General features: G+C 41.0%; 1 protein-coding gene across 1 annotated transcript; it reads left to right on the top strand.

Moving 5' to 3' along the window:
- Positions 1-8635: 8635 nt before the first annotated feature.
- On the top strand, positions 8636-39794 carry LOC126298746 (mesencephalic astrocyte-derived neurotrophic factor homolog). Its single transcript, XM_049990190.1, has 4 exons — positions 8636-8854; positions 12228-12352; positions 20147-20288; positions 39088-39794. Exons 1-4 carry the CDS (start codon positions 8761-8763, stop codon positions 39252-39254), a joined length of 528 nt encoding a protein of 175 aa, XP_049846147.1. The 5' UTR covers positions 8636-8760; the 3' UTR covers positions 39255-39794.
- The last annotated feature ends 32295 nt before the right edge of the window (positions 39795-72089 follow it).

Genomic DNA, 72089 nt, shown 5'->3' on the forward strand with positions numbered 1-72089 from the left:
TCCGGACAGCAGGGAATGATGAGCAAGAGAAATCCAACCCCCACAAACTGTTTTTTCTTGTAAATAAACAATTTACCCTTGAATTTCCTGTTATGAGATTCTTCCTCTCCACCAATTTCCATATGTTCCATTCAATGCCTTGAATCCTCTAAATTGTTTAAATAAACAATATTCCATACACTACAATCGAATCCCCCCCCCCCAAATGATCGATCAAAAAGAGAAATCCAAGCCCCAAAAACTGATTTTTTTTAAATAAATAATATATCCTTGAATTTCCTGTTATGAGATTCTTCCTCTCCACCAATTTCCACATATTCCATACAATGCCTTGAATACACTAAATTGTTTAAATAAACAATATTCCACATAATGTCTAAATTGTTTAAGCAATATTCCATACACTAGATACGAATACCCTCCAAATGGTTGCTCATCTGAGTCTTTTTCCCACCAATTCCTAGGAAGAGGTGGCGGTCAGATGACTTAAGTTTGTGGAGGTGCCCTATTTTCCGCCATTTTCTTAGGTTAGTAAAGGTTGCATTGTCCAGATGGAATTTGAACATCCTGCTGGGGGGGGGGGGAGTGGCACTTTCCCACCAGAGAGGTTAATTAATTGATCAATTTAATTAAGTGCTCAATGTGACCTGAATTATCTTCCCACCATTTTTTACGTTAATAGAGGTTGCATTGTCCTGTTGGAATTTGAATTTCCTGCCTGGGGGTGTGGCAGGGCGGTGTGACACTTTTCCACCAGAGAGGTTAACTATTTGATCAATTTAATTAAGTAGTCAATGTGACCTATCTTCTTGCAATTTTCTTAGGTTAGTAGAGGTTGTATTGTCCTCATGGAATTCAAACTGCCCACCAGGAGGGTGTGTCACTTTTCCATCAGAGAGGTTAACTAATTGATCAATTTAATTAAATTGTCAATCTAATTGATAAGAGTGAGAGGGGCATATTCCAATAACTGAGACATGAAAGTGTACCTGTAGCAGCGGGGTAGGAGGGGGTTGGGGGAGGGGGAGAGGGTGGGGGGAACTATACCCTCCATGTCTCCTCAGTCTACACTGGACCAGTATGAGAAGATGTCGTCTCAAGCATGCAGAGCTGTAGAGTCGGAATCTCGTGCTGAAATGTCAATCAGGGCGATGCATTCTGGGACAGAGGAAGGTGGGAAATCGATTAATCAAATTAACCTACAAAATAAACACAAAGGAAGTAGGAAAAGCCGGCAGGTGTGGCCAAGCGGCTCTAGGCGTTTCAGTCTGGAACTGCGCGACCGCTATGGATGCAGGTTCGAATCCTGCCTCGGACATGGATGTGTGTGATGTCCTTAGGTTAGTTAGGTTTAAGTATTTTTAAGTTCTAGGGGACTGATGACCTCAGATGTTAAGTCCCATAGTGCTCAGAGCCAATTGAACCATGTTTGAAGTAGGAAAAACTTGAACAAAACTTTCTATGCAGCAGCATGTAATATTCGAAGCATGAGACTTGAAGAACATCTCGGCTGTATTGAACAGCATAAGATCAAATGGAATATAGTCAGAAGCAGTCAGACGAAGCTCAGAGGTGAAGGGACTACTTCGCTCAAATCTAGGCAGCTCCTATTCAGAGTAACTCAGACGAAAATTCGCGTATTGGTGGTGTAGCGCTGCTAATTCACAGCAGGGGGGAACACCTTATCACCGAGGCCATATCCATTTCAAACACAGTGATTCTTGAACTGAATGTTAAGATCAGACTTCAAATCATTCGTGCCTAAGCACCTGCGTCACCTCGACCAAATAAGAACTATAACACTTCTATGAAGATTTAGTAACAGCAAAAAATTCAGAAACTACTACTTTTCGTCAGTACTTGGAGATTTTAACACCCGGATAGGAGTGACGCACGGAAGACCATCCCTTCATTGGAAATTCTGAACTTTCAGCTCGAAACCAGAGAGGAAAAGTTATGATGAATTTTGTTAACAAAGAACGTTTATAACGCATCAACACATATCGCAAGGGGAGAAAAAGGAAAATGAAGCTGACCTGAAATAGTGGAAATGAAAGATGGCACAGTTGAGAATGAAAAAGATCACATTCTCCCATCGAACAAGCGAATGTGCTCCGATGTGTCAATGTGTCGATCATAAATCGCTTCAACACAGGTAGGGACAGACGGTTAGTTAGAGCCTGGATCTATATTAACACTCAACTCGAAGGAAAATTGCGATGGAAAAGAAGATCCGATCTACAATACATGAGATGAATAAGAAAAGAAGTGAGTTCAGCTGACGCAAAGACAAGAAACTACCAACAGAAAAGTTAAGAGGAATTGAATTCAACGAATTCTTGACAGAAATGACGTCCAGTATTCGAATAGCAGTAAAGAAAGTCACTGCGTACTAAAAACAGAAAGATTCACCCCCGAAACAGAACAACTTAATAGGAAAAATGTGATACACTGTCAGAGACACACCCAAAAACAGGAAGTGTTCATTGCTCAAAAGCATGCTGAAAAATAATAATGGTGCTCACACACCATCATCTCGTAAACATCTGTTTAAGGCATTAGACATTCTGATTGCTGAATGAGATTTTCACTCTGCAGCGGAGTGTGCATACCAGACCGAGACTTGAACTCGGGACCTATGTTCGTAGAGCACTTTCCCGCGAAAGGCAAAGGTCCCAAGTTCGAGTCTCGGTCTGGCACCCAGTTTTAATCTGCCAGGAAGTTTCATATCAGCGGACACTCCGCTGCAGAGTGAAAATCTCATTCTGGAAACATCCCCCAGGCTGTGGCTAAGCCATGTCTCTACAATATCCTTTCTTTCAGGAGTGCTAGTTGTGCAAGGTTCGCAGGACAGCTTCTGTAAAATTTGGAAGATAGGAGACGTGGTACTGGCAGAAGTAAAGCTGTGAGTTTGGGGCGTGAATCATGCTTGGGTAGCTCAGATGGTACAGCACTTGCCCGCGAAAGTGAAAGGTCCCGAGTTCGAGTCTCGGTCCGGTACACAGTTTTAATCAGCCAGGAAGTTTCATTCTGATTGTTATTTTTCAGTGAATTTACTCCCTCATGAAGTTTGTTGTAAGTAATCCACTGTAGTTAAAAAGCAACAATGATATACATAATTAGAGAACCAAAAGCAATAATGACTTTCATTATTCCACAATTAGGCTGTGCTTAGCACAAAAAGGGTTGTACAATGCAGCAACCAAAATTTTTGATCGCTTACCCAATGATATAAAATGTCTGACAGAGAGTAAATTAAAATTGGAAACAAACTGAAGAAGTTTCTCTTTGACAACTACTTCTGTTCTGTATAAGAATTTCTGTTATTGTAATATGTAAAAGGTGGTGGGTTGGAATTACTAACTTAAATCTGCATATTTAATAATAGGAAAAACTTATAAGTTGTCAGCATATATCCATCTTTAAAATTAAATTGTGACGTGAATGTAAAATTACTCATTGCACAGCATTCTCCTTTGTCGTGAAAACGACCAGTGGAACATGAAACTAACTAAGGGGATGTAGACAGTGTGGCATATGGATGTTTAGTGTGTACACAAACAGTCAGAGTGGTTAAGACTATTGCTCACGACAAGTGGGAAATCCTGGTTTGCGTCCCGGCCTGGCACAAATTTTCAATATCATCATTCCAGTCTGCTGTTAGAGGTTGCCTCTATTCGCTACTGTGAATACACTTTCTGTAAATATATGACATTCTCTTTGAGGCAAATAATGAACTTCTGGAGAAGGTAGGAGTCAACAGTGAAAGCTCATATGGCAGGGGGATCTTCAAATGCAGCTTCCTCTGTGACATTTGTTGGAACTGACATTTTAAGGGGAGACGATGAGTTTCTCGAAAATGATGATTTGTATTCTTAATCTGACTATAAATGTTTGGTCAAGAAAACACAGGGTGTTTCCGTAAGCGCATGCAAAAATGTAACAGTTCATAGAGTGCTCCACTGAACAATTTGATGTAGGGAATCTGGGATCAGAGAAGCCAGCTTAAGGATATAGGGAAGTAAACTTGTCTACCACTTTGTCTAGCATATTACTGTTTTCAAGCTTTTATACAACTAACATGCATACAAATTTGCATGTACTGTGGTGTTTATTTACATGTACATTACTTATTTTCTGCAAGGAAACAAGGAGGATGAGCCTGATTACTAGGAAGTCATGATTCAGGCTTTGTTTACTTTAGTTATCCGTAAAGTGATTCAGAATTAGATTCTTTATTGGTCATTCAGCATTATTACATGCAAGAGACTTCGTCAGTTCACTTAATCTATTCATTTTACAAAATAATTTTTTAGATATTTAAGTTGATATTGGGGATTTCTAAAAATTCTTCTAATGAGTAGAATGGATTGGTTAACAAGAAGTTATGTATATTTTCTTTAAATAATTTGTCAGGCTTGATTGACACATTCTTAGACAATTTGTTATATATTTTAATTGCCATATACTTATGACTATTGTTAGTTTTAGCTAATCTATTTTGTGGTCACAGCAGAGAAGTACAGATTCTTTTATAGTAGTCATGCCTTTGATTTGTTACACTTAAATTAGGTAGTTCAGCAAGTATTTAGTTAGTGCTGTCAAGAATATATAAATTAATAACTGTTAAAATTCTATATTTAATGAACAATGGTTTACAATGTGTTCTATTATCTACCTTGGCCATTACTCTGATTGCTTTCTTCTGGATCACCATAATTTCATTTATTTTTCTGGTGTTTCCCCAGAGTATTAACCCATACCTGAAAAAGGCAAAGTACGCTGTCCTTACATACTCAAATATCACACAACACATCAGTCTCTTCAACAAATATATAACCTAACCGCTATATGATCAACATGAGAGTTCCATGTTAGACTGTTGTCAAGAATGATACCCGAAAACTTTGCCTTTTGTTTTTCTATTTTTGTAGTTTTTGATAGACTGAACCACATATTCTGGATCTTTTCCTCATTGAATAGAAGACCATTTGCATTAAACCATGATGTTGCATTTTCTTTTGCCAATTTCATACCACTTACGAGGTTATCAAATACATGGTTTACTGATAGAAAAGTTGTATCATCTGCATACATATACGTCTTTACATCTATATTTCCCGGCAAGTCATTTATGTGTACAAGGGAGAGAAGTGGTCCCACTCCATGTTGAACCTCGAGTGTGTTTGACAGATGACTTCCTGAATTCACCACCTGTTTCCTTTTACTGAGGTATGATTTGATGAGTTTTAAACTTTTATCACATATTGCATAGTACTCAAGTTTAGACAGCAAAAGTGAGTGGTAAACACAGTCAAAGGCTTTGCTCAGATCACGTAAGGTTACCTGTGTGTGGGTCTATTGTAACGTATTTACATTACCCAATGACAGAATGTCATACAAACCAACGACAGACCCATTCATTACTCAGTGCTATTCAGAGATGTACAGTACAATTCGATGAAGCAGTACCGATACAGTTTCGCAGAACTCACTGACATATACCTTGTATATGGGAAAGTATGTTGCAATGCTCTCAGTGCTGAATGGCTGTACAGGGAACGATTCCCTAACAGGCGTCACCCATCACGATGCATGTTTATTTCTCATTGGAAAGAAGAAACGAAGGACCTGGCAACAAGAGGACCACTTGCACACCCCATTTTGAAGAGAAGGTGCTGTAACGTGTTGCAGCGGACCCCATTGCAAGTATCGTCGTATTGCATGTGAAATGGGCATTGCACATACTAGCATGTAGCGAGTACTCCATGAACAACAATTACATCCATATCATCCACAACGAGTCCATACAATGCTTGTGACTGACTTTGCAGCAAGGATCACATTGCGTCAATGATTGCTCCAATAGATCGACCAGATTTCCTCTAATTCGTGCTGTTTACTGACGAGGCCTCATTTGATCGTGATGGTATTTTGAACATCAGGATAGCCATGAGTGTGATGAGAAAAACTCTCACGCTGCAGTAGAGTCACACCATCAAGTACATTTTGTTGTGAAAATCTGGACTGACATTGTAGGCGACAATTTTATTGGGCCATATCTTCTGCTCGTCCGTCTGAATGGCGACCTGTACTTGAGACTTGTGCAAAGAGTTCTACCTGAGTTGTTGGAGAACTTACTCTTGGCTGCTCGTGAGAGGATGTTAATACAACATGAAGGTGCACCGCCTCACGTCAGTGTGAATGTCCACAACCATCTCATTGCTGTATTTCCTGGATTGGAACGGAAGGTTCTATTTCATGGCGTGCGAAGTCACCTGAACTGAATCCCCTTGACTATTTCCTGTGGTATATCTAAAGTCACTTATGTATGAGACCCCAGTGGACCAGGGACATTTGTCAGGGTGCGTCAGAATCTTGTTCATCGATGTCATGCTTGAATTGAGGTTGATGTCCGTCAGTTTCAGCTCATTTTGTAAGATACTAAACAAATGATACGTTCATTGTTTCAGTGACGATATTTGCAGTTAACTGTAACTAACATAAATAAAAAAAGTACACAGTAATGTGATTTTATTCCTAATACCTCCTTAAGCTGGCTTTTCCGACCCCACGTTCCCTACCTAAAATTGTTCTATGGAGCATCCTCTATGTCCTGTTAAATTTTAGCACGCTCTTACAGAAACAAACTACATATGTTTCATAACTGAAATATATTTATATAATATTCCAAACTTTAGCCCAAACACCTCAAACTGTAGGAACAATTTCAGATATGGCTGGCTTTGAGAAGTGGAATAGACGTGGAAATCTTTGATGGAATCACCTTTTACCAAAAACCGAAGAGTAACAGCTAGTCTTTGCTTCACAGGACTTTTTTCTGAATTTGTGCCTTTCTTTTAAACGACTGGCTCTGGCATATTCATTTGAATTTAAAAATCCGACGGCAACAACCTAGTCAAGTTACAAAAACCAGAAAGAACTGTCTTCCAAACTCGTCTCACATAGCACGTAACTACCTCCACTTCTTCTGTAACGTGTTTTCGTCTACCAACAACGACAACTTTTTTCTTTCGTCTGATTATATCGTCGAATATTAGTAGTGCAGTTCCACACATTATTCATTCGCCCTTTTCACTTATCATAGCGTAGCTCTCGATGGAAATAGTGTGAAATGCTTGCCGTCAGTTCAGCATAAAAAACATTGCGAATACATGTCTATAAATGTTTGTCGTCAGTGTACACGGTAATGTGAACAACAAACATGGTTGCAGACTTGGTTTGAAACAATATTTTGAACAGAAACATGTTTTTAATTTTAATATTAATGCGGCGTAAGGTTCGAAGTTCGAGCGCTAGCGCAACACACAGGTTAATTTGCGAAGAAGTTTCATAATAGTGCACTCTTCACTGTTGTTGTTGTTGTCTTCAGTCCTGAGACTGGTTTGATGCAGCTCTCCATGCTACTCTATCCTGTGCAAGCTTCTTGATCTCCCAGTACCTACTGCAACCTACATCCTTCTGAATCTGCTTAGTGTATTCATCTCTTGGTCTCCCTCTACGATTTTTACCCTCCACGCTGCCCTCCAATGCTAAATTTGTGATCCCTTGATGCCTCAAAACATGTCCTACCAACCGATCCCTTCTCCTAGTCAAGTTGTGCCACAAACTTCTCTTCTCCCCAATCCTATTCAATACCTCCTCATTAGTTACGTGATCTATCCACGTTATCTTCAGCATTCTTCTGTAGCATCACATTTCGAAAGCTTCTATTCTCTTCTTGTCCAAACTAGTTATCGTCCATGTTTCACTTCCATACATGGCTACACTCCAAACAAATACTTTCAGAAACGACTTCCTGGCACATAATGTTAACAACTTTCTCTTCTTCAGAAACGCTTTCCTTGCCATTGCCAGTCTACATTTTACATCCTCTCTACTTCGACCATCATCAGTTATTTTACTTTCTAAATAGCAAAACTCCTGTACTACTTTAAGTGTCTCATTTCCTAATCTAATTCCCTCAGCATCACCCGATTTAATTTGACTACATTCCATTATCCTCGTTTTGCTTTTGTTGATGTTCATCTTATATCCTCCTTTCAAGACACTGTCCATTCCGTTCAACTGCTCTTCCAAGTCCTTTGCTTTCTCTGACAGAATTACAATCTCATCGGCGAACCTCAAAGTTTTTACTTCTTCTCCATGAATTTTAATACCAACTCCAAATTTTTCTTTTGTTTCCTTTACTGCTTGCTCAATATACAGATTGAATAACATCGGGGAGAGGCTACAACCCTGTCTCACTCCTTTCCCAACCACTGCTTCCCTTTCATGGCCCTCGAGTCTTATAACTGCCATCTGGTTTCTTTACAAATTGTAAATAGCCTTTCGCCCCCTGTATTTTACCCCCGCCACCTTCAGGATTTGAAAGAGAGTATTCCAATCAACATTGTCAAAAGCTTTCTCTAAGTCTACAAATGCTCTTCACTATAGAGTGAAAAATTCATTCTATATAACTAATTCCTCGTTTATGTTTTGTGTGCTACATCCTGGTCATCTGGGGCGAGATAGAACTATTTCTTTGTTTTATTTATTTCTTTATTTATTTTTAAAGCGCGCAGGAACATCGGATTTGACAAGCTACGTGGAATATTGGCTGCACTGTCAAGAACGTGTACCAATAGCGTTTGAGCACATTTGTATATTCCACGCTGTCTGTGATGAATGGTGTTTGAGTGTATAAGGGTGAGTGTGACGTGAGGTATCCGGTATTTTGCTGCCTGGATTAATACAACAATGGGTGCACAAAGAAATTTGACAATGGTTTTCTATTTATTTCTCCTGGCCCTTCTTGGGTGTGGTTCCTGTCTGAAGAAATCAGATTGCGAAGGTATATTTTTTAAATATCTTTCGTTTTTATGTTTTTGCAAAAAAATACCATTTTATTCACGGGAACTCTTGTATTTGTTACAATTAAATCTAGAAGTAAATTACTGCGAACGTTGCTTTGTTTTATTAGTAACTTCTAGTAAATTAGTAATTTCTAGTAAATATTAAAATACGTATATGATGGGGACGAAGTTTACACTTTGTTTCTATAGATACAATCAAACATTATCGCCGTATTTGATTGATTTAGTGTTTAGAGAGAAGGAAATTATTATATCTTCAGAGGAATTGTAAAACTGCTTGATAGGCCGCCCCGATCATATTTCATAACCACAAATGTGACAGCTAATTCAAGTTACGTGTCCTCCGTATTCATAGTTACATTACTATGTGTTCGTTACGTTTACGGTAATTTGCCCTAATTCTAAGCACAGTTTACAATTCGTCTGTGGAATAACCATGGATATATTTGAGATTATGAATTTTAACTTTTTCTGCCCGGCAAGTAGCATCATTATTGTAATTAGGCCTACTGAATACGTTGGATACTTGATGTTTAGAAGTTTATAATACAGGGCAGAAATCAAAACTAGTCTAACAAAAAGCCAATAAATATGGCAAAATTGGACATGTAGTTAATGTTACACAAAAATTACTACATTACATGTTATATATAGTAGCATGGTCAATTCCTGTTGAATACTCGGTACATACAGTCCATCTTTATGGAGGACAGAAATGTATTTCAAAGAAAGAAATTAGTTAAACTGGTTTTCCAGATGCAGATGTTCGTGTATCTGTAAGAAAGTGTTGTCAATTTTAATAGAAAATATATTTGGCTTTGCTGTTGCTCTTGCACAGTGGCGTTTTCTATTGGAGTCATTTGTATGTGCTAATAGAATAAAAATTTCATAAAGTTAGAAAGAGTGCATGTCTATCTCCATCTTAATGGTTGCATAATTATATTACACTTGTATTTCCAGACTGATATGACAGTCACATTCTTGGGTAACAACATACCATTTTCCATCTAGGCATGCAAACTCATTTATCTTCATTGTTTCTTATAGGGATGTTTAAAATCCCCAGATATCCCATTCTCCACTTTCGTGATTAGTTGACGGCATTGCAGCTGCATGTAGTGAGATTTGAGACTTCAGTGATAGGGTGGGCAGCAGAGTGCGTTAAAGTTATGTTTTGGTGCCTGCTCTCCCAACACGCTCGCGCGCGCACACGCGCACGCACGCCCCCCCCCCCCCCCCCCCCCCACACACACACACCTTGGGTGTGGTAGTAGACTGATCTGTAGTGCAGCCCAAGGTCTGGTTAGGTTAGAAGATAGTAACTTGGTAGTGAGTCGGCGAAGCCAACAAATGTGAGAGTAGAAAATCTGGTAGTGAAGACTAATGTTAATGTTCATGTCTATGTCATATTGAAAAATGCAAGGGAATTCAGTACGTAACTTCTATCCATTTTTTTAATATGGCAAGGACTTAAACATAAGTCTTTGCTACTGGTCGGTTTGTCACCACAACCAGACTTTCTGCTTTCACATTTGTTAGCTTCACCAACTCGCAACAAACTTATCACCTTCCAACCTAACCTAGACCTCGGACTGCACTACAGATAAGTCTGTCACCACACACAATATTTCAGTGGGGGTCTAATCTATAACTTTAACCATATCTGTTATATCACTCCATAACTGCCTGGGTTAGTCAATTTGAAGACTGGAACACGAGGACATCTACTGCCAATAGGACCATACCTAGTAAAGCACTGCAGTGTCCAAAGCAACACTATCTGAGAAAGCGTTGAACCATTATTTGTTTCGTAGGTAAGTAATAAATGTGAACCAGTTGGGGGAAAGATAATATTGGAACATATACTAAGACTCTTATCATTAGCACTATGATATGTTTCTTGAGTAATATCTGCTCTGTGTCCATTGTGAAAAGGGGTGAACGGGACAAATTTTGCACTTTAAACGTAAATATTTTTCAAACCGTTGGTCTTTCTTTCAGACAATAGGTAGTGAGCTATAGTAATAAACTTTTTAGCCTTTATAAAATTTTGCTATGAGTGGAAAATTAAAACATATGTTGTTGTACTTCACTCCATCTGGGAGAGAATTTGATTGATTATCTGCTGTCATAATCGTGGATTGTTTGACTCTAGGATGACTTCAATTGTTCTGAAACTTTATCAATAAGTGAAAGATAAATGTAGCATAACAATTAAAATTTAATTCTAATTTAAGAGCAACATGCAAAGAAAGTTGGAGGACAAAAAGCTGTGATCGCAAATTTGTTTTGTGACGTTATGAAGAAACACACAAACAATTCTGCTAGCTGTACATTGAACTCTGATGTGTCAACTTCGAAAGAAAAATCCCCTCCCTTCCAACTATTAGGTTTAGCAAATTTTTTTTATAGCATTTGAAACCTAGATTCTATCTGTCATCAATTACAGGCTACACAAAAGGACATATTTACGGATGACTGTAATGTCTAGCTGTCCTTGTAATTTCAAAAGAATTTTCACTACATAGTGTTTCACTATTTCCTTGGAGCTGTACTGAAGAGTCGTAACTTCTTCTGTCAAGGAGTACCTTTTCTGTATATCAAAGATCTGTAGCGGTAAGTGGAAATTAATAAGGAAGTCCCATCAGTAGAGCATGTTCTTATGTAGCACTAATCATTGGGTGACTACCTTGTATTTTACCGTGAGTATTGTGAATGCTGTTTATCAGGGTTCCTGTGGGGAATTTGACATACGGCTGGGCTTGTTAATGCTTATTTTTCCATTTCAAATTTCTATTAGAGATCGTTCTAAATCATCCAAGCTGTATTTCTTCAATTCACCTAATTTACATTTGTACACACATGGAAGAAATGCTTGAGAGAAGAGTCAACTTCACCCCGTTTCCAAGAAGAATTTGTAAATTTTTATTTGTGTGTCTGAAAATAGGTGAGTATAATAGATAAACTTTTGCTATTGATCTAGCTGTTGTTGTTCTGTAGGGTCAGTGGACAATATAAATTTCCAGACTCAGAAGTTGGTTTATATCAGTCACATGAATAAAAATTTTTAAACAGAATGCAGACTTTCTGAAAACGATTCATATTCAGATAGAAATTTGCAAAAGTAAATATAACAACCAAAGTAAAATAATTTTTGTCGCCAATATGTAGTTATTTAACATGAAATGTTTTTGAACTTTTTCAGTCAACTTAACCCCGTTGGTCAACTTCAAACCATTTGACGATACCACCACCTCTCCGTCTCCCTGGCTCTGGCCGCCTACCCTCCGACCTTCTCCATGATTTCCTCGCTTCTATGACAACTAGCTAACATGGTACTTTCTTCCACAGTGTGTGTGACAGTAATGGAAAAATTTAGTGGTCAGCTAAGTGATGATGTGAGATCCAAACCGACATTGATTGAAGATGAATTTAGAAAATTCTGCAAAGCTACGAAAGGAAAAGAGAACAGATTTGTAAGTATCTTTACAGCTGTAGTGACCAATCCTTAATAAAGTAGTCCCAGAGTAAAGATGATCTGGACATCCAGAATAATTGTTTATTCCACAGTCAGTCTCAAATGAACATTATAATAGGGAATGTTATATTTATTGTAGTTTTGCCTATGGTATATCTGTAAACTCATGAGTGGCTGTATGTTGTTCATGTGTAAATGTCTGTCTGGGAATTACCAAATTTGTTGAATACATTGATATCCGGTAGCCCTTTGCATAAATAGTTGTAACATTACTTTTATATTCAAATTTCATAATGTGCTGGAAGTTAGAGAGAGAGAGAGCAACAATGTGTGTTCTAAAATAATTTTTCTTCTTCACTTTTTCATAGTGTCCTAAACAGGTTGTCAGTTTAGTAGCTGCATTCTTTACATTCCAAAGACAAACATTCTGTAGTAGCATGTGAATATGGAACTTACTATTGGAGGAAACTGTTGATTAAGTTTATTTTGAATCTTAATTGTTTGGATAGTTCTGGTGTTGTCACAGAATGTTGGGTATTGGTGAATGACTGTACAAAAAGTACATCAGATTGGTTTCTGATATCTCAAAATTAGTAGGACATGTAACTTCTTACATTATTTCCATCCCCAAATTTACCACTAATTCTCTAACAGGGCAATTTTTGTTACAGAACTTATATGTAATCTGTCCTCTAGATTTTAGGGAAAAAATCTTATATTTCCTTAGCAAATTCTTGTGTGGCTATTAAAATGTGTAAGTGGTCCTCTGTGGAACAGCTTGTCTAGTTAGGCCTATGCAAACTGTAGCACTATCTTGCATTTGCACTGAATTATTTTAAGTATGATTTAGAATATGAAGTGGCAAGGCTTTGTGATGTGAAATTTGTGGTCACTCTATCAAGAATCAAACAGTGACACATTCTATTGTTGAATAACTTAAATTGACATTGTGTCTCAGTTGCATACTGTGGTGGGCCACAAAATTGTAATGTTTTCCTGGACAGAAATGGCCATGCTGCAGTAGGATGTGTCAAACAGTGAACCTGTGTCCTAGTTAAAACTGTATTCTGACTTAGGACATGAACTTGAGCTGTGCCTTAACAGATAATGGAGTGGCATTTTATTAGGCACAGAAGAAACTATGGGGTTTTGGAAAGAGGACAGTGTTGTGATGCATTTAAGCTTGTTGTTATGCTTTAATAGTAAGAGGTATAGCACTGACACACTAGTGGATCACACTCATATTGAACCTGTTGGTCAGGGCACTTTGGCTGGCTTATCGTGAGTCAGTACATAATTGGGGTTAATAGTATTTGCACACGTAATGTGAAAGCATTGACAGTATGATGCATTTTCCTTAGTCACCACTGTACTTGTTTACTGAACACCTCACGTGTTTCCAGTAACGGCCAAGTGCAATAGTATCATGCTTAGGAAGTAGGTCTGGTTCATAATTATGATCTGGAACTCTGTTTTGGTCATTTTGGGAGGTTGTAAAATGTTGGAAATGTTTTTTCAATGAGACTTCATAATATAGGCAGTGTAATAAAGCTCACCATCATAAAATCTAAATTTATTACTTACTGAAGTAAGTACTCTTACTGACAGTACTATACAAGGGATATAGTGCAGAAATGGAAATATGTAAAACTGGTAAACATTCTTTTCATATCACTTTAGGTTGTTGTTGTGGTGGTAAACTAGGAAAAAGACCCCCACTTGGTTACCAGGATCACAAATGCGAAAACTGGGATGGTTCCTTAATTGAGGCCACAGTCGGCCACCTTAAAGCATATTATGTATGTTGTGTGTTACATTTTAGCCCATTCATTGGCACTGTATTACCTTGACAAATGGTAGATCATTGTGAGATTTTTCCTTGCATGAATAAATAAATAAACCAAGAAATGACGGAAGACTACATAAGTATAAAAAAGTGTAAATATTGACTACACATCTTTGTCTTAGATAAAGTGAAGCTTTGGCACCAAAGCCATGTGGGTTATTATGTAACTGGAGAATTCCTCCCCCCACTCTGTTACCCACTCCCCTCCACTGAAGAAACAGGAACTTACTTGGTGGTGAATGATATATTAGCACTGTGTACTTTAGTCAGCAAATAACATATTGGTTCCACATGCACAGTAGGATCAGCAGGAAATAGACAATATTTGTCATGGTTCAGTGAAACAAATTTCCTCCAGCATGAGTCATAGGTTATTGCCATTTCAGTACAGTTAGTTTTCCAGTATGTGTTCAATGTATAAAATATTCTTACAGGAATTTATTAAAGGCAGGCCATAAAATTAGTGAAGGTGCAAGTGAGTTCATAATGTCTTTATGCAACAGGTCAGTAACTTGCATCATATTGGTGACTTCTCTTGACATTGTATAATACAAAGTAAAGCTACCTGTAGAGATTCCAAGTTTCTTGTATCCTGATCCCATTCAGCTTTGCTGAAAGTTATAGAGACCTGCTACAAAAAAATTACTCTGTATATTTTTGATATACATATCAGAGAGTATGCAGATAATAATATAATTCATCCACTAGACATCTATAAACCCTATATCACTGTCATTCAGTGGGCTACAGCATTGGTTTGTCCTTATTTGAGTGAGTGGCAGATAGTGGTCTGTGTGCTTATTTCTTGGTGGAATGTGAGTGTGAGAACTGGCCCCATGGCTTTCCCCATGCCTGAGCAACAGGTACGAGGTTGTGCCCAGTGTTGATATCACATCTGAGCCAGCACGGGATACCTTGTCTGTTGGGGCCAGAGGCCATTTTTCCTACCAAGTCCACGCGTGCTTAAAGAGTGTGTATGTTGATCATTGGGAGCTCCATCATCATCCAGATACTGGAACTTCTCTATAAAAGAAAAGGCACGCCGGGATAAAGGGCCAGTGTAAACTTACAATGTTGGCAGTTCTTGTTGGATATGTGAAGGCAGCTCTGCAGGAGCTATTGAACAAAATGAGTGCAACCAATTGCAAATTGTAGTCCATGTCAGCATGGATTATGTTTTTCATCCATGTTCTGAGGAGATACTGGTTCCTTTAGATTGTTGCTGATTTGGTAGAGAGAGCGTGTAGGGTGGAAAGACGTGCCACTATCTGCTACATCACACCCAAAATCATTTAAGGTTGTCTAATTTCAGAGTTGAGCAGAGGGCCTAAACCATATCCTTAAATGATTTAGCAACAATATCAGTTGTGATTCCTTGACTTTCATATAAAGTAAACTAGGTCACAAGATCAAGAATGCACATTCTTAAACAGTATGATCAAATATTCCCCATAGCTTGTCAGTTTCGATGTTCGTATGCAAGACTCGTGCAATTAAAATGTTTCAAACTGATTTAAGATAAACTAAAACAGGAAGGGAAAAGCTGTTTCACATATCTGTGGAAAATATCAGGAGGCATCACATCTATTGCAGCTCACAAATGTGGTAAAACTCCCAATTAAAAGTTCCCTACAATAACTTCAAGAACCTTGGCGAACTGCACATCAAATGATAGTTTGGAGAATTAACATCTCATTACCTATGTAGCAGATTTCTGTTCCCATATGTCAAACAAAAGAAGCAAGGACAACAATTTTTTTAATTTGAAGAGTCTCTTGAGTTCTTGGAAAACTGTTCCCAAGGTGCTAACATCAGAGGTGTTAAAAATCCAAAGTTAGTTTGAATGCAAGTGCATAAACTTAAATGTTAAAAGGGTGCAATCATATTTGACTCTGGAGATGAAGATGTGAAGACGAATTGATAACATTCAGAAGTATTATATAGTACCCCCTTGACCAGTTGTTCCCAGCCTTTGTTACTATTCCCCCTAAGTGAAATTAGACGTTACCTAGTAACCCCCGCCCCCATTTTTTTACACTCCCATCATCATCATTAGTGCCTAACTAAATTTTAGAATGAAGAAGAATTTTATTAGAACAATTTTATTTTTAAATGATAAAAGATAAGTAATATTTAGTTTTTGTAACTGTTTTATCAAACCTCAAACTAATGAATCAAGTAGACAATTGGTACTGCTTATTTCAAACAACAGCTTTTTTTATGGAATCATAAAGCACTTAACAAAGCGTTACGTACAGCTCCTCCACACAAAAGAAAACTATAAACACTGAGGATACAGCCTTGTTACAAAGCATGTCTCCTTTGCACCACTCCTCTCCCTAGCAACACTGGCATCACCCACACCCTGTATCACCATTCAAAATCAACCAAATTAAATTGTGTGCACTATATTTAGGCCTGTTGTTAGTAAATCACTAGATTGCTGAACTCGTTATATCTGAAATAGAAGGAATTGGAAGACTTTTTTTACCACTGCTAATAATAGATGATGATGATGATGATGATGATGATGATGATGATGATGATGATGATGATGATGATGATGATAGGGCCCCACACCATTGTAGTAGCCATTACATGTTTACTTTTGTGCTGTCAATTAGTTCATTTATTGTTGCAAAGTGAATAATGAAGCAATTTATGGTCTATAGTGGAAACTTCTTATGACTCGGAGAAATAATTTTCTTGATACATTTAAGCTTATGTTATTTTTGTCTTGTTTTACTGTCACAGATGGAGGGTGCAAGTTATGTGCGTATTAGGTGGACTACTCAGGCATTAATGCTAGTATGGAAATGAATAACGTAGTTATGTCGATCTTACGAAATAATTATTTTTAATTAATTAATTAATTTATTATTATTGTTATTAATTTAATGGCCAAAACATAATTGAACTGTTTTCTTTTTATCCATCAGAAAATTTCATTTTAACCCTCAGGTGTAATTACTGCCAGGTTGAGAACCACTGCCGTACAAGCTGCAGCCTTTGGGCCGCATGCAGTCTGAATCAAGTGTTTGGCCACCTGTGGTTCTCAGCTGTGTGTTATGAAAACATATGGCTGAGGACCCAAGGTTGCACGAACAAGTGATGCAGGCTACAGTTTGACAACCACTGCCCTAGACCATTAAATACTGAGCAAGGTTTTGATGGGTGGAAAATACCCACTATGGCTTACTAGCTGTGTTAGACATTGCTACAGAAGCAAAGAGCATCTCCTCACAGATTTAAGCAAAGTAAAAGCTTTGAAGCTTTGTTTACAAAAATAAAAAAGCTGAGTGAAGCCTCAAAGTGCTAAAGGAAAGCAACACAAGACATGTTCAATGAATTCAAAAGTAGAATTATGCCAGTCTCTCTCAACCATAATCCTAAGAAGTTTTGGTCTTATGTATACTCAGTCAGCAGATTGAAATCATCTTGTCAGTTGCTCTGTGGCCATATTGGTACCAAAACAGGTTACAGAAAGGACAGGTCATAATAATGAAATTAGACATCTGAAACTCTTTTACTACGCAAACACCAAAATAACATGTATTACGATAAGTGATTGTGGAACAGAAAATCAATTAAAACTGCTCAACATTAGAAAGTCGAATAGACCTAATGAGACTGCCAGAGATTTGAGAGATATTACATGAAAGAAATTGTTCCCATTCCAGCTGTGTGTTCTTGTAAGCCACTGAAGCATAAAGGGTACCAAGCAATTGGAAAATAAAAATACTGATAATGACAAAGGGCTTTAATACATATACTGTAAAGTAGTTATCAAAACAGACATCTTTCAAGAGGTTTGCAGGATGCTCTGAGATTAACACCAGATATAATTTTTATAACACACATCTGTTCTCTGAAAATACTATTCATGTAACTTGAATTTCCTCAGAAAATGATTGTTTAACTCGTTAGTAAATGGGAATATTGAGAATAAACTAGTTTCTTCACTTTTAAATCATCTATAGCAGTAATCATATGTGCTTCAAACATAGCTGAACTGGGGCAGTTCATTAGTTCTGTGCGTTGGATTAACCAGTTGAGGTGCTCGCATCTCGTGGTCGTGTGGTAGCGTTCTCGCTTCCCGCGCCTGGGTTCCCGGGTCCGATTCCCGGTGGGGTCAGGGATTTTCTCTGCCTCGTGATGGCTGGGTGTTGTGTGATGTCCTTAGGTTAGTTAGGTTTAAGCAGTTCTAAGTTCTAGGGGACTGATGACCACAGCCGTTAAGTCCCATAGTGCTCAGAGCCATTTGAACCAGTTGAGGTTGTGATCTATTTATAGTCCCAAAAACTTGGCACTTTATACTTCCTGTATTTCATTGTCTGAAAAACTTTTAGTTATAGCGTGTGGAGTTTTGTGAGAAATACTAAAGTGTATACACTGAGTCGTGGCACAATTGAATGATGAAGTGCATGTGCCAAGTAACAAAAAGAAGCAGCTTTGAACATAATCTTTTTGTTTCAAAGATGTCCTACAGACAGCATATCGTTAGTTTGGCATATTTCTTTCACAGCTGTGATTTCTACGCAATATGTTAGGTAGTTCAAACATTATTTACTATCTGCATTTGTGCAGAATACTTTCGCACAGCAAGTACTGTATTTACTATATACTTTAGGTGAATGTTAAGACTTGAAAATTCTCAAAACAAATATTAATGCTGTCTGTGCAGTGCACATTGACCTCAGAAGAATCAAGATATGATAGAGTGCTGCCTGTATAAACCTGAGCAAAAGGCAAGTCAAAATACAATCTGTTTCGGCTCAGAATACTTTGCTTGCTGCTTCATGCTGACCTAGTGTTCAGAATCATTTCAATGTTTGTAGTTTTACACATACGTGATCTGGTTGTCAGATTGTAACTATTCGCATTTAATATTTTTCGTTAACTTCCTGTCTACATACCTTCCTAACCTGTTTTTAATTGTGCTTTTAACATTACTGTAACTTTCATAGAAAAAACCTCCTTGGTCCAAGGAATTAATTTTTTTAATGTTAGAAATAGTGAATTTCCATTAATATAGGGTTGAGTTTCTTTGTACATTAAAAAGACTAAGTTAACAAATGATTGCTAATTCGGTACATTCAAATTTGTACTTCAGTATTACACAAATAATACCAAACAGTGAAAACTCCAGGTTGTAATATGAACAATATTAGGAAAAGGATAGATTGCTGCCAACTTTAAAGATAGCTCATTGTGTTGCAGACAGGCACAGTGTAAAGACTATTACACGTTATAGCTTTCAGCCAAACACACACACACACACACACACACACACACACACACACACACACACACACACACACACAGATATAGTCACACAAGAAAGCACAACTTGTGCACACATGACCGATAACACCAGCAACTGATATCAATAAGTAGCAATCTGTCCTTTTCCTTATATATATCCAGAATGTGGAAAGAGACTGGAATTTACGCTTATGAATGGCAAACAGGGATCGTAAAGTATTCAAAAAAATGTACAGGAAGAAACATTACAACGTATACAATACTTCAAGCATTGGAAAATTTTGTGCGGAATTGGCTCCTTTATGTACACATCATGATATTGATTTAATTGTGTTTGCTGAATCATGTGACATCCTAAGATATTAATACAGCAGTGTTTACTGTTCTATTTCTGTGTCATCTAATTGATAAATAATTTTCCTTCCCAAGACTTTCCTTAATTTCAGAACAGCAGATTATTGTTTTTCTTTTTTGTGTGTGTATATGTGTGTGTGGGGGGGGGGGGGGGGAGGGGGGGGGGGGTTGCAGAAGTGGCATCTGGGACAAACAGTTATCTAAGAAAAAAATCAATAATTTCACATTTCAGAAACTAACAAATACGCAAATTGCTTGTGTTGAATGGTTGAAATGAACAAAATTTACATTCCACAACAGTTTATAAGTATTTTCTTATATTTTCAGTGTTACTATTTGGGTGGCCTCGAGGAGTCTGCGACAGGAATACTGGGAGAAATGTCCAAGCCAGTGTCGTGGTCAATGCCAGCTGAAAAAGTGTGTGAAAAATTGAAGAAAAAAGATTCACAGATTTGCGATTTACGCTATGGTAGGCAGCTTTTTTACATTTGGCATTAAATAGCATAAGTCTGTAAAATAACCAACCAATGTACCTTTGAAAGAATTCCTAATACTTTCAGGTATTTTCTCCAGTGATTCATGTGTCCATCTGTGATTAATAGACTTAGTCTCTCCTGATAAGTTGTAAGCAATAAGTAATGTTGTATCTGTCATAAAATGTTTATTTTATCAGAACAATATCTGATGCTCTTTTTGTGTTGCTGTACTTGGAAATCATACTAGGGCAAATAACTTAACTTTAGCCTTCTACCTTTACGTTGATGGCCTATACCTACTACTTCTGCAGTGTGCTCTGGATAAGGCCTATAATATCCTGTCAAATGTCTTTTATTTACATTTACATTCATACTCCGCAAACCAGCATATGGTGTGTGGTGGAGGGTACCTTGTATCACTATTAGTCATTTCCTTTCCTGTTCCACTCACAAATTGAACAAGGAAAAAACGACTGTTTATATACCTTCCTACAGGCCATAATTTCTTTTATCTTCATGGTTCTTATGCAAAAAGCACATTGGTGGTTGTAGAATCATTCTGCATCAGCTTCAAATGCCAGTTCTCTAAATTTTCTCAATTCTTTTCCTCAAAAAGCATATCACTTTCCCTCCAGGGATTCCCGTTTTAGTTATCAAAGTATGTCTAATATTTATGTGTATATCGAACCTACAGATAACTAATCTAGCAACTCGCCTCTGAATTGCATTGCTGTATTCCTTTAATCCAACCTTTTGGGGATCCCAAACACTTGAACAGTACTCAGAGCGGATTGCACTAGTGTTCTATATGTGGTCTCCTTTACAGATGAACCACATTTTCCTAAAATTCTCCCAACTAACTGAAGTCAGCCATTCGCCTTCTCTTTGACAGAACTTTTATAATTGCCAGGTCTACACTCTAAATCAGTGCATCAGCTTACAAAGCCTTTGGTGTCTTTTATGAACATTTTTGACAGAATCGTTCCACAGACCCTGACCAAACTGCAGTCACAAACGTGACAGCTCTTTGCATGCCCATGGCCACTCATTGGGATTTCAAAAAAATCTATAGCATCATTAATTATTTTAAAGTTAGTGTGCCAGTCAAGCTTAATAGCTCAGTTCAGACAAGAAAATGAATTTAAAATCAACATAAATTGGTCTTACTAACAGCCCAGATGACTCAATTTAGAGCTACACAAAATGAGGAAAGGTATATTTGAATTACACAGTCACTCAAAATAAACAGTAAAAATCACTATAGAGCTAATGTTGGTAACTTCTGGGTCATTTTCTATGTTCAATGGCACATCACCAAATGTCTATTCCACCATAGTTTGAGGACAACCCTTAGAAAACTCACTTCAGCATAAACTTTAACTGTTGACACACTTTAATGTCGATCAGTTGTAGAATTTTGGAACACGTATTATGTTCGAGTATAATGTCTTTTCTGGAGACTAGAAATCTACTCTGTAGGAATCAGCATGGGTTTCGAAAAAGACGATCGTGTGAAACCCAGCTCGCGCTATTCGTCCACGAGACTCAGAGGGCCTTAGACACGGGTTCACAGGTAGATGCCGTGTTTCTTGACTTCCGCAAGGCGTTTGACACAGTTCCCCATAGTCGTTTAATGAACAAAGTAAGAGCATACGGACTATCAGATCAATTGTGTGATTGGATTGAGGAGTTCCTAGATAACAGAACGCAGCACGTCATTCTCAATGGAGAGAAGTCTTCCGAAGTAAGAGTGATTTCAGGTGTGCCGCAGGGGAGTGTCATAGGACCGTTGCTATTCACAATATACATAAATGACCTGGTGGATGACATCGGAAGTTCACTGAGGATTTTTGCAGATGATGCTGTGGTGTATCGAGAGGTTGCAACAATGGAAAATTGTACTGAAATGCAGGAGGATCTGCAGCGAATTGACGCATGGTGCACGGAATGGCAATTGAATCTCAATGTAGACAAGTGTAATGTGATGCGAATACATAGAAAGATAGGTCCCTTATCATTTAGCTACAAAATAGCAGGTCAGCAACTGGAAGCAGTTAATTCCATAAATTATCTGGGAGTACGCATTAGGAGTGATTTAAAATGGAATGATCATATAAAGTTGATCGTCGGTAAAGCAGATGCCAGACTGAGATTCATTGGAAGAATCCTAAGGAAATGCAATCCGACAACAAAGGAAGTAGGTTACAGTACGCTTGTTCGCCCAATGCTTGAATACTGCTCAGCAGTGTGGGATCCGCACCAGGTAGGGTTGATAGAAGAGATAGAGAAGATCCAACGGAGAGCAGCGCGCTTCGTTACAGGATCATTTAGTAATTGCGAAAGCGTTACGGAGATGATAGATAAACTCCAGTGGAAGACTCTGCAGGAGAGACGCTCAGTAGCTCGGTACGGGCTTTTGTTGAAGTTTCGAGAACATACCTTCACCGAAGAGTCAAGCAGTATATTGCTCCCTCCTACGTATATCTCGCGAAGAGACCATGAGGATAAAATCAGAGAGATTAGAGCCCACACAGAAGCATACCGACAATCCTTCTTTCCACGTGCAATACGAGACTGGAATAGAAGGGAGAACCGATAGAGGTACTCAGGGTACCCTCCGCCACACACCGTCAGGTGGCTTGCGGAGTACGGATGTAGATGTAGATGTAGAACAGCCCAATATTACAAGCACTTTTACCCCCATAATAATAACCCAGTGTCATAATACAAACTTACTCCCAGTTCTTCCTCCTGCATGAGGTAGCCACACACTCTTTCTGTTCTGTACTACTGATACAACCAGTATCCTATCACCTTCGCGTACTGTGTCAGAATCACTAAAAATACTCTATTTTGACCTACCTTCCCATCTTGTCAGTCAGTGGGAATCATCCCACTATCTGCTTCAATAGCACCCCGACAAACTGGTAGACAATTGGCAGATCATCTGCAATGCTGAAAGGATAGATGGTTTTTCCACCAGGTGAAGTGAAAGCTTGTAGAACCTCATCTGCAATTGTTCAGATCAACTTCGCTTGGCTGCTAGTGCAGGTGGTGGCTCTCTGAAATTGGGCATTTTTACCGTGCTAATCCCCATTGCCACAAGGACATACTTCTTATTGATACTATAACTGTCTTGGAGCCATTACTTTAATTTTTCTCCTAAATGCTTGTGTTTCGAGCATTCAGTGTGAAATATTGCTATGCAACCCTAATGAGATATTCCACATTCTTTAACCCTTTGACAGTTGCTGATCAGAATGATGTTAAATTTAAATGGAATATTGTCAAAGAAGGGGAAACATCGTGGGGGAGGGGGGGGGGGGTGGAAAATTTTGCCACTAGTTGGCATTGTAAGTGTCATAATGTAAATGAGTTCAGCTACAAATGACACATGAATTGCAGTATGATAACCGTGGTGTGAGTTGCACATTAAACCAACTGTACTGTGTAATGTGAAAGACTGCACAATTCTGGCATTCAACAATTGAAGACTTGAAATAAAAAAAGGCTGTAAGTGCCGAAATAAGATATTTTGAAGTTTTGTGTGAAATGGAATCTCTATGCCAAACCCAATAATGTATAAAAGGCTACAACTGCCATGAATGAAAATGCAGTACCGAATGCAATCAAGATATGGCACGTAGTTTAACAGTCACTGCTGTTAACATATGAAAAGCTCTATGTTCAATGCACTTACTCCTCAGTGCTAGATAAAATGGTGAAGACAGCAGATACTTGTAACAGTTTGAGTGGAAAGAAATAATGAATAAAAATAAAAAAGGTTGTGTGGGAGCAATGAGGAAAAAGCTGAAAAGTGGAAGGATTGAATACATAAGTTGAAGTAATAAGCATAATCCAGCAAAAGCTTGTCCATCACGGGAGGCAAGTCTCATTACTGATCACTGACCTACACCATAACTGGACCTTATGTTTATTGTGGTGACCAACGGCATTGTTCCATGACAAATAAAGCCATTTATTGTCAATAATGTGAATGCATCTGACGTCTTTGATTTCAAGAAAGCAGCAAATTATAATAATTAGGAGGGTATCTCTATTTTGGGAATAGGTACAGAGTACAGGACAGGACAGCATGAAAATGTAACAACCTACTGTGGTTGTTTCAATCCACATCTGTGAATGAAAGATGACAGACTTGATTGAAATGATGCAGTAACAGAGAAATAATGACCACATACAGCTCTACAAAAGCAGAATGAATTTTTAATATCTTTTTGCTGAGTATTGAACTGTGGCACATGCATCCTTTCATTGCATTTCCACTTTCAGTAAGTCTTTCATACTATTAAAATACAATATTTGTAATTTCCTATGGAAACTATATACATGTTATGCTTAAATGTCAAATAAAATGCATTAACAGTGCAATTATGAGCATTAATTACCTGGTAACTTGAAACTCATTTTCCCAAATGTAAGATTGTGTTGCTTAGAGCCTTTTTATTTTAAGTTATCAACTGTGGCACTGTTAGTAAAAGTCATATCACATTGAATGGGAGAAATCATTTTTTAATTGTCCTACAGTAAGTCTAGAACTGAATAAAAATCAACAATGAAAGCAGTTTTTGTTGTGAGCCTGGTGCAACACATGTTCAGTATACCGTCAGCTGTTTTCTGCCACAAGTTGAACTTGAGAAATGTGATGTTCCACAACCGATCTGAGTGTCTCAGGGGTCTTGTTCATAATGTACTGCACAATGCACACCATCAGTTCAGCTGCATTTGTAATTGGAGCACTGAATACAGCATTTTCAGATAACCCCATTGCCAGAAGTCACACAAATTAAGATCAGGTGATCTGGACAGCCAGGCTGTAGGGAAATTATGTCTCACAATTCTGGCATTTCCAAAATGCCTTAGCAGCAACTGTTTTGCTGGCTGTGCAATGTGCGGAGGAGCACCATCTTGCATAAAAAGATCCAATCCACACATATATCATGTGGAAATGTTGGAAAGTACGTTGGTACCCAGAAGACTGTCATAGAATTTACCAGTGACTGTACAGGTAACAGGATCTCCACATGACGCAGTTTCCTTCACAGAAAGAAGCAGTACCAATCTATGTGCATGCAAGTTTTCCATTGCCTTATTCTTCAATTCTTTGTATTGGCATGTCTTTGGAGCTGGAAATGGGCTTCGTCTGTCCACAGAATGTTCCATGGCTGTTCATTGTCCACTTTCCTGAGAGCAAGACATTGTAGAGTCTTTCTGGCAGGTAAGCATGAAGCAGCTTCTGAACATGAGTAATTCTGTATGGATAGCAATGCAGGACATTTCGTAGAATTTTATGCACTGTGCATAACCAAAGTTTGAGAAGTTCTCCATGCACTGCATGTTTGCACACCACCACTCAACGCCCCCTGCATTGCTGTGGTCACATCTTCTACTAATAACGGATGGCTTGTTTTCCTCCCTCTACCACACTGCACTTCAAAAGAACCTTTCTATTTGAATTAAGTAATCATTTTCTCCAGACCCTGTGCAAACATTTGACCAACACCTTTTTTTTTATGCCCTTGAGTGTACGGAAGTTCTGTAGAGCTACTGGCACAAAGTCTCAATTCTTGTAAAAGAGGTTTAACAGCAATGGATGTTTGTGCATTGAGATAGTCATGCTGAACATGTCAGGAGAGAAACTGGAGAAACAGCCATGTATCCCACGTCTTTTATTTCTCATATTCTGTCGTCTGCAGTGCCACCTAGTAGTAAAATTTTGGTTACATTTTATTTATATATTTGCCAATAATATTTTCCCTTCTTTAATAAAAATCCATTCAAATCTGGCATCATTCTGAACAGTAGTTTTTTTTTTAACATTGCTTTAAAACTATCACTTTAATTATCAGTTTGCATATCGTGTTTAGGGTGACAGGGTGGAGGAGAATGAATAAATTGCATATGAAAATAATCTAATGTAGAAAACAAAGTAAAAAGAGAAGGCAACTTGACCAAATAAAGCAAGGTGTCATTAGAGACATCTTCAAGTACCAAACTGACTTCATCTGCAGAGAAGTACTAAGTGTGTTACTGTTGAAATGTTGTACACTGAAGAACCAAAGAAACTGGTATAGGCATGCATATTCAAATACAGAGAGATGTAAACAGGCAGAACACAGCACCGCGGCCGGCAGTGCCTATATAAAGCAACAACTGTCTGGTGCAGTTGTTAGATCAGTTATTGCTGCTACAATGGTAAGTTACCAAGATTTAAGTAAGTTTGAATGTGGTGTTATAGTCGGCGCATGAGCAATGGGACACAACATCTCCAAGGTAGCAATGAAGTTGAGATTTTCCTGTACGACCATTTCGTGAGTGTACTGTGAATGTCAGGAATCCAGTAAGACCTGTAATCTCCGACATTGCTGCGGCCAGAAAAGATCCTGCAAGAACAGGACCGATGATGACTGAAGAGAATCATTTAACGTGACAGAAGTGCAACCCTTCTGCAAATTTCTGCAGATTTCAGTGCTGAACCACCCAAAAATCATCAATACGGGCTTTTGGAGCCTAAGGCTTACTCGGGTACCCTTGATGGTTGCACGACATACAGGCAATTCCAGCAGCACAATGCAACACCCCACATGTCCAAAATCACTATTAAATGGCTGCAGGAACACTTCTGAGTTTAAACACTTCTGCCAGCCACCAAACCTCTGAGACAGGAACATTACTGTATCTGGGATGTCTTGCAACATGCTGTTCAGAAGGGATCTCCACCTCCTTGTACTCATATGTAGTTATGGCCAGTCCTGTAGGACTCATGGTGTCAGTTCCCTCCAGTAGTACGTCAGACATTAGTAGAGTCCATGCCAAGTGGTGTTGAGGCACTTGGACATGCTCGCGGGGCCCTACACTATATTAGGCAGGTGTACCAGTTTCTTTGGCTCTTCAGTGTACGAGAGAGAAATTGAGATAATAAAAATTACAAAAAGTTTTACTTTTTCCAAAACATTAGACAAATTTGTCTGCACTTAAGAATGGTTGAGCATTTCTGGGGGTATGGGGAAAGGGGGCAGGGGATTAGGAGAAAGAAGTAACTAAAAATTTAGATTTCACTTGCCTAGATAAGTGGGAAGGTATGTTCATAGATTAAGCAATAATAATTTTCGGCACTTGTTTAACAGTGATATTGGCTATGTACCACAATCCAGTCTCCATGCCTCATCATCTATTCAAGTATTTCCTAATACTAAAGTGTAGACTTTCACAGCTGGAAGTGTCATGTCCATTATGATTATACGAGCATGTTATGCCATGGTCGGTTGATGAATTTTGTCTAAATTCCCAACGTTTCGTCTCCGTCTGTGGTAGACTTCTTCAAGGGGATCTGTAGCTCGATGGAAGGTCCAACACAACCGCTGGCTCGCTACTGACTGCCGCTAAATTCCGTGTCTGTTTCAAAACGTTTGGAAGAGCACAAGGGCAATTGTAGAAGAGCAGAAACGGAACGATTAACTGTTGCGGCACATGCTTTGCAGCCAGGGAACCACCATATTCATTTCGAGAAGACGCAACTACTAGCCAGCACAAGCGGACATTACGAAAGGCTCTACAGTGAGGCAATCGAAATCGCTTAACACCCTAATAATTTCAATCGAAAGGAGGAGGGCGTGAAATTAAACGGTATATGGATGCCGGTGTTAAAGATGATGTGTACCACCCATCCACCACTGGGTGATGGCAACGGCTATCGACGGCAGCAGACAGCGGCCAATTGCATTGACGTTTTAGAAACACATGACGTTACGCCGCGGTGTGGGAGCACGCAGACACTGAATTTAGAGGCAGTTAGTAGCGAGCCAGTGGGTGTGTTGGACCTTCCATTGAGCTACAGACCCCTTTGAAAATGTCTCTCGCAGACAGGGACGAAACGTTGGGAATTGAGACAAAATTCATCAACCAACAATGACATAACAGCCTGGATAGTCATAATGGACAAGTATTTCCTGTTAGCTCTCTTCTGCATTCTTTCCAGTCCTTAGGTCTACATCACTTCTTTCTTCGTGGAGGTTTCTGGGCCCACACTCAAAGACATTCTGTTAACATCACATTTTCATCTTTTCTTCTTACCCAGTGTGCTAGTCCCTACAGGGATGTCCACGGCTCTTTTGTGGGGTACATGTGTGGAAGCCACGTGGCCCTAAGCTGTTGCAGCTTTTCATCTCTCTTGGGCTGTATTTCCTTCCCTATATCCACTCCCTATCATAGCTCCTCCCCTTCCTGCCCCCGTCTTTCTCCCCTAGTGTGTCCCTTGACAACCATGTAGCTATTCCCTCAGTTCTGCTAATCATTTACGGTCTTTTCTCACATTTCCACTTTCCCTCTTTTTCACCTTCTTCTGGTCCTCATTTGGCTTTGACCCCCTCTTTCAAAATTGTTTTCGTAGTGTGAACTACCGTCACACCCCACACTAGGTCAGTAGCATTTAGCCAATTCGTGTGGTGGGGCTTTCATGTACCCATGTGGCTGAGACCCCTAACACAGGGATCCCACTTCTGAGACTTGAGCTGTCGCTGTCTCGTGTATGCCTGGGAGTGGTTGCTCCTCTTTGTGGGGCACTGAAACTCCCCGCAAAGATCACTGTGCCAAGCGGCCTTTGCTGTGACTGGGTGCCCCCAATGGGGGACCCCTTATTGAGGTGGGTTGTAGCAGGACATATGCTGTGCACATGAAGTGTGCTAAGCTCAACACTTCTGGCTGCTCTTCTGTGGCCGTCTACCAGTAGGAACATTTCTCTCTCTGCTCGTATTTTTGCTTCCTTGGCCTTCGGTCCGCAGCTCGCGGTCGCATTCTCGCTTCCCGAGCACGGGGTCCCAGATTCGATTCCTGGTGGGGTCAGGGATTTTTACCTGCCTCAAGATGACTGAATGTTTGTGTTGTCCTCATCGTTCAAAGTGGCGAGTTTGGAATGAGCAAAGGTTGGGAATTTGTATGGGCGCTGATAACCGCCCAGTTGAGTGCACCGCAAACCAATCGTCATCATCATCATCCTCCTCCTCCTCAGCCTTCCCTTCCCTTCCCCGGCTGGCTGCTCCCTGAGAGGAGAGCCAGGCCTGCCAGCTTGGGGCAAAACCTTTACTCCGTTACTTAGTTTGTGCCAGGACAGGCAGGGAGAGTATCACCATTACCAAACTGCTCTTTTTCTGTAGAACACATTGAAGATAAGTTTGGTGCATCTGGCGAAGATAAGTTTGGTGCATCTGGTGCATCCAGAGAGTGCTGAGGACAATTGTGTTGGTACTGGTGCTTTCATCCTGGTTTTTGAAGAATCACCCCTCCAGAAGAAGCGAAAGTAATGGTTTATCACTGCAAAGTGAATCCCTATATCCCATCTCACATTTGTTGTTGCTGGCACCTCCATTTTGGTCTCACATCTTCACGATGTAAAATTACTCGTATTTGTGGTGACTGGAGCCTCCCTCTCCTTGTGGAGGGTCGTTGCACGCAATCACCCAAGTTTGTGAACTGTTCTGGCCCCCATTCTCCTCACTCGCCAGATTGCCCACTCTATAAAAAGGTAAGGAAGATTCACGAATTCAAAACTCTTGAGTGTCTGGCAGACACAACACACATTAAACCAGCTCTACTTGGTATCTTTAACATCTTCTGTTGATTCTGCAGTATATATTCCTCCTCCTCCTCCTCCTCCTCCTCCTCATCCTCCTCATCCTCCTCCTGCCTTATTACTTCCATCCTGCCCCCTTCAATTTCCTCCTCCCTGACAGTTCACGTTTCCTCCCTTCACAGAACCGCTCCTTCTCTTTGACCATAGAAGAGACCTTCTTCTCTGGCACCCGGTGAGAATGAGGCCGTCTCTAAGAGCCTCCCTCCACAGCGTCTCCAGGATAAGAAAGCTGTATCTTAGTCTGGACCAGCACTCTGTGGGCCTCAAGGCCGCTTGTTTACTTTCATATCCCAATGTTGCTGCAAGTTGCTCTCTTTCTGACCACACCTCCACTCACCCTCCGAAGGAGGAGGAGGAGAAGGAGAAGGAGAAGAAGAAGAAGAAGAAGAAGAAGAAGAAGATCCATGAGTCATGGTGTGAGGCATACCCAACATCCCATGGGGTGTTGTGCCCTCTCTCTCAATCAGGGTCTGATCTTACATTCGTGGACGTCACTCGGTCCTTACCGGTGATGGACACTGACATGGCACAATGATCGATTCTGGCCCATTTGACATTCATCCAGATTCTTGTACTACACTCCTCCAATGTAACTGTAATTGTTACTATTGTCATGTTCCTCAATTGCAGTCCCTACTTCCTGTCTACCCTGTAGCTTGTGTAGTATTGCAGGAATATTGTATTGTGTATACTCATTCACCAGTTCTGTGTGTCTTCCAAGTCTTCTGCCAGGAATGGGTTGGTCCTTTGTGAGCCTTCGGTGGTGTCTGTATGTTGGTCTACACAAATTTTGTGGTTCCAGGGTTTTTCTTCAAACCACAGTGGAAGTGGTGGCCATTTGGTTCCATTTAGACTCTGCAGTAACAATATGCAATCCTTATCTCCCTCCAGACCTGCTTCCTATACTTCCTGCTCTCCTTGCCCTCTTTAGACAGCTCCCTCCCTTGGTGATCCTCAGGGATTTTAATGCCCGTAACCCTCTGTGGGGGTGGTACTGGGACCACTGTCCAGGGCAGGATTGTTGAAGATCTGCTGGGAGGACTTGATCTCTCCCTTCTGAAACTGAAACTCCCCTACACTTTGGGGGGGGGGGGGGGGTCACATAGCACCTTCTCAGCCATTGATCTTTCCATATGTAGCTCTGGCTGCCTCCCATCCTTTCAATTGGGAGTTCATAACAATTTGTGCGACAACAATCATTTTCCATTTTTCTTATCTTTTCTTCAGCATCATCCACCTGGATGCCCTTCCAGGTGGCCATTTACTGATGCAGATTGGGATGACTTTCCCTTGGCTGCCATCCCAACCTCTCCAACCCATGATGACACTGATGTGTCCACACAGAGTTTGATAGAGGACACCCTTTATCAGCTGCTCTAGGAATTCCCTCCTCCTCGGGATCTCCCCTGTGGAAGACTGTCCCTTGGTGGACGTCTTAATTTGCTGTAGCTATTAAAGACACTCCGTCGCTACAAATAGCATCCATATCTTCACCGCCTCATGGCTTTTAAACAGCTTTGTGGTTGGGTCCTTTATCTTATTAAATGCTAGAAACGGATTTATTGGGAACGATATGTCACTGCCATAGGGCCGCATACTCACTCTTCACAGGTATGGGTGAAGATAATGCACATTTTTGGATGCTGTCCTCCTACAGACGTCACAGGAATTTTCTTGAATGGTGTTAACCTCATCAATCCAGACTTATCGCTCAGCATTTCGTTTAGGCCTCAGCCTCAGTCCACTATATGCCCACATTCCGTCTTCTCAAACACCCTCTGGAACGACTCCCCTTATCGTCGTTCTGCATTGCCTGGAGCCTTATAATGCCCCATTTAAGTAGGAATTCACCAGAGCTCTTGCCCCTGACAGGCTCCTCGACCAGACCAGGTGCACAACCAAATGCTTAAACACTTACTGGAAGTCCACAGGAGCCAGGTCTGGACAGTAAGGATGATTTCGATTTTTGTGCAACACTCACACACCAACAGGGATAAATGTGCAGAAGCATTATCGTGATGCAGAATTTCAAGCTGTTTCTCTCTCTCATTTTCTCACAACGCTTCTACAAGTGATTAACAGTTTGCCCCAGTGTGGCACAAATCATGATAAAATAATCCATCAGTCAAAGAAAACTATCAATATGGCTTTGACATTTGACCTGACCTGAGAAGCTTTTTAGGTCTCTGAGAACCTTTCCAAACCCATTGTGAAGACTAAACCTTGGTTTCATAACAATAGAACCATGTCTCACCACCACTTATGACTCTCTTAAGAAACATTTGTGTGATCAAAAAGCTCCTCACAGATTGCGAGGTGAAGGTCTTTCTGGTTGTGGTTCATGAGCTGTGGTATGAACTTGGTAGCAACACAGTGCATTCCAAGCTGCTGTGTCAGAATTTCATGGCATAATCCAACTGAAATGTTACATTATTCTCCAATCTCTAGGGCAGTTAGCCTTCGATTGACAAGCACAATTTTGTTGACATTCTTGACATGAGTGTCGTTGGTAGACGTCCTGAATGAAGGTCATCTTTAGCTTCCATCTGGCCATTTCTAAATTGTGTGATCCATTCATAACACAGAGTATGGCTTAAGCACTTAGCACTGTAGGCTTCCTGCATCATTTGGTGTGTCTCTGTAAAGTTTTTAGATTCACACACAATTTAATGCAGATGCGTTGCTCCTCTAACTCTGCCATTTTGAAATTCACAGACTGTGTAACACAATACAGCATTGAACAATAACTAACAGACATACAACAGTGAAACGTCCAGCAGTTACATAGGCGTGTGCAGGAATACCAACTGTGTTGGCGCAAAATTGCAGGTGTTCCAGATTGATTTTTTTTAACAGGCCTCTTACTTATGCTTTCCATCTGTTTGTGGATAGATAGGGAATTCCCTTCCCTATGGCAAGAAAATGCTGTTATTCCAGTTTGGAAATTGGATAAACTGCCTCTTCAGATGGGCAGCTATCGTCAGATGAGTTTAACCAGTGCCCTCTGCAAGTTACTAGTATGGCAAGTCAAAGGCTGTATTTGATCTTTGAGTCCCAGGACCTTCTGGCTTTGACCCAAGGTGGTTTTCGCTGATACCGTTCTACTGCAGACAATGTGCCAACACCTAGTTACAGTCTTCTTTAATCCGCATAAAGCTTATGATACCACAAGGCTCTATCACATGTATGCCACCTTACATGAGTGGAGCCTCAGTTGCCCCCTCCCAATTGTTATCCAGAACTTTTTTTTCTTGTCACACTTTTATGGTACAGGTTGGCACCTCCCATATTATCTCCCATCTGCAGGAGAATGGGGTTCTGTGGGGATTTGTTTTGAGTGTCCCTCTCTTTTTAGTGGCTATCAATGGTCTGGTGGTGGCTCTGGGGTCTACGCTGTCCCCCTCTGTGTGTGCGCTGATGACTGTTGTTTTTATTTTTGTTTATCTGCGATGGGCGTTGCTGAACGCAGACAGCAGGGAGCCATACACAGAACACAATCTTGGGTTCTTACGCATGGCTTCCAATTTTTGGCTACTAAGACCTGCATTATGCATTTGTGTCACCACCATACAGTGCGCCCCAATCCAAATCTGTACCTTGATGGCCAGCCCCTCAATGTGGTGGACTCTCATCATCGTTTTTTAGGAGTGGCCATTGATGCCCAGTTGATAGGTCTTCCCCATCTTTGTCAACTAAAGCAGACATGTTGGTTGCACCTTAGTGCTTTTAAACACCTCAGCAATACCAACTGGGGCACAGATCGCTCCACTCTGCTACAGCTCTACAAAGCATTGGTCCAGACCCATCTGGATCATAGGAATGTCTCATATGGCTAGGCTTTACCTTTGACGTTACAGATGCTGGACCTGATACACCATTATGGGGTATGACTGACAGCAGGCGCTTTTCAGAGTAGTAACCCCATGATCAGCCTCTGGTGGATGCAGGGGCTCCACTGTTGTGGTTCTGCACCAACAGTGCTTAGGCGTTACGCATTCGCTGCTCCCCGGGCACTCAAAGGCCCATCTCCTCTTTCCAGTGTCTCCTGCAATAGTGGCCCAAGTCTAGTGTTATGATCACCATAAGCATCTGGTCCCTTTTTCAGAATTCGAGCTTTCCCCTCTACAACCTCTTCTCTGGGCCTGCTCACTTAACACCTCTGTGGTGTGCAGCCGTCCACAGCACTGTCTTGACCTATCATAAAGCCCGAAAGACTCAGTACGCCAAGGCCCTCCGCCGCCAATATTTCTCCGGTCTCAGCACATTTCGGGGATCAGAAGTAGATTATACGTATGATACATCAGGTTGCTAAAGAGACAAAATGACATATGGAGAAGTAAATATTACTTTATTTTCACTTATCGACATGACATTAATGCCTTTTCATGCTGTGAAATTCAAAAAATTGTTAAAAATTTTCACAGTTCTAATTCTTGTTGAAATAAGAGCTGTTAACAAACACAAAAAATTAAAAATTGTTACAATTTTTTTAAAAATGTTACAGCATTGTCTTCTGTTATGAAGTATGAACCTTTTCAAAAAGGTTTCTTTCTGAATTAAAGCACAAAACACCTTACATTCAGAACCCCTCACATTTGTTAGCTTTGAACAAACCATTCCTCTGCACTGTCATCTGCGCTTCCTTTCTGTAGACATTTGTCATCTGCAGTGCACATTGAGTCTTTTCCCCAGTGGTGGTATTGACTGAACTGATTTTTCTCTGCCTTCCATTCTTCCGTTCCATTTCTTTAGTGCAGCATTCTTGGAGAGAGAGAGAGAGAGAGAGAGAGAGAGAGAGAGAGAGAGAGAGAGAGAGAGAGGGAGGGGGGGAGAGGGAGAGGGAGAGGGGGGAGGAGGAGGAGGTGTACTACCGTTATTGTCCACTTCTTCGTTCTACCTCTCATCTCTCATTGTCTATTTGCTAATGATCCTGTCCAGAAGATCCACACCTCCCATGTGAGGCTTATACATCTTTGCAGCAAATTGACGAGGAATTTCTATGTGTTTACCTTTCTGCTTGCTCCCCCTTTGACAAGTTTCAGCAGGATCTACTCAACAGTAGATAAAGGCCAAATGAATTACACAGTTATCATGTCATTTTATAGTTGCAGTAGCATCTTCACCTCTCACTACATGGTCAAAACTTCCTCTTCCTTCGTGTTGATGTAGGCCATCCTTTTTCAGGTCAATACTTTGTGGTAACCTTGAAGTTGTCATTGTTTCACACCCTCGTACTGCTCTGTGATTGAGGAGAGAACGTAGAAGAGGCAAAAAGTGTAGTAGCAGTCCATGAAAATTGTTGTTCCTGCTGGCAACATATCAGACAATTTCAGGATGACTTCCCCTCTAATCCAGCCTGGGAAACTGACATACAGCCAGGAGAGTGTTGTACTGACCACATGCCCCTCCATATCTGCATCCAGTGATGCCTGTGGACTGAGGATGACATGTCGGCTGGTTGATACCGTTGGGTTCACCAGGGCCTGTGGACATAGTTTACGTTTTCCTCCAATATCTGATTTTGCAAGCGTAGATGTCGATGTCGTCTCTGAAGTAATTGGTCGCTGTCCACCCTTACACATACAAAAATCTAAAGGCAGTCCACTTGATGCTGCCATAACAAAGTTTTGAATACCAACAGGTTGAGGTTTCCCTCAAACATATTTCTTCATTCAGACTTGCACATGAAATGGCTTTTCTAATAATAGACAACATTGGTCTCACTTTCCAGTATCTGTCATTTGTCTTTTCGTTGTCACTGACAGCCTTGTCATCAACCACCATGGGACACACTCTAAGGCAGTAGAACTGATCTCAGCTAATGTCTATTACCATTGGATATCTTTTACCTTGTTCCCAACACATCCCAAGTGTAGGAAAACCAAAAAGTGATATCAGATTGCTTGCAGCCCAGCACTTCTTAATTTGACCTAGGATGCTGTTCAGAGATTTTCCATCTGGTGAAACATGTTTCACGTTGTGTTTTCAGTCATATCACTAAGAAAAACTCTTCATGTATGTAGTGATTAAAATATTAAAATGGTTTCTTAACTTGTGTATTGATATTCTGCATCAGTGCTTGTTAATGTTGACGTCATGGAAGGCAAAATACAAGGTGAAAATCTAAAATAGAAAGAACAAAATTGTTTAAAATTTATTGTTCTTCAATAATTACCATTCATGGCTCTGGTCTGTGACGCCAGGTTTGTTTTGGATCATTATGAGATGGAGTTTCATGAGCCTGTGTTGGCACTACTGAACTTGCATTGTCTGAGACATCCTCATCTTCTTCTTCAGATGCTGTCAATCGTGATCCCTGAATGTAAGCTCGAGCATCGTCTTCATTAATTTCTATATCAGAACTATTAACATCAAAGACCTCATCCAGAAGCAGAGTGATTAATGAATCAGATAGATCTGTTAATAAAATTTAAATTTTCATTTTTAATTCACATTTCTGATGTTGTATTTGTACTGGAAGCATTAGAAATGTCTGGTGTGTTATTAAAGCTGTGAAATGCATACTAAAAATAATTTTAAAAATGTTGAAACTATGAATCAACAGTGTAAAATGCAGTTGATTGTCATTTGCTGATAGGTGTGTGAAATGTAGTTGGAGACCCAATGTATCATACGTAATACATCTAATGAAATTCCATTTTTTTAAACTAAAATCATCTTTCACGTCACTCTTTGATAGAATTATAGTCTGGGAACTGTTACCAACATTTCAGTACTGCTTTATAAAGAAACAAATGATAAATTAACAATACTAACCTTTCTTTCTTGAAGCCATATTGAACCACTTGAAACACCCTAGTTACTGGTTGCTTCTGATACCTAATGGTCACTCTGAAAACTACAAGTAGGTGATCTGGTCATTCTGCGGAGTTTATCAAATAAGATACAGTCGGCATTGTTACAAAAAACTGCATACAGTGTGAAGGAACCTAATTTTAATGGATGTATATGATGCAAGGGGATTACAAGAGGCTAGGGTCTGGCCTTGTTGGCCCATTTAAGGGTTGGCAGGACACCCTGTTGCCCCTCTGTCCCAACCAGGCAATGGCTATCTTTGCTTGGTGGTCTGTCCCAGCCCTTGTCCTATCCATTGTTTTGCTCTTCTTCCCTTTCTTGTGTGTTCTGTCGTGACTTGGTGTTCTTCTCTAGTTTCCTGTGCTTCTCGTGTCCTGCCCACGTCACTAGTCTTTACTGTGTATTGTTGGGTGGGGTGCCTCTGGCAAGTTGCAGGGGATACTTTCCCCAATAGTAGCTTCTCCTCCACTGCTCACAGGATGGAGCACCTTGCCCGTCTTTCTTGCTTTCCCCCCTTCTCTTCTTCCTTGTTTCTTTCTCTAGGTTTTGATGACCTCAGATAGAACTAGAGGTTTTCTTTCCTGGGTTTCCGCACACTATGTCCCTCTTTGGTGCGTAGTATTGTTGACTTGCCTGTTCCAGGCAGGAGGGACTAATGACCTCATAGTTTGGTCGCTTTAATCCATAAAGCAACCGGCCAATGTAAAAGTGATGTATTTAATTTCATTAATCACATGTTATCTTCATTCCTTACCATATCAGTTATTCTGATTCTACAGTATATCATTTAGATTGATAATATCAGACAATCTCCACAGATCTACCCCCTTAAGACTCGGTGCTTTCTAGAAATCACTGACACTGTCACTACTTTGTAACTTTGAACACGGTGTCATTCCATAACACTGGATGTACCTTCTTAGTTCCTACCTTTACTGTCCTTATTTTGTTTTGCACAGTTTTAACATCTCTTACATGTATAGTATAGGCATTGTGTAAAATGTTGGACATTGATGAAAATTGCAAACATTGTGTGTGTCACAGATGAGTTACTCCCCAGACTGATCAAAACATGTAGAATACATATTCAAAGTTATTCTGAGTAGTGTAGACACCTTAGTGGTATGCCAAGCCTCAATCTGCAAAAATTATAAACCTGTAAATATGTCTTACACTAATAATTTTCATGTTTTATTCCCTTCCTCAAGTTCTATGAACCTTTTGCCCTGTGGAACTTTGCCATAGGTATAATACTTTATTAGCAATGATTTGTGAAAGCGGTAATGTTATTTGCTAGATATACACAATGTTATCTGCCAGATATACTACACTAAATTTCCCTTGTATTTAATATTTTGTTAACAACTGTTTGGTAATTACAGAATGTCGTAGTAGGCATGGCAAAACCTTACAAAACACTTGCAGCTCCAGTGTTTAAATGAATGTTTGCCCACTGTTGTTACTCTTTCATAACTCCTCTCTACTAACACTGAAAATGGAAAAGAATTTTCTTGAAAGTTTAATTTTGTTAATGGCCAATGTACCTCCCAAGATGTTTTGCAATTGTGTAACTATGTAGTCTATTAGTGAAGGATGTTTTCCATGTACAGTCAGTTGAGGATCACCATTAAAAAAAGTAGAAATCACTTGTCATTGTCTCTTTCACTATTCTCGTTGATTCGAACCATTTTCTTATGCAATGATTTTGTCCTAACAACATAAAATTTCTTCTGAAATTTGTTTTCCTGCTTCGTTTAATGCTCTTTCCCTCAAACAGTACATTACAAATGTTTCTTTATACCCTTATCACTCATTTAACTAGCCAGTAACAGTTTGTGGTTGCCTGAGAAGCTTAGCTACACTTTGTAAAGTGAAAGATATCCAGTTTTTCACCCTAACTGCCTTTGTTCAGTTGACAGTTGGTAGATTAATGTTGTTGTAGAGTTAGTTCACTATAGTAACGAATAGCATCTGTACTGTTGTTTAATAGTACTCATACATCTGAGGAACAAATAAAAATCAGAAAATCTCTTGCTCATTGTTTTCTTGAAAGTGAGTATATATAATCATCATTGTTTTGATAGAGAAAAGCTTGTTTTAAACGTGGACACAGACGTAGTCAGTACAAAGGTTGAACACTAATATTGCATTCAAGCTCCAATAAAAAATAAAATTAATTGAAACTGCTGTACAAAATGGACAGATTCCACTTAGTTCTGATGCTATTGAAGTTTGATACATTATATTGTAAAATTTAATGACGTAGTTTTAGTACAATATATATGCAGACATCCTCTTGCAGCTGACTGTTTGAATCTAATTTGCAGATAAGACCATTGACTTAAAAACGGTGGACCTCAAGAAACTGAAAGTGCGTGACCTGAAGAAAATTCTTAGTGACTGGGATGAGACCTGTGAAGGATGTATAGAAAAAACAGATTTCATCAAGAGGATAGAGGAGCTTAAACCCCAATATCTCCGCCAGGAACTTTAATAAAAATTAAATCTGTTTTTCCTCAGGTGGATCTGATTTAATTGTTTTATACAAAAAAATTATGTTAAGACATTTTGTGCTGACTATATTTTAGGCAGCATTATCCATTGGTTCCAAATACCTTAAGAAAGGAAATGTGCTGAGCCTGGAGAGATGATGTGTATGTAACTTATCACAGTATGTATGTGTGTGCTTAAATGACATGAAGGACCTTCCGTTAGACTCATTATTTCTGAACGCCAGATATTTGCATTTGTTTACCAAAGATAGAATTCCTAACTGTGCAGCAGATGTTTAAAGTTTCTCTCTGCCTTATAGTAAATTGCAGATTATTTGTAAGGGAGATATGTTTTTGTCAGTGACATTAATTTAAAAGAATGTATTTTGTACTTAACTCTCATATTAATGCAGTGATATTTTTTTCCTGTTGAGAAGTTTCATGCAACACAATTTCTAAAATGCCATCTTTGTAAAGGATGCACTTTTTTGTTTTGTTAATTCATTGCACAGTGATGGAATAAAGGACAGTGGCTACATTAATTTCATTTTATTTTTAGTTTTGAATAATGAACCCATCAATAAAACAAATTGTCTTGCATAAGGTTTATAATTTGGACACAGCAGCCACCCAGCAGTAAGTTCATAGCACAAATTTTGTGCATGTGTACTTGTAGGTGCGCGCGCGCGCGCGCGTACACACACACACACACACACACACACACACACACACACACACACACACACACACACACACACACACTGGTGAGAGTGCGTGCCTGCATTTTTTGCATGCGTGGGTGCGCATGCATGCTGAAAAGTGCATAATTTAAACGTTTCTTAAGGCTGGTTGCTCTCTTTAATTTATAGTATTTGTATTGTGGCTGCTGTTGTCTTATTTTAGTTTTTAACAAGAAATTTTTTGAGCTTATCTTGGTGTCAGTAACACATGCTTATTTTTATGCTTTTGCATAATTTCTCACATTGTTGGCGTTCTGACATCTGTCGTAACTGTTACTTGTTGTGGCTCGTAGCTAAATGACATTAATTTCTTACTGGTATTCTCCAACTGAAGTTTGTAAATTAAATAATACAGTATACTCCTTATTATTCAGGGTAATGTAGGGTAAGATGATGAACGAATTATTGAAAAACATGAATAAATAGATGTTTTCAATTGTACTCTTTGTTTGTAATTTTATCAGAGTTCTGTGCATAGGTAGTGTAGGCCTGTTAATTTCTTAAAATAGTCTGTGATGTTGGTCTGCTTCTGAGAGCAGTTGTCATTTTTCCACACGGCATTTCACATTTTTCAGTGGTCACAATTTTGGCATCACTCTTGCACTGGAAGTAGTGTTCACATGCATCGATCTTTAGTCCCTCATTTATATTTACTTCATAGGCATCTTCAAAACCATTTAAACATGTTGCCAGCTTCATTATTTGTAGAGTTGTTATTTCTTTGTCACTGAAACCTTGAAAATCACTTTCTTCTGTAGCTGGAAGAATTTTCCTCGATGATTGAACTAGTGCATGTGGCTTGACTTCCTGTCAGGAATCAGAAATCATGTGTATGCCGTATACAATTGTCAACTTCTTCCAGAACGCCACCAAATCATCCTTAGAAAGTAGTGTTCTCAATAGACCAGCCCAGTAGTGCTGTTTCACAGGTGCAGTTACACCTTGGGCCTTTGGCTGTATAATGTCAGTCAAATTAGGATGTAAAAATGTAGTTACAATGAGCCCATCATCAGATACAAAAAGCCTCTCATTGGGATGTAAAGGGGCATTATCAGGCAATAGGACAGACTTCAGTGGCAATCCTTTCTCTTCTAGAAATCGTCAAACTTGTGGTACAACATATGTGGAACCAGTTTTTGAAAATTTCATGCCTACCCATGCTCCTTTTTGATTGTAATATTGCACTGGGAGATCCTTAGCTGTGATATCTTTGAATGCATGGGTTTTTCGATTTTACAGTCACTAATAGTTTCACTTTGTGGTTCCCAGAAGCACGTGCTGCACAAAATTGTTTTGGGTTCTTTACACAACTTGCATGCAGGAATACAAACTTCACTCTTAAAAGCAAGGTCTGTCTATAACCCTCTTATCTTTCGTTTGGCAATAGGTCGATACGACCACAGCTGCCCATTCAAGAGCTCATCTCGTCAACATTACGGCAAAACAAACAACTAAGTTTGAGCACCTTGCACAGAAACGGTAAAGAGTTACATAGCAAGAAAGCACACACAGCCATAACTTGTTAAATAAGAATGTTGGAAAAGGAACCATCTCGGTGCTGGACAGAGGTTTCAACTTTGCTCGTACAATACACGCACTACCTATTTCTGGTATCATCAGCGGAGTGGAACAGGCAGCATGGCATATATCGCAAGACATTGTCGATGAGGTAAGGATAACAACATGTCACATTTCAGCAATAGTCAAGTCAAGTCAAATAATAATAGAGGAAAAAGGGAAAGGCTCATTGATCTCCTCCCTGTTAATAAAGAAAATGGCACAAAGTATCATGATCGCGTCATTAATTTTGGAAGATAGTGTTATGATGATGATGATCGAGCCGGCACCAGTGTTGACTGGTGGCCAATGCTAAATAGAAACATACAGATCACAGCAGGTTTTTCAGTAATGTCAATGAGGTGCTGGCTGCATGGTCTAGATCTGCAACGAATATAATTATAAAAAGACAGCTATTGAGGCCACACTTAAGCCATACGTTACTAAGATCCTTGTTAGAGGTTGCTTCCAATCAGCTGAAGGCTATGCTACTTTATTACTTGACGTCCTGAGCAAGAGTGGACGAGAGCTCACTAGAAACTTGATACAAGCCATGGAGTGGCGCTGGTAGTGACTTGCGGGTCCAAGGATACTAATATGGACCATGGTCGATAACTGCAATCACTAACAAGTGTGGTATCGAATGTAGATACCACATTCCTCCCCCGAAAATCTGCGAACGGCCTTTGAATATGGCTTATGACCGCCGGGTGGAGGACTCTGTGCTGACATAGTCGTGGAGGTGGGGAGCCTGACTGCAGGCAAGGCATGCCCACCCGCACCCTGCCATTCGGACCGAGGGGAGGCAGGAAACACCTGGAAACCTACTCCAGGGTGCACATTAACATGAGGTGTCTGTGCTTCAACTATGGGAGGAACCGAAGGGTTGACCGAAATTTCACTGTGCCCTATCGCAGTTGAAGGCACCTGGTCGATATGTTCATCCAGTCGCTGCAGCGACACTGGGGGTGACTCCGGCGCAAGACATGGCGTCCGCGCTTGGCACGTCGATGCGTGGCAAAGGTAATGCTACGGGTGCTGGCACCCAGGGGCAAGGAGAGCAAGGAAGAGGTCCCCGCAGGAGCACCCCCATTGGCGCTGACATTGGAAACATAGGGCAAGCGGCAGAGACCCCACAACTAGACACACATCTGGTTCTGATGCCTGCGCACCTCACCAGATGGACCTGATATGACAAACATAGCACAGCCAAGATGGCGAAGAATGTGCCCTGTCAACCATTGGCGACTGCCTCGGAAATGACGAAAATAGACAATATCGTCTGGCAAGAATTTGTGGGTCTGCTGTGGCAAATAAACGCGGTGTGGAGGATGAAACAAATTCATCAGAGTTCTGTGAGGATGACCGTGCAACAATTCAGCCGGCGAAGCACCATCACATGACTGCGATCAGTACAAAGATAAAAACAACAAAAGAGCGTCCTCTCGTGAATGAAAGTCACATAATTTAGACATTTGCGACTTAAACGTCCGGAAGACTCTTTCAGCAGCTCCGTTCGATTGAGGGGAGAATGGTGCTGAAGTTAAATGCTGAATACCTTTAGTGTCACAAAAGGTTTCAATCTCTGCAGACACAAACTGAGGTCCATTGTCAGTAACAATGACTTGTGGCAATCCTTCTATGCAAAATATGGAAGACAAGGCTTTGATCGTAGCAGACGATGTCGTTGATGACATGCGAACAACAAATGGAAAACTGCTAAAAGAATCAACAAGAATTAACCATTGTGAGTCCCTAAAAGGAGCAGCAGAATCTAAATGTAAGCAATTCCATGGCAAAGTTGCCTTAGGCCAAGAGAAAAATTTCTGCGGTGGTGCGTATTGGTTTCCTGTGCGCGCGCGCGCGCGTGCGCGCGCGCCCACCCACCCACACACACCCACACACACCCACACACACCCACACACACCCACACACACCCACACACACCCACACACACCCACACCCACACCCACACCCACACCCACACACACACACACACACACACACACACACACACACACACAGAGAGAGAGAGAGAGAGAGAGAGAGAGAGAGAGAGAGAGAGAGAGAGAGAGAGAGAACAACAGGTCTTGGTTATGTCAGTGTCAATACCAAACCAAGTACAGTGACGGCAAACTGTTTTGTCCGTACGAGACCCCAGTGACCTTGGTGAACAAGTCGTAACACAGCTGGCTGCAAGGAACGTGGAAGAATAACACGAGACTGATCCTTCTCCGTGTGGAGCAAGATGACACCACGTTTGGACAAAAAGTCATCTGCGCACAAAAAAAAAGTTGAATCAATGGATCTTCAATCTGATTTTTAGACAAAGGCCATTGTGTAGTGATATAACGCAAAACACCACTTAATACTCGGTTGTTAGCTATTGCTGTGGCTATACGACGAAAATCAACAGGAAAACTTTCTCCAAAATCATCATTTTGCACATGAATGAACATACAAGCCTGTTCAGAAGAGTCGAGCAGCGGGTCATCAGCTATTGGTAAACAGGATAACATGTCGGCATTACCGTGCTGGGCAGTAGGCCGATACAAGATGTCATAACGGTACTGCGACAATAGTGACCCACGAATAAATTTTAGAGCCGTACATGAAGGCATGGGCTGTGACGGGTGAAACAAAGACCATATAAGAAGTCGTGGAATTTCATAAGTCCAAAAATCAAAGTGAGAGCTTCCTTCTCGATCTGCGAGTAGATACGCTGCACAGAGGAGAGTAGCTTCAATGCAAATGTGATCGGGCAATAGCCTAAACCAATGTTGTGAGCAAGAACAGCTCCGATCCCAAAATCGGAAGCGTCAACCATGAGGACAAGAGGTTTTGTTGGATCGAAGGGTGTAAGACATGTACTAGATAACAACACAGATTTAAGCTGCTGAAAGGCATGTTCACATTCAGGCGACCAATTGAACGGAACATTCTTTCAACATATTCAGTGTAACGGTGCTGCAAGAGATGATGTACGAGGCAAAAACTTGTGATGATAATTGAGCTTTCCAATGACAGATTATAATTCCTTAACTGTCTTGGGTGCTGGTAGCTCTGATATTACTCTTAAATGATCCAGACTTGGATGGATGCCTTGAGAGTTTATGATGTCACAAATAGGATAACTGTTAAGAAAAAAAGTACACTTGTCCTTATATAGACGTCCATTCTCATGTAACACTTCAAATAACTATCTCAAATTATGCAAATGTTCATGCTGCGTAGAACCAGAAACTACAATGTCATCTAGATAATTACACACTGAAGAAATCAACACACAGCATGTCTGTAAGTACTGCTGAAATAGTGCCAGTGCAGAAGCGCATCCGAACGGAAGCCTCTTAAATTTGTAGAGACCTAAATGCATATTCACAGTGAGAATCTTCTGGGATTCGTCATCCACAGGAATTTGAAGTTATGCATCTTGCAAATCTAACTTAGAAAAATATTTGCCTGGACACAATGTGTCAAACATGTCCACTGGATGTGGCAAAAGAAACGTTGCAACAAGAAGTTGAGGATTGATGGTGGCTTTACAATCCCACGCACAGTCACAATTTGCCTGAAGGTTTTGTTACGGTAACTAACAGTGAAGCCCATAGTGATGCTGTCACAGGTTCAATCACTACTTGTTCCTCATGGTTATGCAATGTTTTAGCTACTTTGTCTTGAAGCGCGGGAAAATTTAGGCTGTGCATTCTCCAATTCAATATGCGCCTGAAAATTTTTTGCACAACCTAAACCTGGTGAAAAAGTCAGCAAACTCTTGACATAGTTCGGAAACACTGTTGGTGGGAACACATTTAGTGATAGCTAGTACATCATCGTGCACAGTTAAGGAGAATACAGTAAATAAATCAAGACCAAAAATATTGACAGATGAGGATGAACCCACTACATGAAAAGAAAACACTTGAGTTTGTCCGTGGTACGTCGCTGGAAACTGCACAGTCCTAAAACCAGGCTATTCTGATCACTGTAGGTAGCTAACGTAACATTTGCATTATGCAATGGAGGTGAACCAAACAGTTAATAAGTATTACGATTCACAAGTGAAACAGGTGCTCCAGTATCCAACTGAAAGGAATCTTATGAGTCTAAATGTTCAAGTCCACTAAAAGTTTGTGTTGCCGTCGGCGAAAAATGTCATTCTGAGAAGCAGTGTTCACTGGCAAATGTTGACGGGCAGATCGTGTGTGGCAGGACTTCTTATGTCGATGTGCACTGGCATCACAAGCAAAATTGTCACACTCGGGCAATGTCACAGGTTCTGGAGCCGAATTTACAACATTTATTTCCATTGCTTGTGGCCCATTGTGATAGGAAATTGTATTTTGGAAACTGTTATGGTTGAAGCTACTTTGTCCAAAAAAGTGATACAGAGCGCCATATTTTTGTCTTTTGAGGCACAGTGCCTGGACATGTCCCTTCTTGTGGCAAAAATGGCACACGGCCTTGCACGATCAACAGTTCTGGCATGAGTGCTTTGAATTACGTTGCGGGCTTGTTGGTTTTCTGGAACTGAATTGGGCAAGCACACGCTGATCCCGTACAGCATCATGTATGTGTGTTGCGTGCGCAGCTGGCTTGCTAACCTGACAGACAGCGGGAGGCGATTCAAAAGAATTTGCAGCTAAGTCCAGAGTGTCCTGTCTGTCTTAAATGTCCAACACTAGTTCTAAAGTGAAGTTGGATAATTTAAGAATTTGCTCTCTAATGCATGTGTCTGACATGTTTTGCGCAGTAGTGTCAGAATATCACATGCCACAATAACATTAAAATTCAGTTGCGAGTGAGGCCTTGCAAAGTGACTACCCACTCATGGTAATTCTGCTGAGGTGCACGTTTTGTGGGGAAAAATTTGTATCTCTGAGGGACAACATTCACACTTTCCTTGTAATAATCAGTTAATGCCTGAACAATTCTTCGAATCTGTGCTGATCTGGAGAACTTGGGAAGAGTTTGAGGAGAATGGAGTACGATGCCATGCCGACACAAGATAAAAGCGCATTCAGCCGTGTTTTACCATGGCTGTCATATGCGGCAAGATGGTGTGAAAACTGCACATGCCACTCCTGCCAGCTTTCCACGCTGGCATCGAAAGCACTATATTTTCCGGCTCCTGTGCAGCCAGTACTTGTGGCACAGCTTGTTGTTGTCCCTGGACGAGCTGCCCCAAGGGGTGCAATAGTGCATTGGACTGCTGATTCTGTAATCTTAACGGTTCTGCCAGTACGTTTTGTTCCTCTGGATTTGTCATCACAATAAAATCAAATAATCACAAATGGGAGATGGAAAAAATGTCATGCACTCGTCAATCACACCATGTGGTGAGGATGGGTGGTGCAGCCGGGTATATAGTCTATAAACACATATAAATACCTCTTCTTTCACTGCTCCACTTTCCAAAAAATCTGTACCTTTAACGTCATTGCCAGTTGTTGTTATGACGACGAACGAGTCGTCGCCAATGTTGACTGGTAGCCAATGCTAAATAGAAACATATAAACCACAGTAGGTTTGTCAGTAACGTCGATAAGGTGCTGGCTGCATGGTCTGGATCTGCAACGAATATAATTATAAACAGATAGCTATTGAGGACATACGTTACTAAGTGCCTTGTTAGAGGTTGCTTCCTATCAGCTGAAGGCTATGCTACTTTACTACTTGACGTCCCAAGCAAGAGTGGATGAGAGCTTGCTAGAAACTTAACACAAGCTGCGGAGCAGCGCTGGTCACAACTTGCGGGTCCAACGATACTAATGCGGACCGCGGTTGATAACTGCAACCCCTAACAATGTGGTATCAAACGTTGATACCTCAGAAAGTACATACAAAACTAAGAAATGCGATTCTACTTTATCACTTAACAGAAAAACAGTGAAGCTGCTTAAGAATTCTAATGTACCAGAAAATATGATGATGAATCTACAAACGCGATCTCCTAGGCCACCAAGGCTGTATGCGTTCTATTGCAACTTGGGGTTAATGCTATTCATTCTCCAGTCTATAGGCTAGTGAAGTGTCTAACCAAACTACTTAAGCCAATTGTTGATTGTTCTGAACATTATATTAGAAATTCCCAAATGATAGAGGATACACCTAAACAATTACTAGCAATGCAGGCGAAATTGTGGTCAGTTTAGTTCTGCCATACTTTGACAACAGCCTACTTTTTGTATAGTGATAAACTGTAAGAGATGACAGATGGAATAACCATGGGTTTCCCATTGTCTCCTGCAGTACCAAGTTTTTCTCCCTCTGCTCCGAAGAATAAGAGTTAATTGAGTTTCTCTTTGTTCATCTTGCTTGTTTTGCTACCTTGACGACATCTTTATTATCTGCCCATGCTGAATGGATGCTCTTCACCTTTTGATTAATTACAAGAATAGTGTGCACGATTATCCAGTTCACGACTGAGATGGAGAGCACAAGAAAATTACTCTTTTTAGATTTTCTGCTGGCAAGAAAATCAGATGGGTGGCTAGGGCACTCTGTGTACCAAGAGCCAACACATACTGACCTATAAGTGCTCTAAGCTTCCACCAACCAGTGCAAAAGAAACCAGTTCTAAATTCAATATTATGAAAAGGACAGTTGCTACTCATCATGTAGCAGAGATGCTGAGTCACAGATAGGCACAACAAACGAACTGTCAAACAAAGCTATCAGCCATTCGGTAAACATGTAAAAACACACACACACACACACACACACGAAACTTGCACTCACATGACCACCGTCTCTGGCTGCTAAGGCATGGATTTTCCATTGTTTCAGTTCTTAATACACTAATACATAAAACTAAATCTGTCTGTGGCATGGAACACCTAGATTTAGACATCAGATATCTAAGAAACATCTTCCAGAAGAATGGCTATAACAACAGAGATATTAAGTTAGCCATTTCTGAGAAATAAATTTCAGATACATCATCATCATCATCATCATCATCATCATCATCATCATCATCATCATCTTCAGAAGAAGAAGAAGAAGAAGAAAATTAGCCTATATCACTCCTTCCTTTCTTCAGAGCTAAAAAAAAAAAGGCAGAGTCCTCAGCAGGCACAGTATTTAATCCATTTGCACTACACACACACACACACACACACACACACACACACACATACACACACACACACAGCTACTCTTGAAATCAGTACACTACCAGCCACATCTCGTGTTACAGAATGGTATTCCACACAGCACAGTTAGTTGTAAGCTACCTGACGTGTCAATCTGGAAGTGACTGAAATCACTGTAGCCAGTACAACAGTGCTCCTCTCACTAATAAAAATGAACAGTCAGGCAGCTAACATAATGTTTGTGAATGAAATGGAAAAACCTCCTGTATTATACAATTATAAACTTCTGAGATACTTGATAAAAGACGAGACTGGAAAGACATGGAGTGAAGTAGCTGAAGAAGTCAATATACCAGGTATGAAATGTTTTATTTAAATGTAACATGAATACAATTTCAAACATGTTTGTATAGCTTAAATTAAACAATAGCATATTTCCATTGCGAGGGCAGTGCTGCTTATGGCGTAATAAACTAAACTAGTCTGCCAAATAAGTTCTGAGATCCTTCACAGAAGCCATTCTGCGTTTTGTCAGTTTTGTACTAGTGGTTGTGCTGCACTGTTGTTATTGCCTGTACAATCTTCAAAATAGGCTGGCTTTTAATCAAGTCCCTCTCTTTTCTGTACACAATAGTGAAGGACACGTGTAGATTTGATGACTAAATCCACATTTTTGGGATGGCTGATATGGATAGGACCATTTAGAACAGAAAACTTTTTGCATACCACCCCAATAGCACATTCAGTTGTTTTTCGTTCATGGCTTAACCTATAGTTGAATATTGTTTTCACATTATCTAAAATTCATTGAGGGTATGGTCTCATTAAGTATTGTAACAGTGGAAGTGCATCATCATCAATGAAGTAATATGGAAAGGGATTACCATTGTCATCATTTTTCAATGCTGGTGGTGGAGGGATCTAAAGTCTGTGATTTTGCAACCAATATTTTATAGCAGATTTATTGACTATGCCTCCATCGCCGTTCCTTCCAGCAAAACCAGTTGTAATGAACATACCATTGGCATTGGAACAAGCCATCAGCACTATGGAATTATACGATTTGTAATTGAAATTAGCAGAACCACTGTATGCAAATTTCTCAATTTTGACATGTTCGCCGTTAACTGTGCCTAAGCAATTTGGAAGGTTCCAGAGCGATTCAAAACATTATGCAACTGAATTCTATTTTCCACTACTTATTATCTACATATGTATCTCTTTCAGCACTTGTGAAATTACTCTTGATGTCTCCACCAATTGTCTCCCCTCTAGAAAAATAAAGAGCAGTTGATGAAAATGTTGAACCAGTTCCCAATACCTGTAACATAAATAACAGAAGCTACTTTAAAAAGAAACTGACATTGAAAATTAAGTTGGTTACACAATACCTACTACAAAGTATCTAAATTTGGCCTGTCTGCTTTAGTGACCAATTGTGAACCAAGGTGGAAGAATTAGTGAGCTATTTTTGTGCGGAATATGAAGCAACCTTAAAGTGGTTCAGGAGTTTAAAAAAAGCTTATTATTTAACAGAAACAATGCAATTTACAGTGCCCTACATTAGAGCATTATGGATGCCACCTGGAAATTTGCCCAATCTGCCACAAGAACAACAATCTGGTCAGTTCGAGAAGGCTGATAGTGTCTATAGTTTCACAGAGATTCTGTAAGAGCAAGCATTCTTGCTGTCACCCTTGGTTTCCTCAGCTTCAACAACACAGGCATCTGGTCAATGAAAAAAACTTGGCACAAAAGACAAGGGTGTGGACACAGCGCTTCTTGAATATTTGCAATGGAAAAAATCTAGCTTGTCACATTCAGAGCAAAGGACCCAAGGAGTTGAAATATACTTGTTAAATATGCTGCCTGGTGTCATAAAAATGTCAGACATTTGCATTGTTTTAAAAGGAAACTACTGGTAGTAGTGTATGAGATTTTGTCACCCTCCTCAGCTGATTCTCCTCAAGAGACATCAGCACAAGGGTCAACAACACCAGAAGTGTTTTTCAGACCTGATGTATTGGCTGATGAGAGGTCACAATTTTCTGCACTTAACTTTACAGATGTAACACTGGCCAACTACAAAACATGCAGGGCCTAGAGGGGTACTATTGAATAATGTCAGAAAAATTTAAAGAATTAAATTAATCTGTGTAAAAGTTAAACATTTTAGAAGACATATTTTGAAGAACTTGTATTTTTTTTTTTAATAAACTTTTGTTTCCTTACTAGAGAGTGATTAATATCCATTTCTCTGAATCCATGCATTCCGTCATGCACATTTTGAGTATAGTGCAGGGGAAATCAATTCCACTAGTTACAGATAATTGCTTTTAGACCTATGATAAAATTTGCAGCTCTTTTGCAGTGACAAATAATCATCAATTAAAATTTGTTTCAGTATATGGATGAAATCAAAACCTTCGTATTCTGTTTCTTCAATGACAATAATAATGATGTAGTACAACAGTCTCATCATAGGGATCATCACTCAAAGTGTTATACATGGCAGCTGTCTATGTCTGTACTACACCTTGAACCACAAACACAGAGAAACTACCTATCAATCAGTTGTGAGGTCCGCAGCTCGTGGTCTTGTGGTAGCGTTCTCGCTTCCCGTGCACGGGGTCCCGGGTTCGATTCCAGGGGTCAGGGATTTTCTCTGCCTCAAGATGACTGGGTGCTGTGTGTCTTTCATAATCATTTCATCCTCATTCACTCGCAAGTCGCCGTAGTGGCATTAAAGAACTTGTGGAGCGGCGGCCGAACCGCCCCGCGAGGGGTCTGCCGGCCACCAATGCAATATGCTTTTAATTTAATCACTTGTGTGGAGCCTGTGTGTGTGTGTGTGTGGACCTGTGTCACCAACTAGTTAGTTATTTGTTGGTAATTTCAGTTCCTTTTGATTATCTCTGTCTGTTGATTGCCTAAAAGACAGACTTGGTCTCAGTGTTCCTGGGATTTATAAAATATCTTGCAAATGTGGTAGCAGTTACATTGGTCAGCCAATAACAGTGATTTCAGAACACGGACACATTAAATATTGCAATTCTGGCAAATCTGCTGTTGCTGAGCACAGCCTCATGAACAAATACACAAATATGTTTGATAAAACAAAAACATTATCTCATGCATCTACATACTCCAGGATGTCGATTCTTCTGGAAAACCTGTACTTCTCAGGAAATAAATTTTAGCTGGAAAAATCAGGGGAATTTCATAAAATGTCATCGTACTCTGCAATTTTAACCTATGAGTAAAATTGCATTTTATTAAATTTTATAAATAATAAATTTTGAAAAACTTAATATTTGAAAGTGTGTTAATGATATGACTATGTTCCATGTAAATTATCTATTTTTAAAAACTGTGGTTAAACTACCGCTTATAGTTAGTATGCAGCACAGCTGAGAGGAAAGAAAAGTCAAGATTGTGGTATGCTACCCCTCCCCCCGGCACCATTAATTTCCATTAATTTATCAGCAGCTCCTTGACACCACTTCCTCCTCACACATGGAATTCTCAGGAAACTTTTTTCCAGGTTTATCATCAAACAAACTGTTGAAATTGGAATGTGTAACAACGTGAATTGAGGCAGTGGCTACCCCCTTAGCACATTGACTGCCATGAGGCCGCCACTGGCACACTTTGTGTCGTGTTATAAAAATGAACATTTGTGCCAAAACAGTCTCGTTTATTTGGGGTGTGTTACAAAATTGCTGCAATATTAGAAAGGCCTATTTTGTTTTATCTAGCAGACAGTGAAAAAAGACGTAATCAGATCAAGAAACCACACCAGTCTTGGGTATTATTTGTATTTACAGCTTTTTCAGTATTAGATAACGCCATTATGCTTTTTCATATAGCAAAACACTTGACGAACTTTGATAAGGCAATATATTCTTCCGCAGAAAGTAAAGTACGCCATGTAAAGCTGTAGCAAGATTAGAGAGAGAGAAACTGCTAGGAGCTAAGGATTGAAGAAATGTGTACTTTCTTGCTTGTCTCTTTATTGGTTTTGTGCGTCCTATATTTATAGGCAATAAAGATTGCAAATATCCTGGAGAGTTCTTGTTCCCCCGATTACAAATAATCCCATCCGCTATTAACTGCGAGATTTTTTTAAAGGGAGGGGCAGGCTGTCAAACTGTCCGACTGGAAGCAGGAGAGAGATCACAGGACATTTCAATTTCCACTGTCCTGAATATAGTTTGATGGCATCCATTACAAAATATACACGTTTCAATTCCACAGAGGGAAATACAGTGACGTGCGATAGAAGAATGCTGTATGAAGAGGCGTGGCACTGCATTTTGGCACACATTAAAACAAATAACATGTCTTACATTTCCTCGAACACATGTGTTTTATGTTTCACACTTTACAGAAAGATGTGTACTACAAGATGAACGTACTTTTGAAAATTCGATTTTTTTTTAGTATTGACCCAGTTAGCAAATATCTTAGATCCGGGGCTGATGAGTTATAGTGGGTAGTCTCCACGTGACCCGTGTTTACATTTAGTGATTTTGCAGTTTCGTTTACTCTCACGTCAAATGAAAACAAAATGGATATCTGTGGCCGGGAGCTATCAAGTGAATTAAAATACATTCACATAATTACAGAAGGCTAACATATATTTTTAGTTTCAGATTTTATTTTATTTCCACCTTGCTGGCAGTCAAGCATTAATCGCCTTGCAGAACAATGAAGTTGTTGTTGTCTGTTTGCTAAAGAAATTTGACTTCTATTAACTTTTTCCGCAGAAGCAGTCAATGTATTTGAAACGAAATGTTTACTTCTACAGTACTGGCTAATTTCAACTGTTCGCTGCATTTGATGTTCACATTTTCATCTTCTAGCACGTATGGCATTATGTCATAATAAAGAACCAAACATGATATAATACAGTACTAATACTCCAGGAAAATTTACATCCCGATAACCACTCTGAAAAGTCGAGGTCTACTTCATTGGAAATGTGGACATACAAATGTGCACTTTAAATGTGCATGCTTTAGTATGGTTCACGAAATTCCAATGCTCTTGGAGTATCCTCTGATGTCTTGTTTCTTTTATGACATAATGTGTTGTTGTTGTTGTTGTTGTTGTTGTCTTCAGTCCTGAGACTGGTTTGATGCAGCTCTCCATGCAACTCTATCCTGTGCAAGCTTCTTCATCTCCCAGTACCTACTACAGCCTACATCCTTCTGAATCTGCTTAGTGTATTCATATCTTGGTCTCACTCTATACGATTTTTACCCTCCACGCCACCCTCCAATGCTAAATTTGTGATTCCTTGATGCCTCAAAACATGTCCTACCAACCGATCCCTTCTTCTAGTCAAGTTGTGCCACAAGCTCCTCTTCTCCCCAATTCTATTCAATACCTCCTCATTAGTTATGTAATCTACCCGTATAATCTTCAGCATTTTTCTGTAGCACCACATTTCTAAACCTTCTATTCTCTTCTTGTCTAAGCTTTTTATCGCCCACGTTTCACTTCCGTACATGGCTACACTCCATACAAATACTTTCAGAAATGACTTCCTGACATTTAAATCTATACTTGATGTTAACAAATATTTCTTCTTCAGCAACGCTTTCCTTGCATTGCCAGTCTATATTTTATATCCTCTCTACTTCGACCATCATCAGTTATTTTGCTCCCCAAATAGCAAAACTCCTTTACTACCTTAAGTGTCTCATTTCCTAATCTAATTCCCTCAGCATCACCCGATTTAATTTGACTACATTCCATTATCCTTGTTTTGCTTTTGTTGATGTTCATCTTATATCCTCCATTCAAGACACTGTCCATTCCGTTCAACTGCTCTTCCAAGTCCTTTGCCGTCTCTGACAGAATTACAATGTCATCGGCGAATCTCAAAGTTTTTACTTCATCTCCATGAATTTTAATACCTACTACAAATTTTTCTTTTGTTTCCTTTACTGCTTGCTCAATATACAGATTGAATAACATCGGGGAGAGGCTACAACCCTGTCTCACTCCTTTCCCAGCCACTGCTTCCCTTTCATGCCCCTCGACTCTTATGACTGCCATCTGGTTTCTGTACAAATTGTAAATAGCCTTTCGCTCCCTGTATTTTACCCCTGCCACCTTCAGAATTTGAAAGAGAGTATTCCAGTCAACATTGTCAAAAGCTTTCTCTAAGTCTACAATTGCTAGAAACGTAGGTTTGCCTTTTCTTAATCTTTCTTCTAAAATAAGTTGTAAGGTCAGTATTGCCTCACGTGTTCCAACATTTCTACAGAATCCAAACTGATCCTCCCCGAGGTCCGCATCTACCAGTTTTTCCATTCATCTGTAAAGAGTTCACGTTATAATTTTGCAGCTGTGACTTATTAAACTGATAGTTCGGTAATTTTCACATATGTCAGCACCTGCTTTTCTTTGGGATTGGAATTATTATATTCTTCTTGAAGTCTGAGGGTATTTCGCCTGTCTCGTACATCTTGCTCACCAGCTGGTAGAGTTTTGTTATGACTGGCTCTCCCAAGGCCATCAGTAGTTCTAATGGAATGTTGTCTACTCCGGGGGCCTTGTTTCGACTCAGATCTTTCAGTGCTCTGTCAAACTCTTCACGCAGTATCTTATCTCCCATTTCTTCTTCATCTATATACTCTTTCATTTCCATAGTATTGTCCTCAAGTACATCGCCCTTGTATAGACCCTCTAAATACTCCTTCCACCTTTCTGCTTCCCCTTCTTTGCTTAGAACCGGGTTTCCATCTGAGCTCTTGATGTTCGTACAAGTGGTTCTCTTATCTCCAAAGGTCTCTTTAATTTTCCTGTAGGCAGTATCTATCTTACCCCTAGTGAGATAAGCCTCTACATCCTTACATTTGTCCTCTAGCCATCCCTGCTTAACTATTTTGCACTTCCTGTCGATCTCATTTTTGAGACGTTTGTATTCCTTTTTGCCTGCTTCATTTACTGCATTTTTATATTTTCTCCTTTCATCAATTAAATTCAATATTTCTTCTGTTACCCAAGGATTTCTAGCAGCCCTCGTCTTTTTACCTACTTGATCCTCTGCTGCCTTCACTACTTCTTCCTTTCATGTTCTTTGGCTCTTATAACTGCCGTCTGGTTTCTGCACAACATGTAGATAATCATTCACTTCCTGTATTTTATCACAGCTACCTTCAGTAATTTAAAGAGTGCATTCCAGTCAACATTGTCAAAAGCTTTCTTGAGAGCTGCCCTCAGATGGAAACTTTTTGATCATCCCTTATATAATCAATCTGAAATCTTCCATTATTTTCAGGTCTGTTCCATACGTACAACCTTCTTTAATCATTCGTAAACCGATTATTGGTGATGATTAAATTATTCTCTGTGAAAAATTCACCCGGTGGCTTTCTCTTTCATTTCTTTTCCCCAGTCCACATTCTCCTGTTTTTCCTTCTCCTCCTCTTCCTACGGTTGTGAACGAATTTGTACATTACAGTAAGGAGAGTTGTGCTACAGAGTGGCTCAACAACTGTCATCATAGGAAAGCTGGACAGGAGCAGAAATGATTAGCGAACAAGTTAACACAACAAACACAAACAGAAGATTTACTTGACTTGTATTTCTGCAAGTGCACGAAGACTCTTTACAAATAATGCAGCAAGAATGTGAGTTGAGCTCATACAATAAAGTAGGACGTGGCTCGCTGTACTAAACATGAACGATAATGTCATAGCGATGAGGCTCCAAGTGCAGTGGGTTGTCTGGCTGCTGCTGGCCCTCCATTATCGTGGCAGCAGAGTGCGTTTGTAGTCCAGAGCCGCTGGACGTGTGGCTCAACGGTCGTGTACCACAGGGTCCGCCAGGTCCCATACAACTGCTATCGTCATTTGACAGAAACTTGTAATTCCATTCCCAAATTTGTTACATTCGTGAGGTGGTACCAACACCATCAGGACGCAGGAGGAACTGGCCGCAATTCGCAAACAGCTGAATGTGCTTGTAGCTATGGTCAGTCAGCTTCAGGCTGCTGCCTCGGGGTGTAGTGGTGGCCGAGAATCTGGCACATCTCGTGGGACACCTCAGCTGTCAGTTGTTTTGCCCACATGCTCAGCTTCCGTGGCACCTCTTAGTGCACCTAATGCAGTGGATCTGCCCTCACAGGAGGTTGAGTGGCGGGTAGTAATGTGTTGGCATTGCTCGAGGCGTAGAGCTGATGTGGAGAGCCTGGCCTCACTCGTTCACCCTGTGAGTGGTCAGATGTCCTCTCCTTTGGCAAGGTCCGAGCAGGCACACAGAGGGAGGGGTTTACTGGTTATTAGGAGCTCCGATGTTAGGTGCGTTATGGAGCCCCTTAGGGAGATAGCGTTCATGGCTGGAAAAAAGCCAATATGCACTTGGTGTGTCCGCCAGTGGGCCTCATCCGAGATGATATGGTGGCCTTGCTGTGGCTATTGAATCTGCAGGGTGCAATTGTCTGCAGGTTGTGGCTCACGTCGGCACTGACAACGCCTGTCGCGTTGATTCTGAGGCAATCCACAGTTCATACAGGTGGCTGGCAGAGGTGCATGAGACGGCTGGCCTCACGTGTGGAATTCAAGCAAAGCTTGCAATTTGCAGCATCGTTCCAAGAGTTGATCCAGGTCCTTTGGTTTGGAGCTAAGTGGAGGGTCTCAGCCAGAGGCTTCATCGATTCTATGATGGTCTTGGCTGCAGATTTCTAGACCTGCATTTCGTGTGGGGATTTGTAGGACTCACCCTGATAGGTTAGGGGTGCACTACACAAAGGAAGCAGCTACTCGGGGGGCAGAGTACTTGTGGAATGCACACGAGGGTTTTTTTAGGCTAGGCGGTAGTTTAAGGTGCTCTGTTAAAGACTCGACTCGCCAGCTGATTCACAGCGAGGGAAGTCAAACGGCATTCAGAATAAAGACACTTTGACTGTCACAATTTTACCAGTAAACTGTCGAAGTATTCTTAATAAAGCTCCCGAATTTACTGCCTCATGCTCAAATTATTGTTGCAACATAGAGCTGGCCGAAATCTAAAGTGGAAAGCTCTGAGTTATTTAGCAAGTCATGGAACATATATCGGAAAGACAGATTAGAGGCCATAAGAGGGGGACTGTTCATTGCAATTGACAAAAATATTGTCTCTATCGAGGTCGAAGTTGAGTGTGACAATGAAGTCATCTGGTCGTGTACAACAGGTGTAGGTGAAACTAAGCTAATTGTTGGATGTTTTTACTGGCCACCTGATTCTGCTGTGACAATTGTAGTCATTCAGAGAAAGTCTACAGTCAATAGCACGTAAATATCCAGATCATACAATACTAGTTGGAGGCGACTTTAACCTGCTGAATCTGGGATGTCTATGGTTCCTTTGTGGGAGGTACAGACAGACAGTTATGCGTAATACTTTTGAACACTTTTTCTGAAAATTGTTTTGGGCTGCTAGTTCGGCAGCCCACATGCAATGAAGACATGCAGATTTAAGAGGCTGACAGTGTTAAATTTCTGGGATTACAACTTATTAACAAATTAAGTTGGGAAGGGCGTACCACAGAACTGCTAAAGCTCATAAACAAGTCCGTATTTGCAGTGAGATGATGTCAGATATAGGAGATATAAATATTTAAAAAACTTGCATACCTTGCTTACTTTCATTCCTTTGTGTCATGCAGGATCATATTCCGGGGTAACTCATCAAACCGAGAAAAAGTTTTAGCGTCCAAAAGCGTGTAATAAGAATCATTTGTGGTGTAAATTCAAGAAAGTCATGTAGAAACCTTTTCATGGAACTTTGTATTCTAACCACTGCTTCTAAGTATATTTATTCCTTAATGAAATTTGTTGCAATTAATATATCTCTATTTCCAACCAATAGCTCAGTACACAGTATCAATACTAGGAATAAGAACAATCTACATAAAGCCCCCGTGTGTTACGATTAATTTTGTGTCATCTTCGCTAGAGATACTAGAAGGACTTTCCCATAAATCCCATGTTTTTCAGGTATAATTCCGTGACCTAATTCTTTTTCTTTGAGCTTGCGCCTATTCAAATTTGTCATCATACAAACCATCTGCGCACTTCTGTGTACATCATCCCTACATCAAGATTATAAAGCTTGACGAACATACGCATAACTAGTAGTGTTGTAAATTTAGTATCTCCTGTAAGCTAGTTCTTTCGTCGGTGCAGAATAATATTTTAATTAAAGAATTTCATAAATTCAAGGTAGATCTTAAACAATTTTTACTAACACGTAGTTTTTTATAGCATTGAAGAATATCGGAATATGGAAAAGTAATATTATTTATATAGAGTGTTACAAAAAGGTACGGCCAAACTTTCAGGAAACATTCCTAACACACAAATAAAGAAAAGATGTTATGTGGACATGTGTCCGGAAACGCTTAATTTCCATATTAGAGCTCATTTTAGTTTCATCAGTATGTACTGTACTTCCTCGATTCACCGCCAGTTGGCTCAATTGAAGGAAGGTAATATTGACTTCGGTGCTTGTGTTGACATGCGACTCATTGCTCTACAGTACTAGCATCAAGCACATCAGTACGTAACATCAACAGGTTAGTGTTCATCACGAACGCGGTTCTGCAGTCAGTGAAATGTTCACAAATGCGGAGTTGGCAGATGCCCATTTGATGTATAGATTAGCACAGGGCAATAGCCGTGGCGCGGTACGTTTGTATCGAGACAGATTTCCAGAACGAAGGTGTCCCGACAGGAAGACGTTCGAAGCAATTAAACGGGGTCTTAGGGAGCACGGAACATTCCAGCCTATGACTCGCGACTGGGGAAGACCTAGAATGACGAGGACACCTTCAATGGACGAGGCAATTCTTCGTGCAGTTGACGATAACCCTAATGTCAGCGTCAGAGAAGTTGCTGCTGTACAAGGTAACGTTGACCACATCACTGTATGGAGAGTGCTACGGGAGAACCAGTTGTTTCCGTACCATGTACAGCGTGTGCAGGCACTATCAGCAGCTGATTGGCCTCCACGGGTACACTTCTGCGAATGGTTCATCCAACAATGTGTCAATCCTCATTTCAGTGCAAATGTTCTCTTTACGGATGAGGCTTCATTCCAACGTGATCAAATTGTAAATTTTCCCAATCAACATGTGTGGCCTGACGAGAATCCGCAAGCAATTCTTCAATCACGTCATCAATACAGATTTTTTGTGAACCTTTGGGCAGGCATTGTTGGTGATGTCTTGATTGGGCCCCATGTTCTTCCACCTACGCTCAATGGAGCACGTTATTATGATTTCGTACGGGATACTCTACCTGTGCTGGTAGAACATGTGCCTTTACAAGTACGACACATGTGGTTCATGCACGATGGAGCTCCTGCACATTTCAGTCGAAGTGTTTCTCAACAACAGATTCGGTGAGCGATGGATTGGTAGAGGCGGACTAATTCCATGGCCTCCACGCTCTCCTGATCTCAACCCTCTTGACTTTCATTTATGGGGGCATTTGAAAGCTCTTGTCTACGCAACCCCGGTACCAAACGTAGAGACTCTCCGTGCTCGTATTGTGAACGGCTGTGATACAATACGCCATTCTCCAGGGCAGCATCAGCGCATCAGGGATTCCATGCGACGGAGGGTGGATGCATCTATCCTCGCTAACGGAGGACATTTTGAACATTTCCTGTAACAAAGTGTTTGAGGTCACGCTGGTACGTTCTGTTGCTGTGTGTTTCCATTCCATGATTAAGGTGATTTGAGGAGAAATAATAAAATGACCTCTAACACGGAAAGTAAGCGTTTCCGGACACATGTCAACATAACATATTTTCTTTCTTTGTGTGTGAGGAATGTTTCCTCAAAGTTTGACTGTACCTTTTTGTAACACCCTGTATATACTGATACAAAATATTTGTATTTATTATCCAAGTTTTTGAAGCAAATTAAAGATAAGAAACTATATTGTAATTGACTACATCCATACAATGTATATTGTTAACGGATGAATAAAGAGATTGATTAAACTTCATACAGTGCTGGTTTAAGGCCCAAGAAGCACAAGCCGCCGCTCGGCTGCCAAGCTTAGAGGGGCGGCTGAGGCGCTACAGCTGTAGCATTTCTATACATGACGTTATCACAATTAGTAGAGGCCGTTTCGGGCGCCAAGCTGAAGTGAACACTTGGGGAAACAAGTGCAAGGTTTGTATTCAGTGCGAAAGTGTACGAGGGGGGTGGGGACACCAAATGATAGGACTCTACTGTGGAAAAATATTCTCGAACCGGCCCTGACACCATGCAAACGAAATTTGCTTATTGTTTCAATCCATATCCTTTCAGGAGATTGCACAAGTAGTTGATTCAAATTGTAAGTAGCCAATGGCTATTTTTTGTGCATTTAGAATGAACTGCAAGCCTTTAGTATAAATTAAGGAGCCGAGATCTGATCGGCCTTTTCAGTTTCCTTCAAATAGTCTTTCGTTGTCGATAACTGCCTTATTTGTGAGAGACTGAGGTTACAACAAGTATGACGTGGCTAGTGATTACTGTTTAACAATAAAGTTAGAGGCATTGTGATTCAGATGCACTTCATAACACTAATTTCGAAAGTGTTCGTTTCTTAATATAGCGTCAGCACGCACAGGATGTGGCCAGTTAAGACAGAGCCTGTTGTATTAATATTCAGAAACTAGGACAAACAAGTTTGGGATTTGTTATTCAAGGAAGTCGGTTAGCGTCTGTCACGTGTAAAGAATTTCGCGTGTTACACGAAAATTTCCACGCGCTGTCAGGGGCCAGGCAACGTATTCCGGGAGTTCACAGAGCCGTGATAACCGGCGGGGTAATTACACTGAGTGGCGTGGTGACGTCATATTCAGGTAGGGGACTGCAGAGCCGCTGTGGCAACACAGTACTTTCCGCTACTGAACTTTGTAACGCGGCAGTGCTCATGCCGGGTGTCGTCAGTTCGAATCCTGGCGGTGGAAACATATATCCCCAAAACTGGCGTCCTGCAGATCCAGGTCACAGCTATGGTCAATGCCCTGGATTAAATCACAAGCTGTACTACAGTGAATCACGCTGTGAAGTTGTTAGCAGTGACTCATCGGTTACGTAAGGACATAAAGGAAAGTAAGGAAGCACATTTGATATAACATCCTGTCGACAACGAGGTCGTTAGAGACAGAGCAGTAGCTCAGATGAGAGAAGGAAACCGCTGTGCTAGCATATGCTGTCCTTGCATTTACCGTACGTGATTTAGTGGAACCACAGAAAACGTATATCTGGATGATTGCACGAGGGTTTGAACTGTTGTCCTCCCGAATGTGAGTACAGCACCCTAACCTCCGCGCGACCTCGTTGGATGTGAAGACGTAAGACTGAGATGTCGCCTTCTTCCCGGTCGAGACCATCCATCTATATGCCGACTTAGTGTTTCACCCTCTCCCCTCTTTGATCTTTTACCATTATAACGCAAATACAACACTACATTACACACACAGTCCGCTACAGTGATAATTTTTTAGGCAGTGGAGATCTTCTCATCGGTGGAAAGATGTCAACATAAGTGAATGAGAAATATTTCCCAAATAGAGTTGTCGAAATATCTCAAGAAGTCTCCCAGTTACCAACAACATAACAGTTTTTTTCAGATGTTCTCCGCAGCATTACGTCATGTTAAAGTCCATCATTTGTGACGCACTGAAACTGTGTTTCTGAGTAACATTCTAAACTGGAAATCTGTTTCTCCCAGTTAGTGTTTTGTTTCGTTGAGCCACTCGGGCATACCTCACACGAGGAAAGAAAGCTTTTCGTAGCCATTGGCTGATGTCATTTTCATCCAGACTGCACTTACGCTCTTCTAGGATGCTGTGCGATCATTTCCCGCAAAAGAATGGGTAGAAGGGATTGCTTTTAGAAAGAAGATGCGTTACAGCTTAACTCCTCGTACTCGTTAACAAATGCAAGTGAAGACAAGGATAACTGGACATGGATTGGTAAGGAAACAAGCCGTGACCTCCTTGAAGAAACGAAGTTTTGACTTAACCACATACAGAGCCGTACCGAGGTGATCCAGCGATTCCCCACCGTAAACTACCTTTGTGCAGTTTTTTGTACGCAGATTTAGTAAATTGTATAGCATTTCAAAAAGGTTCAATAAAATTGAGTCATTTCTGAAATATATTGGGTAAATGAAGTATGTATTGTACACTGGTATAAACCACTGCACATTACAAATTAAACTGCACTGAATAAATTAAAAGTTGTGTAAACTTTCAAAAACTGACGGCAAAACAAAATCTGTATCTTATTCTTTATAGTAGTTATTGTTAATTGGTTTTATTATAATCCATAATAAAGAATAAGTTTCATTTGTTCTCCATAAACTTTTAATAATGCATAAATTACTAATTGGAAGTAAAAAAAAGGCTATAGGAGCAAAGCTTTCATTTAATTTCACATTGCATTTCTTCGCTTTGAGCGAAGAAAACTTATTATCATATGGTTGAATTCGAGTTTCGCAGCAGTGTCGTCTTCTGTCAACAAGATAGCTAAATCTGACAGTCCACTTTCACCCATACTGACCTGTAGTAGTTTTTTATCATCTTTAATTTGCTGAAACTGCGTTGACAATAATCTGTATTCAGTGGCATTGTCTTCAATATCTGTAAAGCCATTATAATGTTTGGTTAAGCATATCTTAACTAATACTTTGAAATAAACCTTCAAAATATCCGAGTAGACAGTCATGTCAATGCTCTTCATCAGCTCCTTCACCTCGAACTTAAGGGCAGAAACTTTGTTAACTAGCTTCGCTATATCAATATCTGTGCCATATTTGAACCCAAAATGAGCTGCACATTTTGCAAGATAGTATATAGAGCTATCATTAAGAAGTTTCCTGACATGTAACTGAAGCCAGACGAAATTGTGTGATAGATTTAAGATCTGCTTTTATTTCCCTTTTTGTTCTATTAAATAGTTTGAGGAACTCTAGCTTCAACAGTCTTGGCAAAAATAGAATGAAGCTTTCGGGCACTGTTTGCTTAAACACCCGTTCGCCGGTCTTCGAAGTCCTACAGTGCAGCGAGAGCTCTATTGTTGAACATGACAGAGTTGTGCAGGGACAGCTGAGCGAACCGAGGGCACTGTTGTGCCCCCAGCATCACGTATCAAGGAGATAGTACAGCCCACTTAGTATTGTTAAGATCTGGCTTAGTTGCACAAAACAGTACTGTTGTATAAGTAACGGCTGTGTTGGTATATTACCTAGCGAACAACTGACTGCAATCAGAGTTGTGGGGCTGCTTTGTGTTGTGTTTACTTGATCTTTGTGTCAGCATGTTGTGTCTTGGCTTACTTTTAGTGACACACTGCACGGAACCAAGTAGATAAAGAGATAGATAATTAAACTAGGATATAAGCAGTTAAGTCTACAGCATATGTTTAAAATTTTAAAGAATTATTTCTGTTTGTCATGATACAGCATTACGTTTTTCTGTTCAGCCCTGGTTGGGTGGCATGGGCTGTATACGAATAGGAACTGAGCGCAACAAACACAACATGGAAGGCACTTCACAACTCTTTTAGGAGAGGCACACAGTAAACAGACTGTTCAGTATTACTGGTACAAATGATAGGGGCGAGTAGAGGACAAATAAAATAAGTAAATAGTCCTAATAGAGATAGGTCCATAAACCAATGGTTTCCCTAATATGGTGTATTACGACTGACGTGAGTGCATGAACACCTTGCAACAAAGTCCGCTGGGATCCAAACTACAGATATGTAGTTGAGGACAAACACATTACAACAAGTGTTTCATATGGCCACCGCTCATGTGAAGGGATGCTTCAATAGGTCTCCTTATCAATGATCGTACACATTAAAATTTTTTAAATATGTTCCGAATGCGCTGATAACCAACCACAATGCATATCCAGAGTTCATCAATACTATCAACAGGGACAGAATACTCATACACCAAAGATGTTAAATATCTCCAGACACAAAAATCCGCCAGGTTTTAGTTGGAGGACCTAGGAGGTCACGATATTGGCGAGTCGCCATTAGTAAACTTGTTTTCAAAGATTCGTGCTATGTATTCCCAAACTGTGACATGGAAATATAATGATGCACCGTCGAGTGTGTACCACATATGCATCCTTTAACCATAAGGAGATTCCTTATGGTGAAGGGTTGCATATGTGGTACATCTACATCCATACTCCGCAAGCCACCAGACGATGGGTGGCGGAGGGTACTTTGAGTACCTCTATCGATCAAATTTGCATGATGGTGCACTGGCATATGTTCATTATGGTGAAGGGATGTATGTATGGTACGTGCGTGATGGTGCACCAGCATACTTTCATATGGTTCTTCGGGAATACTTAGTATTAATTATCCAAAGCAAAACTGCAACAGAAAGGTAGTCTTAGACGATAACGGTGTTGTAACATTGATCTGACTAGACTTGTGCAAATACCGTATCAGGGAAACCATTGGTTTCTGGAGCTATGTTTATGAAGATAAGTTGCTTGTTTCATTGTCCTATACTCGCTCCCATCGTTTGTACACCCTGTACAATTCAAGCATATTAATTCATGATAATTGTACACTTTAAACTAGCAACAAAGGACAGCAACGTACCAACACCCTCCTCTTTGCAAAAACAGCAAGGTATGAAGGTAGCATTAGACTTACTGTCCATATTAAGCAGAGCATGTAACTAAATGATCAGAAATACTGAACAGTGGGTGGGCAGTATGAACAGTGCCTTTTGAAACACAGCACTTCATCGATGTGGTTGATTTAATGTTTAAATAACATAAGGTTCCCAATCTGGGGGCTAGTCAGTGGCACTAGTCTGTACCCATAAGCTCTGGGCATGCATCAGAGACTACTGTTGGATGTAACAGGAAAAACCTGTGTGTGTTATAGAGTAAGGGGGTCTTCCAGGTTCTAAAGATGGTACAAATTTACCTATATACGGTATGTAAGCAAAGTTGGGGCAACAGTAGTATCGCCTAAGAGTAAGCACTTTAAGTTTTTCTGTGACTGGTGCACTTTGTGGATAACTGGCATTGGCTAGCTATTGAAGCAGTGTTTAGTAACATAAAGACCATAGGTTTGCTGTCGCTCCTCTATTCTCTTTTGGTACTCAGGTAAGAAAGCATTCTGTTAGGATTGAAAGTAACACACTCACCTCGTATTTTAAGAGGTTTAACCCTTTCATGCCTCACCTAATCTGCTCAGTGACTGTATTCAGGCATGTGCTGCTGCATTCACTCTGAGGACACACTGTGCTATTATGTATCAGCCCTCTCACCAACTGTTATGATAGTTAGTTAGTTTCATGTTCAATGTATCATTGGCACGATAGTCATAATGATGTGGAATGAGTAATTTTACATTCAAATCGCAAATTAATTTGTAAATATGGCTACATACTGAACATAAATATTGTTATTATTAAATATACACTCCTAGAAATTGAAATAAGAACACCATGAATTCATTGTCCCAGGAAGGGGAAACTTTATTGACACATTCCTGGGGTCAGATACATCACATGATCACACTGACAGGACCACAGGCACATAGACACAGGCAACAGAGCATGCACAATGTCGGCACTAGTACAGTGTATATCCATCTTTCACAGCAATGCAGGCTGCTATTCTCCCATGGAGACGATCGTAGAGATGCTGGATGTAGTCCTGTGGAACGGCTTGCCATGCCATTTCCACCTGGCGCCTCAGTTGGACCAGCGTTCGTGCTGGACGTGCAGACCGCGTGAGACGACGCTTCATCCAGTCCCAAACATGCTCAATGGGGGACAGATCCAGAGATCTTGCTGGCCAGGGTAGTTGACTTACACCTTCTAGAGCACGATGGGTGGCATGGGATACATGCGGACGTGCATTCTCCTGTTGGAACAGCAAGTTCCCTTGCCGGTCTAGGAATGGTAGAACGATGGGTTCGATGACGGTTTGGATGTACCGTGCACTATTCAGTGTCCCCTCGACGATCACCAGAGGTGTACGGCCAGTGTAGGAGATCGTTCCCCACACCATGATGCCGGGTGTTGGCCCTGTGTGCCTCGGCCGTATGCAGTCCTGATTGTGGCGCTCACCTGCACGGCGCCAAACACGCATACGACCATCATTGGCACCAAGGCAGAAGCGACTCTCATCGCTGAGGACGACACGTCTCCATTCGTCCCTCCATTCACGCCTGTCGCGACACCACTGGAGGCGGGCTGCACGATGTTGGGGCGTGAGCGGAAGACGGCCTAACGGTGTGCGGGACCGTAGCCCAGCTTCATGGAGACGGTTGCGAATGGTCCTCGCCGATACCCCAGGAGCAACAGTGTCCCTAATTTGCTGGGAAGTGGCGGTGTGGTCCCCTACGGCACTGCGTAGGATCCTACGGTCTTGGCGTGCATCCGTGCGTCGCTGCCGTCCGGTCCCAGGTCGACGGGCACGTGCACCTTCCGCCGACCACTGGCGACAACATCGATGTACTGCGGAGACCCCACGCCCCACGTGTTGAGCAATTCGGCGGTACGTCCACCCGGCCTCCCGCATGCCCACTATACGCCCTCGCTCAAAGTCCATCAACTGCACATACGGTTCACGTCCACGCTGTCGCGGCATGCTACCAGTGTTAAAGAGTGCGATGGAGCTCAGTATGCCACGGCAAACTGGCTGACACTGACGGCGGCGGTGCACAAATGCAGCGCAGCTAGCGCCATTCGACGGCCAACACCGCTGTTCCTGGTGTGTCCGCTGTGCCGTGCGTGTGATCATTGCTTGTACAGCCCTCTCGCAGTGTCCGGAGCAAGTATGGTGGGTCTGACACACCGGTGTCAATGTGTTCTTTTTTCCATTTCCAGGAGTGCATAATACATGAAAAACAATGGCAGATTTGCAAGACTGCAGGTAAATTTAGTTACACAAAAAACTGAATAGATACATCAAAAATCCAAATTACGAAGAATGCCTTAACACAACGAGACGTTCACCAAAGGTATTCGAAAAACATACGAGGTCTTTTCGAAATGTTTCGGAACTTGGTCCACAAAATTTTTCTACCCTTACCTTTTACTTATTGTGCATGATATCCTTCGAAATACTGTCCTCCACAATTGATAAACGCCGTTTACACTCTCGGAGGCAGTCTGGGCCGCCTTTTGCTGGATCGCACTAAGTGCTGTCTGTGTACTTTCTTTTATCTCGTCTATAGTTGCAAATCTTCGTCCTTTCAACGAGGTTTTCAACTTTGGAAATAAAAAAAGAAAGTTTCCAGGTGTGGGGAGTACGGATGATCAGGCAGCACAGTGATTTCTGCAATAGTCACGCACAGCAGTGATGAATGACCGGGTGCGTTAACGTTATGCAACAGCTATCAATTGTATCCTCATATTTCAAGCCGCTTCCTTCTCACATTTCCTCGCAGGTGTCGCAAAAGAAAACTATCAGCATGGCTTTGACATTTGACCTGACCTGACGAGCTTTCTTTGATCTTCCAGAACCTTTCCAGACCTTTTGTCCTCGAGATGACTGGGTGTTTGTGTTGCTCTCATCATTTCATCATCATTCATGAAAATGGCGAGATTGGACTGAGCAAACGCTGGGAATTTGTACGTGCGCTAGTAACCGCTCAGTTGAGGGCCCGCAAACCAAACATCATCATCATCAGACCCATTGTAAAGATTGAAACTTGGTCTCAACATCATAACCGTAGATCCGCGTCTCATCACCAGTTATGATTCTTTTTAAGGAACATCTCGTTCTCATTTGCGCGATCCAAAAGTTCTCCACAGATTGCTAGGTAAAGGTCTTTCTGGTCTTGACTCATGAGCCGTAGGACGAACTTGGCAGCGACATGAATCATTCCAAGATGCTGTATCAGGATTTCATGACACGATCCAACTGAAATGTTACATTCTTCTGCAATCTTTAGGACATTCAGTCTTCGATTGGAACATACAATTTCGTTGAAGTTCCTGGCATGAACGTCATCGGTAGACGTCGGAGGGCGTCCTGAACGAAGGTCATCTTTAACTTCCGTCCTCCTATTTTTAAACCATGTGCACCATTCGTAACACCGAGTACAGCTTAAACACTTATCACCGTAGGCTTCCTGCATCATTTGGTGTGCCTCTGTAAAGGTTTTCTTGAGTTTCACGCAAAATTTAATGCAGACGCGTTGCTCCTCTGACTCTGCCATCTCGTTAATTCGCAAGCTGTGCGACAGGCTACTCAGTACAGCACTGAACAATAACTAACAGACATACAAGAATGAAACTTCGGCAGTTACACATTAAACACACGCTTGTGCAAGGATGCCAACCGGATTTCGCTCCAATAAACCATGGGCGCGAAATTACGAATGTTCCGAAATTCTTTTTAACAGACCTCACATCTTGAACATTCCAAACGGTAGATCCATTACGTACTTTGGAACACTAGTCACCTTGGATATAATTAATCTTTTTTTATTACTTGTCACCCCACCTTCATTGTACGGTTGCATGTGATATCGGTACTCCGGGTTTTACCTCATTATGTTGTCATGTGAACTGCGAACTGAGCCGGCTTATCGGCTTATTAACTAATACGATAATCGCCACTCGACTCTCGCTGTAGAAAATTGTGAACCATGGACAGTCATTTACTTACGTTCGAGAAACACTTCGTTCCTCTCATCCACTCAGTTTTATTCACTTTTATTTACTCGCTATTCTTGTGGGTGTTTCGTCATGTCCTACGCGTAGTATCAATGCCCATCAATACCACAAAGGAAGCAATCGATGCAGCCAGGGGCTGTCGGCTTCGCCTTGCTCAGTCTTGGTGACGGAGGATATACACTCCTGGAAATGGAAAAAAGAACACATTGACACCGGTGTGTCAGACCCACCATACTTGCTCCGGACACTGCGAGAGGGCTGTACAAGCAATGATCACACGCACGGCACAGCGGACACACCAGGAACCGCGGTGTTGGCCGTCGAATGGCGCTAGCTGCGCTGCATTTGTGCACCGCCGCCGTCAGTGTCAGCCAGTTTGCCGTGGCATACTGAGCTCCATCGCACTCTTTAACACTGGTAGCATGCCGCGACAGCGTGGACGTGAACCGTATGTGCAGTTGACGGCCTTTGAGCGAGGGCGTATAGTGGGCATGCGGGAGGCCGGTGGACGTACCGCCGAATTGCTCAACACGTGGGGCGTGAGGTCTCCACAGTACATCGATGTTGTAGCCAGTGGTCGGCGGAAGGTGCACGTGCCCGTCGACCTGGGACCGGACGGCAGCGACGCACGGATGCACGCCAAGACCGTAGGATCCTACGCAGTGCCGTAGGGGACCACACCGCCACTTCCCAGCAAATTAGGGACACTGTTGTTCCTGGGGTATCGGCGAGGACCATTCGCAACCGTCTCCATGTAGCTGGGCTACGGTCCCGCACACCGTTAGGCCGTCTTCCGCTCACGCCCCAACATCGTGCAGCCCGCCTCCAGTGGTGTCGCGACAGGCGTGAATGGAGGGACGAATGGAGACGTGTCGTCTTCAGCGATGAGAGTCGCTTCTGCCTTGGTGCCAATGATGGTCGTATGCGTGTTTGGCGCCGTGCAGGTGAGCGCCACAATCAGGACTGCATACGACCGAGGCACACAGGGCCAACACCCGGCATCATGGTGTGGGGAGCGATCTCCTACACTGGCCGTACACCTCTGGTGATCGTCGAGGGGACCCTGAATAGTGCACGGTACATCCAAACCGTCATCGAACCCATCGTTCTACCATTCCTAGACCAGCAAGGGAACTTGCTGTTCCAACAGGACAATGCACGTCCGCATGTATCCCGTGCCACCCAACGTGCTCTAGAAGGTGTAAGTCAACTACCCTGGCCAGCAAGATCTCCGGATCTGTCCCCCCATTGAGCATGTTTGGGACTGGATGAAGTGTCGTCTCACGCGGTCTGCACGTCCAGCACGAACGCTGGTCCAACTGAGGCGCCAGGTGGAAATGGCATGGCAAGCCGTTCCACAGGATTACATCCAGCATCTCTACGATCGTCTCCATGGGAGAATAGCAGCCTGCATTGCTGCGAAAGGTGGATATACACTGTACTAGTGCCGACATTGTGCATGCTCTGTTGCCTGTGTCTATGTGCCTGTGGTCCTGTCAGTGTGATCATGTGATGTATCTGACCCCAGGAATGTGTCAATAAAGTTTCCCCTTCCTGGGACAATGAATTCACGGTGTTCTTATTTCAATTTCCAGGAGTGTAGGAGCTATGCCAGCCGAAAGTGTATAAGACAACTCCCAACACCCCAGAGAGTTATTACTTGAAAAACTTCTTCGGGCTGGGTTTTTTGAGTCTAGGCGAGGTGATGGAGTGCTTCACTGATAATTCCATGGCTGTTATCTCTGGTGATTTGGCGTGGAAAGACGGGGACTATGTGATGTAACAGAACCTTGCAATAGTAAAATTTACCGACCATAGTTTCCACGCGTATACATCTCTCGAAGCCTTGTTTCCTCCAACTATCTATGCCGAACACTAATCCTCCTGCAACTGCACCATCAATAGTTCTGATAGTTCTGGCCATTCTTCCGTCTATCTGTTGCGTCTGTAGTTTCCTGCAAGCGGATCAGGATGGGAGCTAGTCTTGCGGAGATTGTGCTTGAGCTGCAAGCAGGAACATACGTGAAAATCAGGAGTGGAAAGACGTGAGGAAAGGAGTCATCGATCGGTTCCGCTAAAAGAGATAGCTTCAAGTGCTGCCCCAAGCACTGAAGAAGAAGAAATCGGATGACTTAGTTTTGACGGTCTGTGATGTTTGTCTGTGATATGTTTGTTGATTGATGTTTTAGCTGTAATGTCGGTAGTGATATGGGAGACAGCTAAACTCCTCGTAAAGCTAACTGGCTGACTAATCCCCTGTTCGCAGTTCACATGTTCCCAATTTATCCCTGTACGCAGTTCACATAATTAAGAGAGGGCTGGCCGCAGTTCACAAGTTGCGCATTGTATAAGGCAAGGTTACGAGAAGCATCATGAACACCTTACTCTCCTCGGGCAAATGACCTGTTGGCGCTCTAATGACCTATTTACGTCACTTTGTCAATGGCTTTCCCTGCCATTAATAGTTCTCACGGCGCTACTCGCCGCCAGACGTTCATTCATTGCTGCGTCACTCTTCCCGTTACAAGGCCACTGTCCCCTTTCCCCATTATTTACATAGCTTAAACTGCTCTTTGTTTACATGATATGAGAACATAAATGTATTTAAATGCACTAATATAACAATTTTGCCATCACACACACACACACACACACACACACACACACACACACACACTACTAGATATTTCACAATTCCTACTACAGGTTTATAGGGGCTGAAGAGGGGACTGACTACAGAAAGTTTTGAAAAGGAAATGTACCATTTG

Source organism: Schistocerca gregaria, chromosome X (genome assembly GCF_023897955.1).
Source record: "Schistocerca gregaria isolate iqSchGreg1 chromosome X, iqSchGreg1.2, whole genome shotgun sequence".
Lineage (NCBI taxonomy): Eukaryota > Metazoa > Arthropoda > Insecta > Orthoptera > Acrididae > Schistocerca > Schistocerca gregaria.

Bases quoted from the DNA above. Each gene is read 5' to 3' on its own strand.
- LOC126298746 (XM_049990190.1), top strand. From the start codon at position 8,761: ATGGGTGCACAAAGAAATTTGACAATGGTTTTCTATTTATTTCTCCTG. The intron at 8,855-12,227 runs GTATATTTTTTA...TTTCTTCCACAG, and splicing joins GAAGAAATCAGATTGCGAAG to TGTGTGTGACAGTAATGGAA. The intron at 12,353-20,146 runs GTAAGTATCTTT...TTATATTTTCAG, and splicing joins AAGGAAAAGAGAACAGATTT to TGTTACTATTTGGGTGGCCT.